The 72089-nt window shown below is 44.0% G+C and overlaps 1 protein-coding gene across 2 annotated transcripts; it reads right to left on the bottom strand.

The window, feature by feature from the left end:
• Positions 1-54400: 54400 nt before the first annotated feature.
• On the bottom strand, positions 54401-60995 carry NKX2-1 (NK2 homeobox 1). 2 transcript variants are annotated; one of them, XM_086463248.1, is made up of 3 exons: positions 60943-60995; positions 55858-56234; positions 54401-55071 (listed from the first exon to the last, which is right to left on the bottom strand). In XM_086463248.1, the coding sequence occupies exons 1-3, from the start codon at positions 60993-60995 to the stop codon at positions 54401-54403; spliced, it is 1101 nt and encodes a 366-aa protein (XP_086319374.1). The 2 variants fall into 2 exon arrangements, with proteins under 2 accessions (XP_086319374.1, XP_086319373.1); XM_086463247.1 differs by lacking the exon at positions 60943-60995 and adding an exon at positions 57268-57356.
• Between the last annotated feature and the right edge of the window lie 11094 nt (positions 60996-72089).

Below are 72089 nucleotides of genomic sequence, written 5' to 3'. Positions count from 1 at the left end.
CTACACAGAGCAGAATGACCTTCCCAGTGCCACCGTCATGACTGACACCTGTCCTTCCTGAAGCTGAAACCAGAGGCTGTTGAGGTAAGGCTGACAGGTCAGTCCAGAGAAGCAACGTCCACACCACATGTACTGGGGAGCTGCTGTTAGATCCCTCCAAAGCTGCCTCTTTTCCAGGTTGAACAAGCCCCAGTCCCAGATTTTCTCCTTACAAGGCAAGTGCTCCAACCCCTGACCATCTTGGCGGTACTTTGTTGAACTCCCTCTGGCTGATCATTACCTTTCTTGTTACTAGTATGCCCAAAACTGGACAAAGTATCTAGATGTGGTCTCCTGGCGCTGAGTAGAGGGGGATAATCACTCCCCTTGGTCTACTAGCTGTGCTCCTGTGACTATTGCCCTGGATGCTGGATGCACCTGTGCAGGGGCACACTACAGGTTCATGTTCAGCCTGCTGCCCACCAAGGCCACTAGCTCCCCTGGGAAGCAGAGCTGCTCCCCAGCCTGGCAGCCCCCAGCCTGTACTGCTGCAAGGAGTTCTTCCTTCCCAGGGGCAGGACTTTGCATTTGTTCTTGTTGAATATTATAATGTTCCTGTTGGCCTGTTCCTCCAGCTCATCTTGGGTTCCTTCGGGTGGCAGCCTTGCCCTCAAGTGCATCAACAGGTCCCACCAGTTTGGTGTCACTTCACATCTGATGAGAGTGCAGTTTGCCATCTGCTTCAGATCATTGATAAAGGTGGTTTACAGGACAGGTCCTATAGCTCACTGTGGTGCTCCATTTGTCATCAGCCTCCAGGTAGACCATGGCTCCTTAATCGCTACCTTCTGAGCCTGATCATCCAACCAGTTATTTACTCATCGATTTGTCCAACAATCTAGACCATAACATCCCACCTTGGATACAAGAATATTTTGGAGACTGTCCAAAGCCTTGATAAAGGCAGGATAAATGACATCCACTGCACTCCCCTCATCCACAGATCCAGTCATTTCATCTTAGAAAGCAATTGGGAAAAGCACAATTTTATTTGCTGACTTTCCAATCACCACCTTCTTCATACACCCATAAATGCATTCAAGGAGGACTCATTCTGTGATCATCCTGGAGACAGAAATAAGGCCTGTACTTTCCCAGATTGCCCCTTTGGCCTATTTTGAAAATGGGTGCAGCATTTGCCCTTCTCTAGTCATCATGGACCTCCCCTGATCTTCATGACCTTTCAGAGATGACAGAGAGTGGCCTGACTATGATACTGGCTATAATATAGATTCTAACAGAGATAAGAGGAATCATGCCCTAAAAGCTCTGAAAAAATATGAACTTTTTGCTATTCAAGCCACAGTTGCATACTAGGAAATAATAAACAGTTTCAGTGTAGGGAATTAGTTCAACAGGACAATTTGGGTGTCATCACCCTGTCAATAGCCTGGAAGAAGCCTTTTCAATAGCCTGGAAACAGCCTTTTATAAAGGGTAGAATTATATGGAAAGTGTTAAAGAGAGTGTCTTTCTGAAAGCTCTTTATTTTGTGCCTCTGGATTCTTCTTTACATATGTTCATTGAGACAGTGAAGTAAGTTTTTTTCACTATTGAACCAGTGCCACTATGAGAGGATGAATCCCATCCCCTTTTGACTCATACATTATCAGTATAACTGTTAGATATGCATCGACTGAAATATGTACAGCTCTATTAGAACCAGTTCTTTCTTGCATAGAGAGGTGCCTCATCACGTCATACATATGTATATGCATAGTCATTCTTCAGATTAGCCACAGCCACATCTTTGTAAAATGCTTAATTACCAGAACACAAAACACAGATTACATTTCCTCCCTTAATCAACTTCAAGATACAGTCGATTCTGCCTTGGGGCTGGCAGATCAATGTGGTGACATCTTGAGATTCCTTCCAGCCCTATTACCCTTGTAATAAACATGAAACAAAGAAATCCAATTGCCATCTATGTGTGCTTGGATTTCCTGCATTGCCAAACATGAATGAGAAGTGATACTTAGCTGTTGCTACAGAATTGTCTTTAACTATACACATAAGAGTCAGCCAAAGATAACAAATGCATTGTAATTTGAAAGTAGTGTTGACAATGCAGTAGCCCTCAACTACTCTTAAGCGTTAGAGAAAATGTTTATTTTGAAAGATTAAAGATATTTCAGTGGTATCCCCCCAGCCATGTTCTTACCAAAAAAAAAAAAATTGTTCTAAACATAAGCAGGGATGCATTGTTTTTCAAAGGAAGCTGTAGTCTAATATCGAATGTTTGAGTCTTAACTGGATATTATGTATCATAAATGCATGGACAATCTGTGAATATCATGAGTGTTATCTGCTACTAAGCTAAATATTAAATGCACAGTTTGCATGATGTGGGGCTCGATTATCTTACAGTGTCTGGAATTCCTTGTCTCTTCAGTAGCTGCAAAAGAACCCTAAAAGACTGGCAGCTCAGGTGCTTCAGTTTTAGGCAGCTGAAATGTGGTGGAATGAATGCTGTCTTTAGAAATAGTGTGTCATTCATTGATGTTCTAAGCTGAGATGTTGAGCAGTAAGCTAAGATGGACTGAGGCACAAATACATATTCTGTTCTGATACATCTGCTAAAGGGGTGGCTGACTCTGACATGGGAACTGGAGTAGTAAACTCTGCTATAGGTGTAGCCCAGAGAGCTTGAAGCAACAACTCTAAAAATACTGCAGTTATTTCAGCTTGTCTGTCACAGCCCTTAATGAGAGAGATGTAATTGCAGAGCAAGAGGTATTGATTTCTACTCAAGTATGTGAAATGGGAATCATATGTTACTAAAAGAATAAGAAGCAGCAATGATGATCTTTAATGCTTGTGCGTGGGTGCTTTCCACATATGGTATGTTCATCACCTATACCAATATATGCCTCTGCCCTTACGTGCAAAGTACAGAGACTCCAAGGTGTCATCTGCTCAGCGGTTTTTGAAAGGTCTATATGTGGTCCACTAGGTGTCAGGGCACTGCACACAGAAGCATCCTCACAAGATCAGATAAGCAGTGGGTTTCCCGGATCCACAGTTGGTTTATGTGGAGTATAGGAACTCAGGAGTCAGGACCCTCACCCGAACACCATGGCATGAAGACAGTTGGCAGATAGATACTCTCTTTCTTTACCTCAAGATGACTTCTAGTATGTGTTCAGGTTTGCAATAAATCAACACTTGCACGTTGCCTGTCCAAAATCAGGAAAGTGATGGAGCTACCTACAGATGACTTCAGTACCAATTCAGATCAGTGCTAAAAGCTAATAAAGATATGAAATATGATAAATGTAAAAACAGGGAGTCCATCTGCAATGGTTCCCACAAAATGAAAAGGCACAGTTTATTGTTTATCAAGTTTAGTTATTTTGCAACAGCCACATAATGTGTTACACATAATCTCAGAAGTTTTAAAATGTCCCTTGGCTAGTTTTAGATTCTATTGTGTTTCTAATGCTGGCAAAACAAGAGGAAATATATTCAGTTTAGGACATGTTTCAGGTTGCCATATCTACACAACAGAATGCTGGTAGATAGCCTTAAGTCACATGGGCTCTAAGGAGATATAAGCATATGAACAATGTCTATTGCTACTTTTGTTTTGCCAAAAAAGAATGAACATGAACATATGCTCAAGTTTTCCATCAAAGTGAGGCATGAACAGCTGTCCTACTTTATTGAATAAGTTAAGGGCAGAAGTTAACAGGTAATTTGTAGTTAATTTCACATTCTTTATTAAGATCAAGGTGCCTCATGGCACTTGCTCTAACAGACAAAAGACAGCATTTCTAGCTAAGTGCTTCCAATTTTAACCAATTGTTCAGTCACACTTAATAACATATTTCAACTATTGAGGTATGTGTGGTAAAGTGTTAAAAATAATTCTTAGTGAACTCTAAATGTTGGCAGAGCCACTGCAGGAGATTGTTATGAACTTTAATTTGAGACCATTTGAGTTATAAAGTAGTTTCAGATTTCTTACCCTCTTAAAAAGCTAGGCATCTGCTCAGTTCTGGATAGCATATGTGAACTGTAAGGTCTATATTAGAACATGAGGAAAAAATATTTATGACGTGTTTTACTGATTTTACGGTGCCTTTCACAGCTTCTTAGTCTGTACTCCAGGGAAAAGACTAGCCTACAGAAGGGCCAGAAAGTTCAGGAATACTTGGATTCAGTGGTCCAAAGTGTTTCAGATAGGATCTCACTACCTGTGCCTGCAACCCTGAGCATTGCTTGGGTCTGTAAGGCCAGATTAAATTCCAGTAGACAAAGCTCAGCTACTTTGGGTTTGTGTAAGGTGTGAGGAATGGTGAGTCAACACTGAATTTACAGCAAAACATGGATATACATGCAGATGCAGACAAGGTATATATGGTAAAATATGGAACTGTGATCATTTATTATGCTTCTATGATTATTGCACTTACCTCTTACATTTCCACCTCCTGAGCAGCCCTTGATTGCCACAAAAAAACGACTCAAGCTTCCAGAAAAATATTCTTCTCTCAAAATTAAAATATCATCTCACTAATCCTCTCTGCAGTCAAGGAGAGTATTACACCACCAGAAAGGATGGCAAGACCCAGGAGGACAGAACTCTAGCAGGCCTGGCAAGACAACATTGAAGTTGAATATCTTTAGATAAATACTTACGGTCACTTTTAACAGCTCCAACTCCCTGTAACAGCAGCTGTTCTAAAAGTAATTAAATCAACTTGACACTAAATATAGCCCGAAAAAATGTTTAAAGGCTTTCTAAAATAATTTTGAAGGGTTTTTTATCTGCTGGAAATTAGAAATTACTTCAATTAATACAAAAATATACTCCAACTGAGTCTATAAATATATACATATATATTTAGGCTATATGTGTATAAGCTATATATATATTTAGGCTATATATATATTTAGGCTATGCATATTTTTATATATCCACATATATATACACTGAAGAGTTTACAAGGATTTTTAGAGAAGAATGTCACATCTTTAAAGGTCAATAAACAATATAAGTGTTTCAAATCATGGCCATTAAAAATAATACTCTAGGCAAGCATTTCCTTTCTGCCCCCGTGGTTAGAGTTTACAGGGCAAAATTGTGGTAGATTTAATCCTTGACATATTGCCAGTGCAGTATCTTTACCCTGGAGTACCTGACAGTGCAGCACCTTGCCCCAGTAATACTAAAAAGCAGAAAGCTCCAGCTAGTTCTGGAACTTCCTTTAGGTCCTGGAAACACCCCTGGTACCAAACACTAAAGTTGTGTATCATTTCTATTTGCCTTTATTCATTGTAAGGGCTAGAAATATCTATGCTGCAAGCACGGCAAAGCAGCTAGTCCCCTCTCCAGGAGGTGGCTTCCCACCAACTGACTCCATTCCAGGTATATCCCTTTCATCACAAGATTGCCACGCACCACAGCAGAGGGAGAGGAAAAAAAAATGGTTTAATGAGTACGAGATTTATGGGGAAGGAAAGGAACGTGTATTAAAAACTTACATATGTCTAAGAAATCTCATAAGGCCCATATGGCTATGCTATTACCATATCACTGAATAGAGCAGGAAATAAAATATAAAAACATCACTTCAAACCTGTAGTTAGGGTATTAGGGGCCTGATCCAGTGCCAAGGGAAGACAATAGGGAGGTTTTTTATTAAATGCTGAATGCCCTCTGAGCCCATCAAAGGGATTATGGACCATTTGACGAATCTGTGTCATCTTGTGCTGGACCATGCTAATCTTATTGTGCCATTTCAACTGTGGTAAACATGCAGCTGATGCAAACATATATAGGACTTTTTTTCCCAATTCCAAAGGATTTATTGAAGGAGATCTAAAACTTCCCCTCTTTGCCTATCTTAGTACTGCAACTTACTGAAACATTTAAAGAACTTCATAATTTCTCCATACAAAGTCTATGTCAATACCCTTACTTAGTTAATAAAACCAAACTCAATGAAATCAAATAGGATACTTGATTCTTCCTTCACAGAAAATATTTTACCCATTAATGAAAAGTTATCTTATATAAAGGAATTCCTTTTTTTTTTTTTTGATTGGCGTTAGACTCACAGACAGACAGAAATAAGCTGCCATTCTTCCATTTGATAGCCAGACGCTGCCAGTTGTTGCTAGGGCAGTCATGCTGTTAAATTAGGTCTAATGAACGAGTAATTGCTTTAGGTATAGTGAACCATTTCAAAGAAAACAAGGATTCTAATTGATTTGCAATTTGTTTGGCACATTGCATTGTCTGGGGCTATTGATTAGTCTTCTGGATTTCACACTGCATGTGTTTCCCTTTATTAAGGGAATAACAGGTTACTGATTACTTTCCTTCTGGGTTTAATGTAGCGGTTAATGTCTACTTTGTTCTTGTGTCATGTCACAGGCAAGGAAGGAATAATATGCAAGTGGGTGGCCCTTTGCTAAGAAACTCCCCTGCTGCTTTGAGCTGTGTACTCTAAGACATGCTGAAAAGCAGATCAAGAGAAAGGGTTAGAATAGCAGGACTCACAAGTTATGGCCTGAGTCAGGCTAGACCCAGGCTAGAAACTTGGCTTTCCTTCACTATCAAAGCACAACACAGTATGAAGCAGTTGGTGGTAGATTTGTTCTTGTTTGATTATATGTCTCTATATAAGGAAACATACTATAGTTCTATATGCCACAGTTTATATACAGCAGCATCTTAAATAAGGAAGTTTACAACATATTTATCCTTTTGCTTCATAGCATATATATTCTGGAGAGCATGTCATTGCATATATTAAATCTAACTTGGTTTGCAAAAAAGTGAGTTTATTTAATTAACAGCTTTGTTCCTTTCAAAGCAAAACTTTTTGTAACATAGTTAATTATATTAAAGTGTAATTACTTTCTATTTTTTTAACATTCTTAGCTAAAAATGTAATCCTTAGTGCATCTTTAATGGGTATGATGGTAAAATAAAATGGGCTTCATTGTTCTAAAATTGATTGTGGCCCTGAAGATTATTTAGCTTTGTATTTTGTGCCCTTGTGTTGGAAGCCAGTATAAATGTGACTAAATATGGGCATTTAGATTACTTACAGGGTCTAAGGAATCATAATTTTGTGTCCTTACTATGTGCCTTCCTCACTTAAAGGGATCAGCCATGTAACATTCATGTACCTGAAGATCCCCACATAAGCCTGATCCAAAGCCTCTTAAAGTCAACAGTCTCATTGATTTTCAGAAGCTTTTGCTGGTGAACCCATCAACTTTCTTGATTCATCTCTTGAGATCCCATGTATCATTTCAACAAGTAACATAAGTTTCATTGACAGGTGAGCCACTGTGCAGTGCTCTAAGCGCCTTAAAGCTCCATATAGCACCAGTGGCACCAAGTCTGAGCAATCTCAAAAACCTAGACTTTGCTCCATGTGCCAGGATTTGAAATTTCTAATGCTGTAAAGGTATTTTTTCCTGATTTGTTCTAAAAATTATTATCGATAAATTGCCTGCACACAAATGATGAAACATTGTATACCGAAGCTATATACCAAATACCAGATGTATTCCAAAATAATCCTTATAACTTAGCAGACCATAATCTATTTCTTTCTATATTCTATGATCTTATGACATCAGCATGACCAAGTCATACAAAATGTGTACTTAGGTATATATTAAATTGGTAATTAAATATGCTTTAAACCATATGAGTGAACTAATGTAATTGTAAAGTAAGAGAAACCATAAAATTTTAAATCCATGTGTTTGTATTTTAAGTCTTATGGGTAGTAGGGGAAGTCTGGGATGGGAGCAAGATGGTGCAACCATTCAATTGTTATGGCAGACCACAGGCTTGAGGCTAGCAATCTGAGGAACTTGCAGAGACAATGCAAGAGTTGAGATATTAATATGTCTTGCTTCCTCAGACTTTGATTCAGTAAGATAAACCTGAAAAGGAACATTTTCAAGCCTGAATGCTCTCAGGGAAAGATATCAGTAGCTATTGAGAACTATGATTAGAGTCCAAGCATCTCCAATTACAACCTTTAAACCAGATTAGAGATTAGTCTAAGTGTGAGCAGTACAGATGCAAGTATCCTAACATGATATGACTTGAACCTTCCTAAATGGCACGTTACAGCCCATCATTTGGACTACTGTGTGCTACTGGAGAAACTCAAGCTGGCTATAATGGGGATGATCTGAGCTAATGTCTTTCAAAAAAGTATACACGTAGAGGTAGATTGTGGTGTTAAGATGATGAGTTTCCCCCAATTCAGAGAAATCTATGTGCTATGTATGTATATTATTGTTATGCAAGCTTAAGCTTTTCATTTCCTCTCTCTTCTTTGTTCCCACCAGGATTGACATATGGCATTTAATTCTCAACAAAATTATGTGGAACGTGACAATGAAGCAATGATCAGAAGCCATTCTACTTTTCATCTTTAGTTATAGGGCTTGCTCTGGAACAAAGGCCATGGGATGCATCACAACTAACAGATACTTCACTGACAAATTCACGAGCCAACATACTGTTGTCAGTAAAGTTATTATGTAGTTGGCGCATTCCAGTAAATCTTTTTTAATGCTTAGTGGGGGGCATTACAGGGGAAATTCTGTTTCCTAAATCTTCTGCTCTTGGGTTCAAATGGTCACACTTTATGCCTACATTCACAAAGTTGCACATGCTGTGGGGTAGTCCAAGATTTTGGCCTCTTAGCATCCAGTAAAGAACCTGGCTGCCAAAGGCCACAGCTCCGTTCTGACCTTATGAAGGGCTATGTACAAATGACAGCTGCACACACCCAGATTTCACCCTGAAATTTGGGTTCTACGCACTCAGGAGGCGTTGGACCTGGCAAAAAAAGTTAATGCCAATGCCCCAGTGGAGAGTGTTCCACTTTTTAGAAAATAATCAAAAATGTGCTAGGACAGGGGGAAGGAAGTGAGATGCATGACAGCTGAGACTAGTGCTTAGGGTAACTGCACAGGTTGAAGAAGTCCTGAGTTCCTTCTTCATGAGGGTGTTTCTGTAGTCTATCCAACAGGTCCAATTCATTGAAAAACTAAGAATGTCCTCTTTTCTAGTTAGTTAAGTTCCCTAATCCTTAAAGCACCTGCAAAAGTCTACAAACTGGACATTTACTTATAGAAAACAAATTCAAAGGCCAGCACCTACTCAAGGCATTTTCTCTCCGACATGCATCTCCTGGTGGACCAGGCTAGGGAAAATTGTACCAAGGAGAAAAATAGCACTTGTGACACAGTGTCCTACTTCAGTACCTGAAGCAAAAAAAGTAGGTGTGGATCAATGCCTCAGCTACCCAACACATCGCTCAGTATGTTAATGTAAGTCCTTCTCTTGTGGGTGAAGCTGAAACATAAATTTGTGAACTTTGAATCAGCCCTGACTAGTGGAGTTAAAATCCCACTCTCCTGTGTAGTGGACTCCACCTCACAGAGGGTGCTGGCAGGATATACCTTCCCCATGGGCCACTCTGAAGCTCAGCTTACCCCTACTGCTTATCATTGACAACAGAAAGATTCTTCTCAGCGTGATATAAACAGCAACCTAGACATGCACGGATTTTTTCCAGCTAAAATTTAAGTCTCTATAGGCATTGTGTATCTGTGGCTTTAAGACGCAAACCTTAGGGATTGCCCACTTTGATATAGATACTTAAACTACCCATGAGTGGCTACAGAGTTTCATTTTCATCAGCTGAAAATATATGAAAATACTTTAATTGAAGTCCGCAAGAGGTTATGATCATCAAGAACAGTATCTTAGATATCAGATTGCTCCTCAGAAATGGAATGCATTTTCCATTCTCATTTTTATTAGTTGTTCCCTGTCGTTGATTGTAATATTGCATGGAAGCCACAGAACTACTGAGCCTAGTGTGCTGGGTACAGCTGAACTATGCCTGACGGAGAGCCTTACTCTCATAACTGATTCTTCTACCATTATTGCCTTAACTAAAGGCTCCATAGTTTAGTCTCACTCTCCTATCTCACTCTGTCTTCTTTGGAAAAATCACACCAATCCCTGCAAATGTTTATGTCACTTCTTTCTGACTCCATCTGCATTGAGCTTTTGTATTAAAAAATAAAGTCAAAAGCTACAGTTGCTGAGACAGCTTACTTCTCTTTAACGTGGCTTTTCTGGTTAGTATGCACAGAAGCAAATCACATTTTAAAATATTTTAAAAACACGGAGGAGCTTTAAAGAAGTGTTTAAAAAACTACTCAAAAAACTGCTCTTGGTTTGGTGCCAGCTACAGATGCCATGCTGATGACAGAAGATTACATAAATTCCTCAAGCCTTATTATCCTCTCACTTACACCTATAAAATTGGGAAGAATTCCACTGGAGTCACTGGAGTTACACAGGTGTAAGCTTGTCATGGAGAAGAATATGGCCCTTCCGGTTAGTAAGCTACCAGTGTTGCCAGTGGGTTCAGTTATCTCTGTCTACTAATACAAAAAAAAATACCTAAAGCAAAATATGCAGGGTATGATCTGTCTATGTAAATATTTCAGTCTTTGTTGATTTCAACTGAGTTGCACAGACTTATGTGTCAGCTGAGTTTTGACCTGAATACGTAGGGAAAAAATCCAACTCTTCAGCATCTTTGTTGTAGCACATTACTGAGATTTTTATACAGCATGTGTTGCTAAACAAAACAAAAGATGGCTAGAGCAGGTCAAACCAAAGTTTCAACTAGCTCTGGAAGCCTCTCTGTAACAATGGCTTAGAACGAGGTGTAAGATGTTTAAGAAAAAGCTGTGTATGTGCGGAAGGAACTTTCCCTGCTATACAGTTTCATATCCTGCCAGTTTCAGAGATTTTTGAGCCTGAAGCCACACGAGCAGATCATGGGTACTGCTGGGGACCTACCTATCAATCCAGTCATTTCTTCTTTCAGCCTGTTTAGCCATTTGCTCCATGCCATCCTGGCAATGAGTTCCACAGTTTAATTATGCACCACAAGAAAAAGTAATTGCTTTGAAGCTTTTTAAACTGTGTGATTTTATTGGGTGCCCCTCAGCTATTTTTTAAGAAGATGCGATTAGTTTTCTCCACTCACTTTTTCCACGCCACCTGTAAAAGTATAATCCTCTACTATATCCCAGTCAGTCATCTTTCCCATACTGATCAGTCTGTTTAGTTCTTCCCATTCGAATGCCATTCCACACCATTGCTCATCCTTGTTGAATTTATTTTCTATGTCTACTCTTACTCTCTTTTGAGGTGGTTTGTAAGACCAACATAGAGTATTCAAGATGAGGGCATACCATTAATTTGTGCATGATAATCCCTAGTCTTTTGGGGGGTTTTGGGTTGTTTCGTTTTGTTTGTTTTCATTTCTACAATATGGACCATACACTAGTGATGGTTCTGAAGGATTCCTAGTAGGATTGTGAAGGCCTTTGTAAACAACTCCAATATGACACCACCGCACATTCATATGAAAAGCAGTGAGAGGTTGGTATATTCCACGATTCTTTTGCATGATTTAGCTGACAAGAACAACAAAGAGAATTAGAACTTTTGTGACCTGCCAAGTTCCCACAGACTGCCACCAAGAGCTCCACAGACAACCAGTGGCCATGAACCAAGACTGGGAACCGAACTGCAAAGAATAATTCATAGTAAATTTTAAGAAAAGTTGGGATGATCTTATGTTCTACCAGTGTAAAAAAGCCTTAATACCTTCACTGTGGTCCCAAGCTCTCAAATAAGATGAGAAGTTCTTACTCTACAAAAGAATTGTGTACTTCTTGAACAATATGAAGTTGAGAATAAAAACAAATTTGTTCCTTAGAAATTGCCTAGTGAAGCAGTTGTTTCATACTGCCTGTTGAACATTTGGGTAGACTGATTCAAATGTTAAAGCTGTGTTCAAACCAGAAAAAATAAAAATAATAAGCTGTCAGAATAATTACTAAGAACATACAAGGATTATACAAAGTAAACTGCAGCCTGCAAAAAGAGAATTGCATGTTAGCTAATTGTTAATTTTAGCAATTGCAATGGCTAATTACTGTGGCACACATTGACTATTAGCATGATGCCCCAGCACCTGCTTTCTCCAATGAACAGATTTCTTCATTGCTCGTGCAGGAGCAAAATGTGTAATTATTGGCCATCATTGGGGCGATTTTTCAGTGATTCTTTTGTGTGATGTGAATGACGCATAATGACATATTTTATTAGAGGGCAAATAGCTGTTTGTTAATGGAAATGATTCGAAATCCAAGAAACTAGGAGCTAGGAGCATGTTTTCAGTATCAGCATGAATTCAAATGTATTTTCTTTTAACTCTTTATAAAAGAAGCATAGAAATCAAATCTAAACTTAGTATAATATATTTAATGATATGTGCAAACACAGCATTGATTAATTGCCTCAAATGTTTTCAATGCTACACCATTTCATTTGTTACAGCAGTCTGCTAAATTTATGCATTTCTTATTTAAACTCTTCTTTCCTGGGCATATAGTGTTAGCAAGATTATGTGGCTTGTTCCTCATTTACTGGGGAAAAAAATCATCTTTGTAACTTAAGCAACAATTATGGGCTTTATGAGGCACATTTTCATTGCACACATTGTAGAACACAGTGCACTGGCATTATTATTCCTGAAAGTACATGCTTGAATGTATCTATCAAGACCCAAATGTCAGCTACTGAATAGATTATGCATAGTTATCCAAAACAGAATATGGATACACAAAATCTCAGCAACAGAATACTCAATTTCTGAGAAAAGATTTTTATTAGATAATCTGCGTGATCCTTTTGAAGAACAATGCAAATGAAAAAATCACATATGAACCTTAGACTACAGCAGTGTTAAAATAGCAATCTGCTTTGTCATTTTTGAAGGACAGGTTATGGCTAGAATAAGAACGCTGGCCTTTTCATTTTGCTTGCATTTGAATACTGTTCAAAGTTGGAAAAAAAAGGGTTACTAGGGGACATTGTTTTCTGGATTCCACTGATGTACTAAACTTGATGGAAAACAATGAAGTGACTTTGGATATCCAAGGGAATTAGAAGCCTTGTGAACCTCTGTGAAACTTTTAACAATAAGTAGGAAACATAAGCCTCTTCTAGACTCTTCAGATAATGAAGTCAAAAATTTAATGCTACCTTATAAGTACAGTAATAAGAGACTTTTTTGGCACGCCTCTGATTTCATTCCCTCACCAAACTTCGATTAAATTTGACCCAATTTACAAACACATGAGTTAGATGAAATTCGGACCTGATGGGTGCACATGAAATGACTGATTGAAGTAAACTTGGGTTTAAAAGCATATTCAAATAAATAAATAAAAAACCATGCACATAGTAGGTGTAATAGGAAGATATACTAAAGGATTGTATCTTCTACATTTCTTCGGCAATTGCATATGATACATGTATCGCATTTTAAAACCACAGCTTCAAAGGACACCATAAGAAAAATTAAGCCAACTCTATGCACACTGAAAATCTGGCTCGTCCCATATATCGAGTCTGAGTTATTTACAAACTTGAGGAAGACTCTATGAATGGGCACTTCCTCTTCTCACCCAGGGCCTATAGCTTCTCTGCTGTTGCAAGATGTAGATAAGTTTGGTATTCAGGTTCACTGTTTGACCCATTAAACTGGTATTGAGGTATAATTTGTGTGTTTTCCCAGTACGGTTGCACATAGAATGGGGTTCATTTCCACAAGTTTGAATAAATTTATCCAGTTCAGTGAACCTGTTGTTAAGCTTAGCAAAACTCAGTAGGTGGCTTTAAAGTCCTGTAATTAGCCCATTACATAAAATCTGTACTTTAGATTTTTGCACATTGGTTAATAAGTATAACGTACTTCGTATATATAAATAACATTACATTAAATGATGCAATATAAAGGAATTAAAGGCCAAAGTAGTTAAATAAAATACTTGAAGGAGATCTCAAATTAGCATGTTTAATTCCAACTCATTGAACAGGAAAATGCTTTAGCCTTACTGTACCAGTTCCATACAATGTGCAGAACAGCAGATATTTAGTCTCTGTTTTACATAAGGTCGCTGTCATCCCTGACCTCTGTGTGACTTTGGAAAAATGTTCTAATTAGCTTGTTTCTTTTAAAATCTAATCATTACAATGTCTAAATATAGTAATGAATTATGAAGACAGCACTTGCCTCAACAATTTTTCATAGTTTGTACATAGCTAATTAATTCTTGATCCTTAATTTTTGCTTTCCAAATGAAATATGTGAGAAAAATGAAGTCTACAGCTAATTAACCCATGCAATGCTCACTCTTTCATAGTAAAAACACTTACCTTAAAGTTCAAGCTTTTTAGTAGCTGTAAAAGTAAAACACAGCTTTGAATCCTATTGCAATAGGTCAAAGTTCCACTTCAATCTGATGGATTATTATATTTGTTATTTTTAAATGTTGAAAAACGTACATAACCAAAATCCCTGACTTCAGGTTTTCTTCAAATCTATTGATGAATTCCATTATACAAGCTAATATATTGAAAGGTAATGTTACACATATAACCATTATCTTTTTTGAATTTTGTTTCTATTTATATATAATGAATACTATGTAAGATACATCCCTCTTCAGAGATTCAAAGTTATCAATGCAGAAGGAAATATATTTGAGAAGTTTTGTATAAATGCAGATATGCATACATACATCTATCTATACATAAATATACACACAAAATAGTGTTTTGGAGTTATATGACTCAGAGTTAATACTGCAGCCAAAGGAAACTTGCTCTGATTTGATCTCATTAAAAACTCAATAGTCCTGGATAGTTTGCCAAGATTCATACATACACAGATTCTAGTGGATGAACCTGTCCTTATTTACATGTTTATACTAGATTAATAGTAAATCAATGGTTTCACTTGATCTCAACCTGAAGCCAGATCTCATTCAAAACCCATCTCTCATTCATTTGTAATTTCAGGATTCATCAGCATATTCACAGAAAAAGCCTGGATAAACATCTTTATGATGCTCCACAAAAAGGAAAGAGAAGACTGAAAGTGACAAATTTCACACATCTTATTATGTTTATTGAGATATGGCAAATAAAACCACCCCAATTTCCAATTGTATTCTGTTTATCTCGTGCCATTTTATACCATCATCTTTGAGTGCCTTTGACATTTTTCCCATGTCATTTATTGCAACTGCCCCCTATATTGCTTTATAGTTGTTGCTAATTTTTTCATTTTACTGACAATCTTAATTTAAAACTAATGTGATTGCTTCTTTATATATATATCTCTACATTGTCTCCTTTTTTCTCATATACATTGACATCTGGAGGATTTTTCTCCTTTGGCCAGACATATCCAGCCTTGGAGCTAATTCCATTTGCAGTCATTTCCTGCTGGTTTCATATAGAGTTGACACCACAAAATTGGAGTAAAATTTGACTTCTGATATAAGTGGTTACATTTCTCACAGAACTATCTGGACTATGTTTGGAGGTAACAAAAACGTTGATGAAAATACCACATACAATATTAACACATCAGAAACTAAGACTAAGAGGTGGAATGACTTGCATTGATTGAGTATTCCGTAATTTGTGCAGAATGAATCAATCCAACAGTTCAACAGTTAAAAAAAGGTAAGAAGAAATTGCAGGAAGGAACACAATCAGTAGAAGACACAAGACAAGCCAAGTTGATCTTCGTTAACCCGTTTCATCATGATATATTCCCAACCCTCTATCCTGTCTTGTAAAATAAATAGCCTTTGGTTACTTCTGAAGGACAGGTTAATGCTCTGTTATGCTATTTTCCAAGACCTGTTTAGACTTTTTTTTTTCTGACAAATTTAAATCAAATTTGTTAAGTAAAACATCAATTACACTGCTTTACACTACGGATCTGCTTAAGTGAAGGAGTTAGGAGGTCACAGAGTATGAGTTATTATTGTGAATGGGATACTTGATTCAGTCTCTTAATTGACCATGTCCATGAAGTCTATTTGTGGGGAAAAGTTACATGTGAGGGTGAATCTGCAAGAACACTGAAGGGAGGCAGTTATGGACAGCAATTGTGAAGCTGCCTTTTCTCGCTCTAAATTTAAAACTCCCCATTAACATCTAGCAGTAAGTTAATGAACCAAAGAACACCATCTTGCCTACCAGACATAACTCTGTTTTACAAGAAGCAGGAGCCACTAATGAATAAAGCACACTGAATCAAATAATTTCTCTATGTGTAATAAAATTACTAGATGGAAGATGATGAAAACTATTTCTATTTGCTAAGCTATTTTGTAAACATACATATCATATTATGAGGCAATGCTTGACTGCATTCATCCTTGCACATCTTTGGAAAGAAACTGCATTTAATTTACAAGATAGATAGATATGTCTTATCATAGCTGAAGAGAGTCTTTTTCCCAGCAAATAAATTGACCTCAACAGAGGACTTAGCTCTCTCTTTCTAGAAATGGGTAAGCATATACAAATAGATGACTAGTCGCCTAAAATGAGACCCCTGAAAATATACATGGCATAAATTAAAGTTTGCTCAAGTGGTGACAAATGTGTGTTCACTTTGAAAATCAGGTCTCTACAGTAAATTAGGTGCCCATCTTCTGTTTGTGTACAAGTTGATAAACATCATGTCAGGCTATTGGTTGCCCCTGCACCACTTCTAAAGTTCCTGTATCTCTGACACTTGCTAGTGGTACCTATGGTGCGGCAAAGAGACAGAATTTTATATTTAGTTCCTTTTGGATGAAGAAATTATTAGTGACATCATATCTGGAAGCATCTACAAAGTTTAAGGACCTTGGCTGGATTATTTTGAGTTATTTAACTATTTAAGTAAGAGAATTAACATTGAAGAGCACAAATGTGTGAGTAATATTGTCATAAAGGTAGCTAAAGCAGAACGAACTAAGGTAGAAGAAACTACATTTCCTTCACATGTTTTTTGGATGAACAATGCTACTGACGGCTGTCAGGGCTTGCTTTAGCTAAGCACTTAGTTTTCCTAGGTACACACACTGATTTAAAAATACGCGCTTTAACAATCCTTGATTACTTTTCCCTATATACTGTGTTACAGGCTAACAGGCACAACAGAGCAAAGATGCTGAAGAAGTGGCATGTTCTCTGTTGCTCCACTGTCTGTGCTTTCTCGAAGTTGACAGAAACAAAAGTCCATTACAAACTTCCTTTTCATACTGGAGCTTTTAAAATATATACTGAAAACACGTTACTTGGGAACATGTTGTGTAGAACCAACACAAAAGATAGGTTTTCTTTCTTACAATTATTATTATAAAGGGACTAGTCATGACTGGATAATGAAAAACGGCTCAACCTTTTTATTTAAATGTAACAGACTACCCATAAGTGGTCTAGTGTAACCAGTCATGATCCCACTCCCCAGCAATGGGCAAAGACAAAAGCAAAATACAGAAGATATGCAACATGAGTTTATGTGATGTGTGTGATAATTATTGTTTGATAGTTTGAATTTACATTTTGAACGGTAGAAGTTTTAAGCATGCTGGGGAGTTTTGAATAATTTACTAAGTCTGCTGTCTCCTCTATCTTCTCCTGCTAGGACAAGCTTTCTTTATGCTGTGACTAATTATGTATACCTCAAAAAATTGAATGGCATATAGCTCACATAGCAATTAACTCACTTGATTTCATCTAGTATCTTGGGATGGTTGAAAGCTAGAAGCTAGTCCCATGGATTCCATTGGGACAGCTAGAATTTTTATTTTCTAGTAATACAAATCTCTGGGAAACAAACAGTTTGCTGGCAAAGTAACTGGCTTCAGAGAATATAGCTCAGCAGAGAACCTAGCCATAGACTTTTTTCTACCTGTTCATGCAATGTGAGAACTGCAAACTTAGAGGAGACTAAACAGTGACCACTCTCCAACTGAAATGAGGACCCATTGGCACTCAAAGGACTACAAAGTTTGAGTTAGAAGGGATGCTTCTGTGGTAGATCAGTTTCTTTCAAAAGTACAAAGACGATTTGAACTTTCACAGAAATTTGGCAGGCAGAGAGCACGTTAGGCTGCCAAAAATACCCAGTAAATATGATGCTGCAGTGTAATACATTATTACCAGCACTGATGTAGAGCCTGTGCTTCTACCAGCACATAAACTCATGGAATCGATTTCTAATATAATTGAGCAAGTTAAGAGAAAAATTTCTGTATACAGCATTAACAGCAACACTTTTAATTTATAAAATACTCTATCTAGAAGCTGATGAAGATCTAAAACTACAGTTTTGTTCATTGGTAATTTCCACACTTCTACTCATTTTGTGGGCTAGTTGTTCATCTTCTATCAAAAAGATCCATTAAAAAAATTGATATTAGAGGATAAGAAAAAAGAAAGGTTACTAGAAAGAGTATGACTCCTTAATACAGAATAGGATGTAACTGTATTTCTTATGGTCACCACCAAATTTTATTTTATAGTCATGCCTTCTAAAGGCATATAAAATATAAACAGACTGCATTTAGCTCAGGATTGCAAACAAATATCCCTGCAGACAGGACAACTTAAGGAAGTAGAAGGAGTTTTGAAACACAGTTACTGCAGGATCAGGCCTATACAAGATACCAGGATTGCATTATTAATTTTAACCTATTAATGTATATAATCAAAAAGAAATTATATTTATTACCAAAAAAAAAAAAGCCCCAAACACAATTAAAGCATAAAAATTGTGGAGAATATTTGCCATTATTATACGAACAGGAACAAGTTCTGTGAAAGAATCCTTATTTTCTGAGACCACTCAGTTTTATAGACTGGGTAAGAGACCAGTGCTTGTCTTCAGATTGTGTCATTCCACTACCCAAGAAGTCACACTTTCAGAGGCAATCCTGCTAACGTGCAATTTAGAGAAGGGAGAATACGTGGCTAGGAGGGAATAAAAGTGCAGGGAAAGAATTAATGCAGCAGAGGAAAGTTTTAGATCAAGAGGAAGTTATATATTCTAAATTAATTATCCAAGCTTTTTTCTTTGTCAAATGTTTACAGTTATACTGCAAGTTCCATTACTTGGTGTATAAACTTCCAGCATTGCTCTAGCAATGAAGCTTATTAATTTTTCCGAAACAAACTGTTCCCAATACATTCTAGCTGTCAGAGCTTCCCATGCTTTCTCTGAAAGTGTTTCAATTTCATATTCACAAAACTTCTCCCACTTTAGCAAGTGAAGCACAAAAATTTCAATCCACTTAAAACTCAACGCAGGAACCTGGAAGGCCCAAGAGAAAGAATTTTGCATCTCTTTTTTCTGAGCACAAAACCTTTAAAATGTGTAAATAAAGCACCAATTAGGTTTACCATTCTAGAGGATAATGAGAAGTGCCCATCAAATATGCTACATTCTTAAAATGTTTTGATTTAGCAGGCTAAATTCAAAACACCGTAGTAGCTTCCAGAGTAAAACCTGATTGTACTTATATGTCACATTCATAAAAAAAGCAAAAACAACAACAAAAAGGAACTACACCCACCCCCCCAACACACACCCACCCCCAAACCATAAAGCTCTAATTGGAAAGCTTCCATCATCTGAGTACTTGCTTCCTGGCATACATGAAATGATCAGTGGGGAAAGCAGGGTCAATCGAGACAGACTGAGAGTGAAATTAAAATAATAAAATGTCTAAACATTTAACTGCAAATAGGAAATCTTTATACCCACCCACACCCTATTCTGTAGCATAAAACTAAGGCAACAATTATTCATATACCTCCAAGTAATTTGCAGGCTCCATACAAAAATCTCATTTAAAATAAGAAATTGCTATTTCTGCACATTTATTCTCCCCAAATGCTGGCTAATTGCTGCAATGGCCATTATAAAGAATAATTTTCGCTTAGTGAAAAAAAAAAAAAAAAAAAGGAATGAAGAGAACATTTTCTGGTTTTGTTCCTCTGCGGAGGCTCTATTCAGCGAATCCTGAATGCACAGCGTTTCACTGCTACATTTATTATGCTGAGAGGTCAAGTATTACACAGCATCTTGTATTACGCTTTGCATGCTAAGTATTTCACTTCACAAATTGACCCTTCGGTGTACTTACTACATAATGCTCTAAAAACCCAGCTAAAACGCAGGACAATTAGCAATACTTTGGCTCCCGCTTAACAATGAGGACACCAATGTAGGTGATTGCATTTACAGTGTTGCTTTCTTCACAAAACATTTTTGACACATTAAAGGTACTTTGGAATTGTGCAGTACCAGTCGCCTCTCTCATGAATGGCTTTTCCAGCATGTACCGAGAGAAACAGTTACTGTAGTTTAGGGCTTAATTGAAAAGAATTCAGGCACGGCCCTATGAAGCACCAATTAGAGGGATATTATATCATAAAAAGCTGTAATATCCATTTTCAGGCTTGCTCACCAGCCAATACAAAGTAGGGCACGGCTTAAAAAGGGACGGAGCTGCAACTCCGCAGCGCGGGATGCTTGGGGAGGAGGAGGGCGAGGAGGGCGGCGGCCGCCGCTGCGGCCGCCCGCGGGAGCAGCGCCAGGTGCGCCCGCCGCGGGGGCGCGGGGGCGCGGAGCCCCGGCCCCGGCCGCGGGTGCGGGCGGCCCAGAGGGCAGCGCCGGGCTTTGGGCGCCAGGTCCGCCCGAAATACGAACGGGGCGGCGCAGCGCACGGGGAGCAGCGCGCCGCAGGGGAAACCCCGGGACACGGAGAGTGAAAACACCCGAAGTTGTCGCTTTTTTTTTTTTTTTTTTTATGAACTATTATTATTTATAGCTGTAATCACAGAAACAAACGGAACCCTCCATTAGCGCCGGCGGCTCGGTGCGTTCCCGCGCCTCCCGCTCCCACCCCCCCGCCTGGCAATCCCGAGAGCGGCAATTTCTTTGGGTTCATTGTGAGCGGAAAACAAACATAAACTTATCGCCCCGAAAATTTTGGATTTCTCGTGTCAAGCTGCTAATAAAGCGACGCTAATGATCAGCCCCCCGAAGTGTCTCTCCACCGCCCTTAAAGTATCTCTCGAGTGCCTCGGGGAAGCCGAGGCGGCCTCGCTCCCCGTCGCCGCCGCGGACCGGGGCCGCCGCCGGCTGCGGACGCTCCCGCGCCGCTCAGGGCAGCGCGCCGCAGCTCAGGGAGCGCTTCGCGGCCGCGCTCGCCCTCCCCCGCCGCCCCCCATCCGCCGGGGGTTCGGCCTCACTCGCCGAAAATGTATTTTTATTTTATTTTATTTTTAACTGGGAGCAAACGGAAAGCACGTAAGGAGGGCGGGAAGCCAAGAAGCGCTGTGCGGTGCCCGGGCCGCGCCACTGCCGCGCCGCGCCGCGCCCCGCCGCCGCCGGGCCTCGCAGTCCTGCCCGGGGCGTGCTCCTCCGCGGGGCCCGCGTTCCCGCCTCTGCCGTGGCCGGTAGCCAGCCGGGTGCCGGGCGGGCGACATTCTCCTGAGTGAGGCTGGGCACCGTTTTACTGCCCCGCACGGGTGCCGTTCCCTTGCTTCAGGCAGGTCAAGGGCCTTCCGGCTGCCATTGCCCTGTCTGGGGCAGAGCAGCACTTCACAGCGGCCATTTTACTACCTCAGGCAAGGGCGGCTGCCTTTGGGGCACCATCCTTGGGCAAGATGAGGGACATCTGTAGGGTTGCCCACCACAGGGTCCAACTTTGAGCTGATTAAGCAACAGAAGCCCCAAACTTTCATGTCCTGCCCAGGGGAGAGTCCCCTTCCAACATTTAATTATCATCTACCTCATAGCGATGCTTTTTGCAGTCAGGGTGGGCCCTTTGTGGGCATGCGGGAGGAGACTAAAGGCAGTTCTAGGCAAGCCCCCAGGACACACTCGCTTTTCATCTGAGCTGCTGGGAGGATGTGGGCTGCCATATGAGCTTACCTTTGTTCAGCCCCGTACAAGTCCTCTGCACCTGGAGGTGCCAAGGAGGGCATCCTCGGGACCAGCCATGCAGTGGGCCTGTGAGAACGGCGTTGTTACTCTAGCTACATGATTTCCTAACCAGACTGTTTCTGAGGTTTACCAGAGTGTTTCTAAGGTGTAAATCTCTTCATATTCAAAGTACAGGAGATTGAAAACTCCAGTGTAACAGCATTAAACTCCCTTTATGCACCAGCAAACATGGTTTTGACTAGGGCATGCAGCATGTTTCCTGCCTGCTCTTCAGCCCATGGTCACAATAGCCTGTTCCCAGCTCCTTCGCAGCCAGTGATGAAAGGGTGAAGTCCAGTATCAACAGAACTGATGGAGAGAAGATTTTCACTGTGGCTTCCTGAAAACATGGTGAATGGGTACCTCAGACTGTGTCCGTCTGAAAATACATGCCCTCAAGAGGAACAATAAAGACTGCTGTAAAGGAAGACAGCAGTTACAGAGTTGTAACAGAGTTACAACACATCTGATGCCTCTTCTGTTGGCTTGTCTCGATCCACATATTCTCTTCCTTTCTCTTTTTCTTAGAAGCCTGGCATCAGGTCTTTAGCACTGCCCTGGCAACACAAGTGGTGCTAGGATCATGGTATGAGGGAGAAGGACGAGTTAACAGCAGGAAAAGAAAGCTAAATGATGTGGAGGGTGGGGGCTGTTGGGGGCAGGGAGCTGTTGGACAAGTGTACAGTCTGGGGAGTGCTATCCCCCTGTGATCCCAGCTTCTGTTACGTGCGCTTCATGTGCTTAAGAGACTCCCTGTAAATGATAAAGCAGAATGAACTGATAAAATAGCACATTTCAATGGAATATGGTTCCATCAGAGTTGCTCTGTCTTGCTCTCGAGACAGTCTTCATGCATAAAGCGCTGTTGTTTGTGAAGAGGAAGAGCTTTGAGGGCTGACAGCAGCTGTAAACTCTAGAGTGGCCCTGCTTTAGCAAGTGCAAAGTCACATGTTTTCCTCTACTAAGGGCTTTTCGGAACTGCACATAGCAGTGAGTCATGCTTTTTTTGCCATGTTTAAATTTGTGACAGCTCACTTCAGGTCAGGCAACTTAATACTTTCACATGAATGGCCTGTGGTTCAACTTTGGCTGTGCCAATGGCATCTGACAGCAAACCTTTCAGCACCTGTGCATAGCCCTACCTGCCCTAACCCTAAATTAAATCTTTTGAACAAATATAAGGCACCAAACCCACAAGACTGACTGACTGGCTGAGTGTCCTTTCTCTGTGGGCAAATGGTGTTAGGTTATGGTGCTGGGGAGCAGCGTGTGATGATGGTTTTCATACTCTGCTTAATTAGAAATTAATTAGAAATTAGGGATATTCACCGTGGCCACAGACTGCAGCTGTTTTAGCTCCTTCTTCTCAGCGTAGTGTTAGATAGATTGTTGCAAGGACACAGCAGCCAAAGCAGTGGAAACTTTCTCTGCTGCACGTGCAGGGGTAACCACATGTGCAACAATCTGGGCTTTAAGTTTGAGGGGTTTATGTATGGAACAGAATAGGGGATCTGCTAACAGAGCAGCGACCTGCTGCGAGACTCTTGTTGTAAAGCCTATGTGACATGCAATGATTCGGAGTGGTTATAAAATGTGATGTAACTGGCATTAACCAAAACATATTTTTCATATGCCTTCCCAAGAAAAACATTTTTCTATAGGTTAGTTAATGTGATCACATAGCTGACAAGATGTGGCTGGTCTTGATGGAAAATAAGGATTTGATACTAAACTGGTATACCTATTATCACCCTTGTATGGCATGTATCTCATTGCACCTCATCTGTACTTTTGGCATCCCTGATTTAAAAGCAACAGTTAATCTTTATTCCGAAGAAAGAGAAGAATTACTTAAATATTGGTAAAGGTTGGTTTGCACCATGACAAGCTAGCTACATCAGTTGGCGATAGCCACCACACGGCATTGAATGGATAAACACCTTAGCAATGCAACACTTGACAGAAGGATGCACATGCTGATAAGTCCCTTGAAAATTACAGGCTAGGTGTACCACAGAGCTTGAGAAAGCCATGATGAAATATTTTTGAGACACTAATTTTATCCCTGCCATGTTAGAATCAAGTTTTAATAGGTATGCAAGTTAGATGTATGCTGAACATTATGTAGACTTATTTTCCCTTAGCTATTATATTAATCCCAAACCAAACAAGCTAAAGAGAGAAAAAGAGGAGAAAAATATCCGATAAGGGTATTAGAAGAAGAACAAGCTTGCAACAATCAGCAAAAGTGAAGAAAAAGAGAATTAAGTACCATTGTACAATCAATCAAACTTCTATATTACGCCTATATTGTTGGTTGCTAAGTTTGTGGTTTTTATTTGTAGAGTATTTCAATTACTTATAAAGACTTCCACAGCTAATCAGTTAGAACTGACATACATTTTGGCTAAATACCTATAATTACAGTTGTTTCATACCTGAGCCCCTGTTACTGCTGTTGTGTAACAAGCAGTCCTGATTGCTGACATCAGCCCACTTAATGTTCCTGCATTTATGTGATAATTAGATAAAATCAAATAAAGACTTTCTAGTAACTTCATAAAATACAGTAAATATATTTACTGAGATTAATGTAGATCTAAAATATTATTTATGGTTTCATCTTTTTCCAACAACAAAAAGGAGCATGAAAATACATAAGTGTTGTAGCTAGGAAACGTTACTTTTTTTAAAGTATGTTTTCCAGTATTAACAGTGTACAGGTCTGTGATAAGTGAAGTGAGATTTGTAAAGATAGTATCTTTGATCAGACCCACTATTTAGAAAAAGACAATTCCAGGCTTTGTGCTTGAAAGCTTTCTGCTTTTCTCAGCTCCATCGGCTCTCAATTACAACCTTAGACCACCACTGCTACAACATGAACATTACATGTTTGTGTTGATCTAGAATATACAGAGGACTAAACTAAGACGCCCTTGTAAATGAACATGTGGAAATGATGGTTTGCTTAGAAATGAAGCTTCAAAGATATTTTGGAATATCAGCTTGTTCAGAAGATGCTTCAGATGTGCAAGGTTAGAAAAGCTGATAAAAAGAATCTTCAGTCATTCTAAATAAGGCATAACCAAGTGGAAGGTTTGAATTCAGTTGTAGATTTTTCTGTTTAAATGGAAAACCTCAAAGTATCAGTTATTCAGTACGTGCTGCAAGTAAAATGTATAGGGAGTGTACACGTTACAGAACATCACTTTTAACATAAAAACCATAAAACCACGTTTGTTTACTCCAAGGTGAAATTCATTGTAGAGCAGAGGGTCTGCAAAGGGAGTTTTTTCCTACATTAACCTGGCAGTCTGGGTGTACAGAGAGCATGAGTAAAGTGACCACTCTGCAGCAGTCACTCCATGCCCAGTAGAAGCCAGAGGGGAGGGTGTTGTCTCCCAGCATTGGCCATGCGCACCCAAGGTGATCACTGAACAGCAGAGGCTTTCGTTTTCTCCTTCATTCTGTAGGCTAGAGGAGATTAACACTGCAGCCTGTCAGGCTGTATACAAACAGGCAGTCAAATTCCAGTCAGCAAAGCTTTCTGCTCTCCCCTGTTCAAATCTTTATTTCACTGACTCTGTCACTCTGTCCTACTAAAGCTCATCCCGCTAGACACTCCGTGATTGGGTCCTAGCCTTTTGGATCAGTTTGCTCTTAAGCTTCCCTTAGTCTGAGTAAGCTGCAGCACTGCTTCTTTCCTTGACATCTCTGACATGTATCCTAGGCATCTGCTTTCTGTCTTTAATCCCTTTACAAAAATGAATTCTTGCTGGCCACCTGCCGTAAGCCTACAAGAGCAGCTTTGGCTTACCAGGCTTCTCATTAAAGCGAGCACCCCGACCTCCAACTTCCCAGGCTCCGATTTATCGCTTCCTGGGCGTATGTATCAGTTAAAGTAAGACAACACAAAATTTGTGAAGATTTCAAAACTAGTCACTCTATACCTGAACTAATACAGCTGTAGACAAAAATAACCAACCTTTACAGGTGTTTCTTTGCCTCATCAGATTGTGTGTCCTCCACATTCAGATGAGAGTAACTCTGAGAAATATTTGCCTTTTCTACCCTGCCCTCATAAGCTTTTCCCTGAATCATGGAATTTCCCTTCTGTATACCCATTTTCTTTTTCCTTTAGCTGATCTTGCAGTTAAACAGAACCATTCTGCTTTGGAAGTATGCCCATCTGTTCTGCCCCAGCATCCTTTGTCTGTCTGCAAGTTACCTTTGAGTGACCCTGCAGTCTTTCTAACTGTGTGTTTAAAAGTAGTCCTGTTAGCTCCTGTTCTCTTTCCAAATCCTTCAGAAAGGATGGAAATAAATGGTTTCAGCCAGGATATGGCCATTCCATTGCTTCAAAATTGCTTTTGATTGTTTCTCATTAGGTGGATACATGGCAGAGCCATGATGAAAAATAGCCAATTCTGTAGCCTGTAAGATAAAGCAATGGCATAGTGCTTTAATAAAATACATGAGAATTATTACATTATATATAGACTCTCCAGGTTGTGACATGGCATTTTCACATCTTGTGATTTTATCAGGAAACTCCTACGATTTATGTTTACCTTAAATTTCTGTTTTCTGAAAGCATGTGGCTACATGAAAATACCGGCTTGCCTTTTTTTTTTTTTTTCTAGAAAATTCTCATGTGAACATAACCAGGAAATGGCTGTGTTAGATCAGATCTAGCTAATCCAGGACACAGTGTCTGACAATGTTCAACAGCAAACTTTCAGAATCTAATGGATAGGGGAAGTACAGCAGGGTACTACTGTAGTGTCACTTCCACATCTAAGCAAAAACTGTTTAATGATTTCCTGAGCAGAAAGTTGCACTGGGGTCATGTTGTGGCTAGTAACCACATGAAGAGTTTCCTTCTATAAATTTGCCTCATTTTTTTTTTAACCCCTTTGTACTCCTGGCCTCACAAAATCCTGCATCAATGAATTCCACAATAAGATTATGCAGGATTTCTTCTTGTTACTTTTAAACGTGCTACTTCATCCTTTCACTGGATGCCCTGTAGTTCTTCCTTATTCACCTTCTTCATGTCATTCTTTATAGGCCTTGACTTCCAAGCTGAAGAGTCTTAATGTATTAAACTAAGACTTGGTAAGAAACCATGTTCTCTTTCTAATAATTCTGACTTTTTTTTTTTTTTCTGAATCTGTTGTAGCCTTGCTATATTCCTTTGTGGTGGGTTCACCGTAGGGCTATTATTTAATATATGGCTGCAATATGGATTCATTCATTGACATGGAGATACTTTCTGTTTTCTTCTCTATCCCCTCCAGTAATTCCTAACATATGATGTACTGCATGTGTCGTTACTGAGCATTGAGCTGACATTTTCAGAGGACTGTACACAAAGACTGACAAGAGATCCTGCCTGCACAGCTGGTTAATTTAGAGCCCATCTTTGTGTACGTAGTGCTCTATGTAAGGGGACTGTTTTTCTTCAGGTCTGTTATTTTGCATACATCAGCATTAGGTTCATCAGCCATTTTAGTGGCCACTTACTAAATGTCTTGAGATCTTCCCACTACTTTCCATAATCAGCTTTAGTTTTGAAGGACTTCAGTATCAGCAACAGTCTTTCTTTTCTCATGGCACCCCCCTTTTTTTTGTCATCTGTGAGTATTCTGGACTGATAACTAGAATGTGCTGGTAACGTACTTCCATACTTTTCATCAACATGGTAAAAGCTAGACATTTATTCCTGTCCTTTAAGCAGAGAACTTACCCTTTTATGCCAGGACAGCTTCATTTCAGAGTCTTTGGTGAAGAACCTTATTTTAAGGGGGAGTTTTAAGGCTTTTTTTTAAATCTGCTGTACACTGTATAAACAATATATAAGCATTGATTTTTTTTTTTTTTTCACAAAGTAATCCTGTAAAGCAGTTACTAACTGCTTTTTGCTTAGAAAAACTGGGGGGAAAAACCAAACTCTCAAATTTAGTAAATGCATAAACAGGATCTTACATATATATTGAAAATTGTTATTTTAAACCCTGGTTTGTAACTTCTCAGTGATTGGTGTGGGCAATGCAACTAATTGCATGTAATTGGTAGTACTTTAGTATTTATTTCCCTTCCCATCCTGTATGGCTTTTATTATGCATGGCTACTTGTAGTTAGGGAGGACGTGCCTCACTGAAAACCCATTTCACTGAAATAAACCCTAAGATTTATTCTGAAATTGAAGGGGATTTCTGAAGTTCCTGGGCTTTACATTGGTCCAGTGCAGAAGGCAGAGTATCAGGCACTGTAAGCCAAAGCTACTTTTCCTATGCAAAGAATTGAATGGTGTGGAATGCTATCATTAATAGGCACTCATAGTATTGGAGATAAATGTAGAGAGGGAAACTGTAAGCATACTTATAAATATAGAAGGCTTAACTCTACCGTTAATCCACAGTCACCAAAAAAGGACTGCATTGAATGAGAGGATGTGGGGATACTGTGCTTCCAAAGGTACAAGGCAATATAGCTGCTAACCACAAGGACCTTCCAGCAAGAGAGTCTCTCTGTGTCCGTATGCTGCTCCAGGTTTCTCATGTGCAATGTGTAATACCAAGTGAGGTGGACAGAAATATGAGGAAAATGCAAGGACTGAGATGGTCTTATTTACTCGTACTGAGTCACCAATGGGTGTATCTATGTGCTATGGCCCTCATTAGCCGTTGAGGAAGGAAGTACTGATCCTTACATCATTTTAGTAAATGGAGGTGCAGAAATGTCGTAAGAGTTACAGCATATGTCTTTGAGAAGCAATCCTGAAATTGGGGATATAGAGAATATGAGTTTGTTTTCTTAGTGTTTGTGCCTTTTCTGCCATTGCTTTTGTATCGCAATTTAAAATATCAATATCTATACTTCACTGCAGCTTGCTAGTTTGACAGAGAAATGTACTTGACTCCCTACAGTTATTGCAACTGGAGGGGGATCTGATTAGGATGCTTTTCCTAATTAAGTGATATCACCTAAAGTGAGTTTCCCTGCCATTGTCTCACTGCAGTGTAAAAATAACAACAGAGAAGAATCATTTGGTTATTTTATTTTCCTGATTAAAATGTCTTTACTCATTCATATTTTAGAGGGTAAAATTCCATCTTAATGAAAGACTGAGGGTCAGTTTTCTAACACAGCTAATTATGTGTCTTCATATCCCAATCACAGTTAGGGCTCAATTTCATTGAATTCAGCAGCAGCACATCTCAGTAAGGAGAAAGCCCAAGGTGGATACTCAGCCACCAGAGATCAAACGAAAGGCCCTTCAGAGGATTTTTTGTCCACAGTCAGGTCTGGAAGAACGCTATGTATCATCCCCTCCCCAACCAAATGCAGCATAAAAGTGAGTCTTCACAGTGTGCCTGAACTTTGACTTCAGCTGATTCCATAAGATCTGTGTATTTCAGATGCAATTTTTATGTTTCTGCTTTGACGATAAACCACTCTCTCCCCAGAGGAAACACACCCCTTCTGTGCTCTTTTTAAAGGTCCAGCTGAGCCCATCTTTGACAAAAATCCTGCCCTCCTAACTGATGCAGGTAGTTCCTTTGAACTGGTTGGCCAAATAAAGGGGGTTTTGAGCATCTTTCCATATGTTTCTTGTTAATAAATACAAATAAGATAGATGACCTCTGTATTTTGTCAGCACTCGCTCTTTGGTTCCCCATCTTACCTGTTCATGAATTTGCATAAGAAATGATTTTGAGACCTTACACGTTAAAAGGCATGGTCTTAAAAGAGAGGTTTCTCCCAGAAAGATAAGCAGTTTGTTATGGCAAAAGAGCTGTTTTATTTAAGAAAATGTTAAAAAATAACTATATTCATTTGTCTTTTTAATTAAAGAATTGCAGGCACATCTGTTGGATCCAAGTCCTGCAGTTCTTACAGCCAAATACCATATTTGTGGAAATCTTGCCTGAAACAGGCTTCAGGATCAGGCCCAGTTAGGTGGATTTTCTAAATAGATTGTCATGTAACATTCATTCATTCATTTATTGTTTGTTTACTTGTAACACTAAAATATATGTGGCTTTTATTTCTTCTCATAATTGTATGCAGCACATTTTAAAAAGCAGTTTTCTTTATACTCATATGAAAGTTGAAGCAGGATTTCATACGGCTCATTCACTTCACTCTGGCTAGTAGTACTCCATATAGAACATGTCATCCCTGCGCTGCTGTCTTCTCTGCCTTTGTGCCTGTGTGCTTAGCCATTAATGGAAAAATAGACTTTCCTGCAGTTCTGAGTTTTCTTTCTTCTACTTCCTTTCCCAGTTCTGTTGTTTTTATTGATTCTATTGCAGTAAGTAACACATAAAAGAGAAGATTAGGGCAGAAAGATTTCCCTAGTCCATCAATAAATTTCCTAGGCTTCATTAGCTGTAATTTCTTGAAAAGACTTAGAGTTACATTTACATTATGTGAATAAAATGTATAATCCAAAGGATCAGCTCTTTCACATTCAATAATGTGTACCAAAAATAATTCAGCTGAAGCCAGTGGCTTAAAATTTGTATGAGAGACGAGAAAACCAGGCTGGTGTACAAAATGGCGAATTCTTGTCACTTTTGCTTAGGCAAAAATCTAGAGAAAGACAGCTGTGAGAGTTTTGTCCAAATAAAAATTTTGATTCTCAGCCAAGGAGCATGAAGAAGACCAGAATTAAGTACCAGTATTTTCTAGATAGAAGTCTTTGATAGACTGCTCTGTGCTTGTGATTTTTTATTTTCTTTAAGTGTTTTTCTTTTCAGTTTTACACACTGCACCAGATTCTCTCCTCATTAGCAGAAGACTGTTTTGACGGTTGAAAATGATGACAAATGATGTAGTTGAAACTTCTGTTTAAAAAATTGCTCATACAGTATGTCCTCTTGAGCCAAAGTCTAATCTCAACTTTCCAGAACTTCGCATCATTCCCTTTACAACCTTGTCTATCCAAAGGATTGAAATATTTTTACCTAAACCATTTGACCTTTCCCTGAGATATATTTGCTTTAAGAAACAATGAGTTCAGAGGGAAGTCTGTGACTTCTTTAATATTCGAAGTTGGCATTATGGCACTGACATTGTATTTACTAAAAATTGGTGTCACCAATGTAATTTTTCATTAACCACCAATCAGAAAATTGCCCTCAGTGTTAAGAACATTGGGGTCTTTACTAGCAAGTAGCGTCACATTCACAAATGTTTAATCGAAATATGAACGTGAATGGCATAATTGTCCTGCTGGTCAGTTTTTAATATCTCCCGTAACAGGAGCATTAAATAATTTGAAGGCATATGCTCTATTGCAGCAGTAGTTTATTAAATACAAATGAAACTTCAGAGAGGCTAAAGAGCAGTCTTTGAAAATGCATTTAATTCTGCTTTCAATTTTTGCTGCAAGGGGGTTTGTGTTGATTTTTTGTTTGTTTCTTTCTTTTTTCCAAAACCAAGCAAATTAGTGATACAAGGTAGTTGCCTCTTAAAGTGGGAGTCCTTATATTCCCTCCTCCTAATTAATCCCATCCCCAAACCCCATTCACTTTTGCAATAAAGGTGGCCCCTGTTCAATTGGGTCTGGTACATTTACAACTGACAGGCAGAAAATGTCTTAGTTCTACTTACTTCTTGTTGCAACATCAGGAGCAACAGTGAACAAATAATAAATACTGTCTGAGGAAAACATATTGTCAGGATTCAGAAAGTTCACAAGAAAGCTGTTCTGCTCAGCATGGCTTTTTAGACAAAAGATTTGTCTTTTGCATTCTCTAGTACACATCCTGGTTTAAAAACCAAGCATCTGCCTCTGACCTTAAAAATAGTATATATTTATAAATAGGTACACAGTGAATAATACATCCCAAATTTTAAAATAATACATTTTAAAGCAAATACTATATTTTGTTGTATTTACTAATAGTAATCCGTGGACAAGCTTTGGCGTTCCTCGCAAAAGTGCAGTTACAGTCGCTTTTTCAGGAAGAAAGCATTTTAGACAGTCCATCTCAGCTGTTAGGTAAAATGGGAAGCTGTTTAGTGCTTTTCTGAGACTGTAAAAAAATAGTAAATTTTACATGCCTCTTTGAAACGCATGGTGCAAAGAGTCTTAACCTTTTAAATACATATATGGTATAATCAAAATGCAATAAAACAAATAAAATGCATTAAATAGGGTGCTTCTCCCTGGCAAGTCACTGGCCTTGTACAAGTAAACTGCAGCCTCCTCTGGGCCAGAACATTATTTGAATAGTTGCAATAAGAAGAGAGAATCAGATGCTATTTAAAGGCATTACGCAAAGTGTAGATGTTTAATACAGGTAACTCAGCTGTGCATTCAGTTAATATGGAAGTAATTATTATAATGTAGCACTTCATTATTTATAATGCATTAAATGGAGATTTTTATATGATGCCTTTACAGAGCAAACAGTTCTTTTGCATAACAGATAACTAAAGTACACAAAAATTACAATAAATACAGAAAGGCTGAAAGATCTTTTAAAAAGCAATATGTATGACTTGATGATTAAGAATAGATTTTAACCCACCCAAAAGCTAAGCAAATAGGATTACAAACCACACTGTTCAGTGGTTTAATCTCTGTTTTTCTGGAAATTATTTAAAATCTCTTCTCTTCTGTAGGAAACAGTCTGAAATACCTCCATATTTTGAGTGACTAAGCTACGTATTTTCTAGCTAATTTCTTCATGCAAAGTGTGGGAAATGTTTATTCTAAAGCCCAGATGAAGCACCAATGTGAGAAATGTTGTAAAGCATCTCATGTTGACTGGAGCTAATTAACTGCGATGCTCCAGTGTTGTTCTCAGTTTTAAGCAGGAACACACAGCACAATACCTTTTATTTTGCTGTTCAATAGATTTTTGCTTAAAACCAGATGAATTCAATATCCTTACAATTTTAACCCTTTTTCCCTTAAAAAGTTCTTAGTTGATAACTAGAAATATTTCCAATGGCATGTTGCTTTTTATGTTGTAAAATAAAGTATAATTTGACAAACTCATTCTACTATTTGTGCCCTTCTGTAAGTACAGTGTACATGTGAGACATACTACTTTGTGACTGCATTTCCAAACCAGAGCTATGTTTTTTAACATACAAAGAAAACAAGCCTGGACATAGAAAAAAAAAAAAAGGAAAAAAAAAAAAAGACAATCAGTGATTTATTTCCCCTTCTTCTTTCATATACAAGCTAACCTTGAATCAGAAGCAAATGCTGTTATCTTGTACATTCTACATTTGCCTTTGTATATGTGTGGAGATACATACATTCAGGGTGTTAGAAACTGGAATACTAAAAAGCAGTTTCAGTGCTGTAGAAGCAGGCATTTTGTTATTGTGCAAATCAGATTGATTTAGTATTGAAGATGTGTGAAATACATAAGAACTCGTGATTTACCTTTAGTTGGTGCCACTGAAATTTTAGTATCTAAAGAAAGTTCGGCACAGTAAATTTTATTTAGTATTAGACCAAAACACCACTTCTAAATAATTGTATTAAAAACATCTCATATTTCCCATTGGCCACACACACAAAAAAATAAACCTCTGTAATTTTCATCTGACTAGCTGTGAATTCACCCATCACCTCTTCGTGCCGCTTTACAAATCCTTTATCCTTGTTTCAAAAGTGCCATTTTCTTTTTGCTACAAAGTTTCTTCATTCCTGCCCATACTGACTCCTAAGAAGCAGAATCAGAACAAGATACTCGTCTAAAACCAGAGGGTCTAAACCAAGTAATCTGAAGATTTTAAATTTGAGAACAGTTCAGCTCTACATCACACAGGAGCTGGACCCTTGTCTGCAATGGGAGCTCTATCCCACTTGGAATCTGCATCTTTTGAGGCCGTATCTTGTGACCAGCCTGTGCACACCACTCTCACTGCCCCTCTGGGGCATCAGACTCTCCTTGCGCTTAGAAGGGCTGCAGGGACAGGAGGAACAGGCAGTTGGCTAAAACACGCATGCAAAAACAAACTCCAGAGTGAAGACGCCAGAGTGAAGGCTGTCAGCTGTTGGACTGTGGAAGAAATCAATCCCAGCTGAAATACTATGGATCTTTTATGCTAGCGGTAGGTAGAACCTAGCTGCTCCCCCGTCCTTTCTCTCCATTGCCTGTTATGCCCCTCAGGCAACCATGACATATTCTCGGACCCCTATGAAATCACACTTCTATAAAGTGGAATTGGAGCTGAGAGGCCTCTTCAGGCTCGGGGTCAGTGAGAGCATACTACATCTTTTGTTTCTGTTACGCTGCTCCTGCTGCTTCTAGGGATTTAAGAGCAAAGAGAGGAAGGAGAGACTTGTGACTGAGATGTTAGCTGCACAGTTTGGCAGGCTGCTTTCCTATTCCCTGTCATGCTACAGACTTCCAGAAGAGCCTTGAGCCCTTTTCTTCATCTCTCTCTAACTTGGTTTTCTCACTGTCTTTCTCTGGTTGAAGCTGGGGCTGTTTCTGTGGTTTAGACACTGCAGTCAGATGATTAACCTCTGCTTTATATATGCATCATCATCACATTTGCACCACAAGGTGAGAAACATCACAGGCCCTATGTGTGACAATGGTTATCCATGCAGTGCAGAAAGCAGAAATCCTTGCCAGTTCTGGTCACATTCAGTTTTTCAGTCTTTTCCAGTCTGCAGAAGAATACACAGTGAAATCGCACCTTGTGGGAGGTTTCCACAGGGGATAAGAAGAGAATAGACACTGCTTGTAATAATGAGTATTCAATCACCTATTTACATTAAATCACTTTCTATGGTGTTAAGTATTCAGAAAGAATAAATCTTCACTATATTCCAGTTCTTCCATATCCTCCTGCCTCCTCTTTATTTCCTCTGGCTTTATGCTTTTCCTTTGTTTTTTCATCTTCCTCTTTCTCTGCAGCCATTTGAGTTCCCATTACTACTACCTGAATGGGGTTTTTTTCATTCTGTCTCCTTCCTCTCATTCTCTACTAAGGATTTGACAATAAAGTAGCAAAAAATTGAAATTATCTCTGCGATGGGAAGAGAAGATGTACTCAGTTTTGTGTTTTCTGAAGGCATTGACTAAGGCTTCCTTGTTATATTTATACTTGGTTGACTCTCAAGAGTTGAAGACATTTGAAAAATATGACTGACTCCTGTACTGTCTGAATACATTATGTAGGCCATATCTCTAACATGTCAGGTCTCTGAGCCATGGGATTTTTTCAATTAAAATGGCTCTAGTAATGCTCCACCTTGAAGACAGGTCATACCTTTTCCATTAGAAAGTACCGTGCGGCTCTTTTCCAGAAGTCCCCTTATGGGAAGTGTTGTTTTATAGCAAGGAGATCCAAAAGCAGCCTTCAAATCTTATTTCAATAATATTGTTCTGGATGTGAAGGTAGAATTTAATAAGAAAAGATAGTCTCATTCTTAGTGGAAAAGGCTAAAGTGAAAACTCTTTCAGATTAGTTTGGATTTCTCCTTTCCCTGACTGTGATTAGCCTGAAGAACCCCTTTTACTGGTGGTGTTAAAGGCTCATTGCAGCACCCTGTCAAAGTAGATTTTTCAGCCGCAGTTAGCTCCTGGTACACCAGCATGAACTGCCAGCAGAGCTGACTCCTGTACACTCTATCTCCCTCTTTCACTGCAGAAACACTTTGATTGGAAACCACACAGAAGATACATAGGGAGCAGAGAAGTGAGGCAGCTGTGGCAGTGAGCAAGAGAAGTATAAATTCTAGCAATAGACAGGTGGTGAAAGCTTTCTGGAGACCTCTTCCTCTTGGGTCACATACCCAAAGAGCCCAGACTAACTGTAGCCTGGATAAAGACTATGACAGATGAGTTGCTTGTGTTTCCATCATGGATCTGCTTTCTCCATGTAGACCAAAGCGTCGGGGAACTTGCTTGAGAATCAAGTACTGGAGCCCTGTAGCAGCTGATTATAGCAAGCACTATCAATTTATGGGCTTTTCAGTGTGGACTTTTCAGTGGCAATTACGGTTTCACTACCTTCATGTGCCTGTGTGGTGGCAGGTTTGGGTTGTTTTGTTGAGAAACTCGTGTTTGGTTCCTGGGATTGGAAAGGCCCCAGGATTTCACACACTGTGAAATACAGGTGGCTGGTAATGATGGGCTCGTCAATAGAACACACTGAGGTGAGAAAGTAATGCCTTTCCCTGGGAAGGGAGGTGGCTGGGAATTGATTCACTGGCTTGTTGACCCTACACTTGTGAGGGAGCACACAGTAAGTATAGAGAAGCAGTGTCCCCATGTATATTGAGCATTAACACAGGACGGAAGTATTTTTCTTCAGCTGAAACATTTGTTCCCTTGTTCACTGATTCAGAGTTTTCTGAGCCTTTGCAGACTTCTCTCTCTGTGGAATTCAAGTTGGGTATAGCATACATGCAGATTAGTGTTAACTTTGTAAATCAGTGGTCAATATTCTTGATGTCTAGTAATACCCTTTCTGAACAGGAGAGTATTGAGTCCTCGCAAGGACAAAAAGGCTTTGTTCTAGGATTCCTCAGTCACAGACAAGAAAGGGCCAGTGTGTATCTCTTGACTTACTGCCTGCACACAGCAGGCTACCATATGTCACCTGGTAATTTCTACATCAGGGTCCTCTCCATACTCCAGAAAGACACACACCTTTGAGTTAAAGTGGTGGAGGATCTATCATACCACTCTTACACTTTCACTATTAAAGATTTGCACCTTATTTCAGCTGGACTTTGCCTAGCCTAAGCTTTCAGCTGTAAGGTGTCATTATGCTTTCTTTCTACTAAATTAAAAAGACATCTAATATAGGAAATCTTTTCTTAGTTACATGTAGACTGTGACTGTGTCATCTCAACCTCTTTGCTACTGCCCTGGAAAAACACACTTCATTGATTTTGTATACTGGAAAAGCTTCTCATATTCCTTAAATAAATATAGCTAAAATGTCACTTCTGGATTGGGGTAGAAATTGAGTGCATGAGAGAGAACAAAATGGAAGGTGCTGGTTGCATTTGCAATTAATTAAAAAACAATGAATTCTGAGAGCATCATATAGGGAGAGAAAATAGTTTGGATTGTGGCACAGATTTTTGTTTCCAGTTGCTACATGAATTAAACAAGCAGATGTTGATTCTTCACACTGTGAAAAGAGTCATAAAAACTTGTGGTTCTTTTTCTTCAGGGGACGTACTAACTATTCAGGATAACATTTTTATTGGTCAAACTAGTGATGTATAGCTCATGCTTTAAACAGAAATAATAACAGCAATAGGGACACTAGAAATAAGAACAGATCTTTGGATGATCTCATGGCATTGCTTACTGAGTCAACAGGAAAAAGAGTGACTTCTCCAGGTCCCCGTGCTCTCTGCAGCTTCTGAAAAAAATGTTGCATTAGAAACTGCGTGGGAAGATCACAGTGGAAGTGATTCCCAGCTACAAAGTACTGTGAGATAGGGCAACCCCAACTTCAGTATGACTTTAGTATAGCACCGCAGAGAAAGTTGCCCTGTGAAGTCTGCCTGTTTAAGAGCTCAGGAAAGGAGGGACCTTGAACTGCCAAATGTGAATCATGTCATGCATTAGTGGTGTAATTCACTGCCACAAGATAACCCTGGCAAAGTCCAAGAAGTGATGAAGTTCAGAAAGCTACCAGACATGATTCAGAAAGCTCTCTTCTCAACCAATTATTCTATATTTACCCACTCTGAGCGCCTTGTTTTAGGAGCAGTAGGTAGTACTGTTGTCAGACGAAAGGGTACTGAGTTATAAGTGCTACTGGTCTGATCTGGCTTTGCCTTTTCTATATAAACTTTTCTCCAAGCCTAACCCTTGCTTTATGAATAACGTTCTAGTGCCTGTGAACTTTTCAATACTCACACCAATTTCTTTTCTGTACCTGCAGTAGTACCAGGATTTTTGTCTAAGCAGTAATATCTTCATACATCCCCATGGGCCTTACCCCTTCGTTAGAGCCATTTTTTTATTGCTGCAGCTCATTATTGGAAATGAGTGGCAGAGGTTTTGCTTACTTCAGCCAGTGAAGGAGTCTAAGCAGAGAACTTGCAGAATATGCCATCTCCCTTTCATTATTCCTCCGAGCTTTGGGACTAGCATGCATTATGGTGCAAGTTATTTTTTGCAAGCAGACTCTGGATCATTCACTCATTTTCCTGGCTGTTTTGAACTAGGCTTGCCTGGGTGAGGCAAGACACCCAAAAGGACTGTGACTGCAAAGACATTTTTGAAATCTGTTGTCCTCTTTAGAAGCACCTACCTTTCACACTAGTTGCCAAAATTCAAGTTGTGACTAAGCCATATTTTTTCTACTCAAACATGTGGAAAAACAGACTCATTGCATCGCTCTGGGCACATTAGCTCAAAACAATCAATAATAAAGGTTGCATATTGGAAAGTCAAGGATTACAAATAATGTGTTTCCATTATTAGTGCTGCTAGAAGATGTGATTCCTCGGTGGCTTATGTCTTGTGAAGCAGTCTTGAGATCTGGGTTTGACCTAACTAAACTGACTAATTTGTTAGGTAAGAGAAACAGGAAAAAATACTGAAATGCTTTTGTCACTGAGATCTTCCTTTCTACAGACAAATCGCTCACTGTTGCATAAGAAATCCCAGTGCATTGAATCTATAAGCCAGCACTAGATGGGCCAGGTTTTACTCTAGATCAGCAGATTTGTGCAAGTGGCAATAGCCCTAGCAAAAAAGCAGTAAAACTCAATTTGACTTCTTCACTGAAAAATACACGTAACGCAGAGGACTTCAGAGTTATACAAAATAGAAAAACATCCCATGTTGTTCTGTGTGCAGCTCTGCTGTGGGTTTCTGTGACTGACCCTCGCTGGCTTCTGCAGCAGTCAAATCTGCTCTCACCTCTGAACTTCCCTAAAATACTCACTGGAAGGGTGACATAATTGCTGCTTCAGAAGTCAAGAAAGCTTTTCCAGTAACTTCCGCATAAACAAAACAAGGCCATTTCTGGATGTTTTGAAGCCTTATCTCAAAGTTTTCCACAGATCTGTTTTTAATAGCACTGAGTCCACCCTTTCTCTAGCTGGAAATACCTTCTCTGCAACCTAAGAAGCTGTTGGTTGTAGGTTGTATTTCTCTTTTTGTATCTAAAGAGCCTGCTGGTATTCCTCTTAGTATAATTCGGAGACTTATCATCTGTGACCCCTTTGCTCCCTCCTCGATTTTGGCACCTAACTTTTCTGTGTTACAGTGTTGGAAAACCTGTCCTACCTCAGTGACAGGGACTGACAAAATCATCCAAATAGACTGTGAACTGAGCTCCTTGAGTACAGTCTGATCAGCTGCCTCCTGTTTCTAACAAGGACCAGATAAGGAGTCTTTGGAGAACAGGATTATTGTTCTTATCTTCCACACTGCTTTTGCAGAGCTTTGCACATGTTGGCATTGCTCTGTCTTGTTTCTTCATCCTTGCAGTCCATTCTTAGGGCAGCTCCTCTCATTATCCTAATCTTGTGTGAGATAATGCTGGAAGAAAACACTTGCTTCTCTCTGGTTTTTTCCTTGCCTATAAACATTTTTTCAGTACAAGCATGGATTTACCAATGCGTTAAGAAAAGTATCAGCTCTACCTGCTGGCTTTAATCTCTCCTTTAATGCTTCTCTAGTCCTTGATTCTGTCTCAAGCAAGACTAGTACTGTACATCTCAGTTTCTTTTGTCAAAGTAGAACCTTTGCTGTATTAACTCTGCCTTTAGTTCAGCTGTTTCTGCCTTCTGGTTTCTGCGAATATCCCACATACATACAATCAAAGGTGCTGCAAGCAGGGGAAAGAGGAGAGGCAGCAGAGATGCTAGGTCACTCTTGGACTGGTACCCCTAAAAATCTTGTCGTTCCATCACTCATTCAACCGTGTTCAAGCCTGATTTAAAACAGATTAAGTTGTGGACTGAGTTGCTTTCATCTGTAAAACAGCCTTTTAAGCAAGAAGAATTGCCCATTCTTTCAGACTGCAGGAAGAGAACATACTTGCCTGCATGACACCATTTTAATAAGAATAATGTTCTTAACATTAAAATCAGGAATGTAGGATTTGGTGCATCCTACATTCTGCAGAGGGTATCCTTGAGTTTTACTGGTTTATTTTCTTTGAGCAACGATTATTTGTCAAATGTACCTCCACATTATAGGAAATGTGAAAAGAAGACTTTATTTTGCAGCAATATAGACATATCATGGTAAATCTCAGGTTTTGTAAGGGAAATTTATATCTGATGAAGTTCATTTTGTTTCAGTTCCTTTCTTTATGAACTGAAAGGAAAAGACAAACTGTAAATCACAGCAGGTCTAAGGAAGGAGTGAAAATCTGGGGTTTAAAAATAATCCTGCAAGACTGCTGCAAAGTTGTCATTTCTGATAAAGAAAAAAAAAAAAAAAAAAAAAAAGAAAGAAAGAAAGAAAGACTGAATTCTGGTTCTTATCCTTCTTATGGCCCTGAAACAAAGATTTTTAGGTGATAATGCTAGACTACTCCAACACTCCGTGGAAGGAAGTTTTCAGGTCAAACGGAGCAAGCCTAGCAGCAAAATTGTGGAGCAGGATACACACAGGAGCTCTTGATGTTCCACTCCAGCGCTCAGTTCCGCACTCAGCCTCAGGACAGAGACTGCTCAGAGGGTAACTAACTCACTTTTAAAAACGTGATTTTTTGTTTCACCAGTCACCATCGGGCTGAAACGTTCTGAGCACTATAGGCTGATGGGGATAAAAGATGCAGACAGTATTATTATTTTTTACTATTATTACTTACTAGGGTAGACTTCTGAGGGAAAAGAATGACAAAAGAGCAGTGGGTTATTGGTATCACTGCCAGTGGGTTATTGTGGGTTGTGAGAGGTGATAAAGAGCTGTTTGCTGTCACCAAGGAAATGCAGGATAAGTTTAGGAGGAGTAATATCATTGCACCTGACCGGGTCAAGGTTATAAAGGTGGTTGTTGGGCATGTGCTGATGCTATTAAACCTCTATTAGCATGGAAAGGCTTGATCCTATTCTGCTGAGAGCCGGAGGAGGTCTCGCATTGTAACTTCAGTGGGAACAGGATCGGGCCCAGACCTTCTTAACAGGGGATGCAAATACCTCCCATGGAGAGGAAAAATCGTCCCTGAATTTTTAATGGAATGACCTGAAATTTTAAAGCGTTTTGGAAAGTTTTGGGTTTGATTCACAGAAACTTGGTAAGACTTTCTGAAAAGTCCTAATGACTGGGAAAAAAATAAATGAGGAAGAAAAAAAAAAAAAGAAAAGAAACGTTTCGACTTAAAGAAAATAGATCTGATGTGAGAGGATGGCATTTGAAAACCGTCGTTATGTGAACGTCAGCAGTAAAAAGCCTCCTTCTTAGGCTGGCCATGTGAAACCTGAGCACGAATAGAAACTTGTCACCCGAGAGAGAAAAGAACCGCTCAGAGTATATATTTTTCCCATTTCACCATTTTCTATCCTAAATGTAAATGTATCGGACAACTGCAGGCAGGTGGCGTGGTGAGGTGCCGTTTTGCTGGGGTGGGTTTTTGGAGGCTGTGGTGCCCGGGCGGTGGTTCCAGCTGCCCGGCGATGTCGGTGCCCGCCTGCCGCAGCGGCGGGGCGGCGGGAGGGCAGCCGGAGCCTCGCCTCCGTTACAAACCCATTCCAGCCTCCCGCAAACGCCGACAACCACCGCCGCAATCGCTTTAATATCGACGAACCCCGGGCTCGATCCTGAGGCTGGTTCGCCCCCTTCCCGCCCAGCGGTCCGCCCGCTCGGAATCAGAGGGGCGTCCAGCCCCGGAGCACGCCGCCTCCCGTCGGCTCCAGAAAGAAGGGGGTGGAACAGACGTCTTCTCCCCTCCGCATCGCAAGGAATTTCAGCTTGTTTTTTCTTTCCTGCTGTTTCCTCCTCAGTCCCGCCCGCAGAACCCGACGAGTACTTTGCACTGCAAACCGCCGAGCGACGAGGTGGTGAGGGTGACATTCAGGGGTTGAAAAAATTCCCTAATGCCTAGGGAATATCACTTTAAAACTCCTCCGAAATATTCCGTAGCTTTTTAATTGAAGTAAACAAAGTGCAACAAATCCTAACTCAAATATGATTGCACTGAGATTAGGCTCTAATTGCTTAAGGTTCAGGTGGAATCTGCAGGCTAAATCCTATAGGAACAATCTGAATTTCACAATCATTCTGTCAAAAGCAAAGAGATGAGAGCCCACACGCTTCCTAACAAGTCATTTTTAACAGTTACAAGCTTCTTACAAAGACCACACAGGGAGTCTAAGAGATGCAAATCTAATCCCTGGTCATTCTGCAGGCCTTCAACAAAGATGTACTAAAGCCTAATAGAAAAGAAATCAGTTCTCTGTCACCAGCTCCTAGTAAAATCTATTAGAGAAAGTACGGATCTTGTATTTACAGCAGTTGCTTTTAAAGGTTAAGGACAAGTACATATAAAAGGTGTAATTTTTTTAATCTGAAATATTTAATAAATTCTATCCTTTGCTCTTTTTTTATTCATGAAGATGCTTTGGTATTTAGTTTGTATTCATTGAGCAAAAGAATTATCCATCCCTTTGTTCTTTGAAATATTAGCAACAGAATTTTTTTTTTTAATGCTAGTCATTTGGATGGGTGCTGTTTCGCGCTTTTTTTTTTTTTTTTTTTTTTTTTTTCCCCCAGGATCCCTCGTTTAAAAATGCGTGCAAGAACCTCAGAACAACGGTCGGTATCTTGTTAAAATACCTTGAATTGTCTCCATCCCATCGGTAGTTTGACCAGTGTCCACGAGTGAATATTTAAATTAAACGAATATCCAAATAAAAAGGAATAAACAGTCGGCTGCGCATTGGCAAACGATACACAGAACTAGACAGCCTTTTCCAGGACACTTTCCTCTCCTAAGTTTTGTTTTTGATGACATCATCGCTCTTTTCTTTTTTTTTTTTAATAACTCGCTGTATACTGAATTACCTCGTATCTCCCGTCAAGTCTCACCCTGATTTAGTGAGGCTTTCTATTGTACATTTGAATAATTCAAATTAACACCTAAGTCATCACTTTTCTACGCGAACCCACTCCTATGCAAACACACATCTGCGCACACCTTAACGTATATGCATACATCATGGTTTTGCAGAAGGTCTATACTAACACGGGGGATACACACACGCGCAGGTTTGTAGCACTACTAATTTTTAGGTCACTTTTGTTCGTAAAACCTTCGCCTGTTCCTTCTGCCCGGGGAGGGCTCTGGGCACGCAGCTTGTAGCCCAGTGATGTAACGGAACGAGGTCGCAGTCCCGCTGTCTCCCACTTGCCAGGCGCCGATTGGGTTAAGTGGGAATCTTGCCTGCCTAACCGCTGCGGGCTCAGACCTTCCCTATCAAAATCATTGATAATAAAATAAACGGGTCACTTGTTGATGGACGGCGAGTTTTCCTAGAGTGCAATATACACTGGGGGACTCGAAGTGCGGCGCGGGGGTAGGTCATTCCTAAATGACAGGGGGAACTAGAATCTGTTTGGGAGAACAGATGATACTTCTAGGGGTGACATGGATGTTTCTGGTTCGGGGCTGTGTTACCGATGTGGGTAAATGTTTGACCCCCGACGACAGGTAATGTATCTCCATATGTCTGTGACCTACACAAAAAAAAAAAAAAAAAAAAAAAAGAAAGAGCCTGATCTTCAGGAATTATGTAAAAAGGAAATCGGATCGGAGTCGTTTCCCTGTTCTGCTGGGAGCCCTGGGGTGTTTCTCCCAAGAAATTCGGCACGATCCAGCGAGGCCAACAACCAACGACCCGGCGTAGCTTGAGAGGAGAAAAACACGTGTGGCCAAAACCTGCTCCTTGCGTCCTGTAATTAGCACATCGATTTCAGTGGGACAACTCGTGGGAATAAAACTGTCAGCGGCTGGGCTGGGAAATAACTTTTCCTACGCGGAAAAGGTCCTCTTCCTTCCTTCTTTTTCGCCTCCCATGCCCAGCTCCCCACCCCGGTAACTTCGTGGGAGAATCGGCTCCAGCCACTGGGCTGGAGAAAAGCTGCTCTCCCTCGGAAACAGCGGCGACCGCGAAACCCTCCAGCAAGTGCATCATCCCCCGCCGAGCGGTACGGGCTGCCCCGAGACACCGGCGGGTAGGGACCCCTCACCCCGCGGGCACCCCTCTCCCACCAGCTCGGAGAGCCCCTTCCCTCCTTCCTCCTAGAAAGTGTCCAGCCGCTTCCTCCCGCCCCGAATCTGCTTCAGGAGTGTGAAGCCAGCCCGGAGGAGCTCCCTGTCCCCGGCGCCCAGCTGGACGTGGGAAGGGTCCCACTAGCCACCAGTGCCCACGTTTTGGTTTTTGTTGGGGGGAGGGGGAGGAGGGTGGCAGAACAGGTTTGTCACTGTGGTACCTCGGACCGGGGAGGAAACACTTCAAAGCACCTACCGTAGCCTTTGGGGCCTCCTGCACCCGGCCCCTTGCCGGGCCGTCTGGCCCGAGACCTAATTAGGGCTCAGACCTAATTAGCTGCTGCAGAGGGGGGAGTATGGGGTCCTTGGCGGCCTTGGGAGAGCAAGGTAGAAATCCTAAGGGAGAGAAGTTTCCCTGCTATTTCTTTCTTGCCGAGGAAAGGGCGACTTGCCCGGGGCTGGGGGGGAGGCACTGCAAGCCGCGGGTAAAAGGGTCTAGGGGAGCAGCAGGGCCCCTGAGCTCTGTCCGGAGCTGCCCCTCCTGAAGAGCCAGCGAGAGGGGGAGCACCGGCCCCGCCGGGGCCCCCGGGCTGCCCGCGGGGAGAGCCCCACAAACGGGAACGGGAGGGGGACGGGGCTCTGCACAAACCCATCTGTCATCCTCGTCGGTCTGCGTCAGTTGCAAGTCAATAATAACAGTTTGTACCTCTTATAGGGCTAATTCAGCTTTCTACGACATGGCCTTATTTATTCAAATATTTATTTATTTACACCGCCACCCCCTTCCCGAGAGCTGATTTGGCCCTTTGAAGTGGAAGAGAATAAAACAGTGTGGCGGAGGGTGGGAGCCAGGAAAAGCAGAGCTGCTGTGACTGGGACGGGCCACGGCATTTAGCTGCAAGAAGCAAGTGCCTGCTTTCAAAATCCAAGCAGAAAACAGGGCGGAGGGCTGGGAGCGGGGCTGGGACGCTGCCTGCAGCAGCAGCGCGCTGTCAGCGGTGCGCACAGTCACATAAACAAGTAAATGAGGGAAATCGGAAATGCCAATTAATGTGCTATGTGCGGTGTTGGGAGAGCCTTTATTTCGCTATTGGTTACCCGCAGGCGAGCCTCAACTTCCCTGCCCGCTCCTCTCCTGCAGGATGATTACGATGGAGGACGCGTAGGCCTCCTGGCTTCCTCTTGGCTTCGGGCACTTGAGGAATAAGAAAAACGCTCTGGAGCAAGCAGAGGCGGGGAAGTGCTGTGCCTGCTCGGAGCAGGGGTTGCTGCGGGGGTCGAGGCGAGAGGGGAGTCTGCCTTCCCTGAGGCCAAATCACCCCCCAAGCTCTGCGGTCTGTGCATCCTTTTCCCCACTCTCTCAGCAGGACAGGACGTGGCTCCCGGGGGACAGGACCACGGGGAGTCCCGGTTTGCTGCAGCTACCGTGCGCTCCGGTGGATGGGGCTTCTCTGGGGCTGGGCTGGTTTTGCTGCGGGCTCTGAGCTCGGCGGGCACTCCCTTCTCTTTGTACCCCCGTGCAAGCGTCCTTCCTCCGGGCCTTACTTTAAAAAATAAGTTACCATTTCCTAGGGAATCATTTACCCCGTGTATTCTTGATTAAATGACTGTTAACCCTAAGAGACTGATAGGACAATCAACATGCTTTTCCAATCACCATTCTTTTCTTGGTTGGGTATTTTGTTTTGTTTTGTTTTGTTTTTTTCCCCAACGGGGAGTCTCACTGTAGGTCAAAACCTTGCTTTCTAAAGCAATTAAGTCATATTTTCAAAGAGCATATTAGATTAAAAATATGTCATGATTAAAGCATGGTGTAAAAGGTCTGCAGAGCGAAGAAAATATTTGGTGCTCGTCTGTAGATTCTCTCACCTACCACCTACTCTGAATGCGTCCTGTATCTTCCAGCATGTCCGGCCCTCATGATTGCAAATAGGCCTGTTTTCAAATGGAAATAGGACTTCCAAACTGATTATGTGTATTGAATCGGAATCATTCGCTAGATCCTCTTGTTTAAAATGTATTGAAAAAAGCATGATGGTTCCACAGCTCTGAAACTGGCTCCTTCTCATCTCAGGGAGGTCGATCTATTTTGCAACTTTTTGCCATTTGTGAATGTTTCAGATAGATAATTACGCTGCCATTGTCGAAGGGCGATGCACTGACACACAAACACCCCCTCCCCCCCCCCCCAACCCCCTCCCCCGCCACCCCCCAGCGCGTACCCCTTCAGCCAGCACGGCGGAGCCTGCTCCCTTGCACAGCCCACTTCGTGCCCGCAACTCCCCACGGCCGCGCAGCTGCAGCGCCTCGCCCCTGTCACCGCCACGCAAACACGGCGTGTCCCGGCGCCCCGCCAACGCCACGCACAGCCTCCCTGTGACACCACGCATAAAATACACGATCCACCAGCACCCTCCCGAGCCCCACGGGACCACACGGTTCTGGGTTCTGCTTCGTGAGCCACTGTGTAAAGACGAGCGGACTGTGTATATGCGTGTGTCTATGGAAAAGCCAGAGCCGGGGAGCAACAGCTATTGCTCACACGCTGAAGAATGAGGACAACCTCCATGCAAAGGTTCCGTCTATTGATATGTAATGAGAGCTTTAAACCCTGTCATATCTTCCAAAGAATAATCCATTCAAACTCAGAAGGGTGATTAAAAAGCGAGGAGAGAAAAGGGGGATCTGCATCGGGCAGAAAGCGGGCAGCCCCCGGCTCCCGAGGGAGAGAGACATCGGCGGCAGGAAGCGGGGTTCCCCCCCGGAAGGAGGCGGGGGGCAGCCCCGGCCCCGCACGCCCGGCCCGGACTGCCCCGCTCCCACCCCCCGCCGTCCCGCCGCTGCTAGGGGCGAGCACGCCCAAACTTTCTCGGGTGCATCTTGGGGATTGCTGAACCCCCCACCTAAAACAACCAAACGAAACCGGAGCTGGGAGGGGGTGGGGGAGCCCAGTCCTGCGTGCCCGGCGGAGCGCGGGGAGCCCCCGCTGCCGGGCTAGCCGAGCAGGCAGGCACCGGGGCCGGGGCCGCCGCTCCGCCGGGCACTGCGAGGGGAGCGGCGGGCCCGATATCCACCCAGCCGAGTCCCGCGAAAGTGGCTGCACGGGCAACCTCTGACAGCGCAGAAGATGCCAGTGCTGGGACTTGTCCTCCGTCCTTCCCCGCACTTACACAGTACCTTTGCGAAGATGCAAATTCATCCGGCCGCATCCCGTCCTCGATCTTTTTTGGGTTACCGCGGAGGTGCCACGCATTTCCCTGCCATTACCCCGCTAGGCAAGTGTGGTGTGTGTTGCGGTGACGGGGCAGTACCGGGTCCCCGAGCCCCATGCCACTCGCCCTAGCTACGGCAAGGCGCCATAGGCGGTCAACACCTTGTCGGGGCGTTTGGGAGCAGCGTTTGGACGAAAGTCAAAGGGGTTCTCGGCCCGGCGTTTGCAGCCCTCCCGCCTGGGCACGGCCCCGTGTGTCAAGGACGAGAGAGGCGGTGGGTGCGCACAGCTGGATCTGCCCGGCAGCACCTGCAGCCTGGCAGCCTGGCAGCGCAGGCAGAGGCTGCTGCCTTAGATGGCATTTAAAAAATAAAGAGCGAGACAGGAGACAGGAGCTGCCCTGGGTCGCCTGGAGCCCGCGGGCGGGGAACTTTGCCGGGCTGCGCCCGGCTCCGGCGGGCAGCGCAGCACCCGGGGCTGCGGAAAGCCCGTCCGCTGCCTGCGAGGGACCCCGCGGCGGCAGAGCCCGCTGGCAAAGGGCGGGATCAGGCCTGTTCCCCTCGACGGAGAGCGGCGACTCGAGCACCGGCGGCAGCTTTGGCCGTGTCGGGGTTTGGGGTGGTTTTTTTTGGAAGGCGACGGGGGCGAAGGGGCAACGCCGGGGGAGCCCCCGCCGGGCTCTGCGGCGCCGCTCGCAGGGAGCCCGGCGGGGCTGGGCTGCGGCGCTGGGCTGCGGGGCCGGCTCCTGCCGCCGCCCCGGCTCCCACCGCCCTCCCGGATCCGTCCGGGACAGCTTCGGGTGGGCAAAGGGGGAACGTCGCCGAGGGATTTCCTCGGTGTCAAATAACGAGCGGAGCGGAGGCAAAGGCCGGTGGGCAATGCTTCTTTCAAAGTAAGAGTTTCCCCATTCCTGTCCGCCTCTGCTCCCCAGACCCCACAGTTAATGCCTGGCACATCAGCGCCTACATACACATCAGATGCACACGTCTATAGGTATAAGTCGTATATCGACGCACATATGTAGACTAAACGCTCCGCGTCGGTCATCTACTTGGTCTTTTTTCCTCTCCACTGAGCTAATGCAGAGAGGGGTGCAGGAGACGGGGAGCTTCGTGCGCGCCGTTTTGCAGCAGCAACAGTGCGTTTCTGAAGTAACGCGCAGGTTAAGAGCAAAAGCCGAGACCAAGAAGTGCCCAAGAAAAACCATATTTTTAAGAGCTTCTCTGAGAAACAGCAGCACCGAAAACAAAAAGTTTAAGGAACAAAAGCACCGAGAGAAACTCCGAGAGAACCGTGTCCTAGATTCACATTATTAGGTCAGTAACACACTGAAATGAACTCAGCCACTTCAGTAACACCTTTGATATGCAGCAAAAAGTCTGTTCCCTCCAAGATGCCAGGTGTGTGTAAGTTTGTCGCCTTCTAGCACGTTATTACTTGCCCAAATTTAATTGATCGAGAAGGACTTCGGTGAAATCCGCGAGAACAGATGGAAGTTAAGATTTCATACCTTGCTTAGTCTTCTGAGCATTGCAACTGTCCTTTTATTTAAAACAAACAGACGAGCAACCAAACCAACCAACCAAACAAAGCCCCCCCCGCCCCAAAAAAACCACCAACAAAACCCAAACCTCATGTGTACGTGCGCTTTATTCTTTTCCTATACACTTCAAGGAGCCCCTGTATCGATGAAGCGCTACTCAGAATGATATGGGGAGTTCTCATCGAATTAATGCACTAAGTCGTATATGTTCACTAAAATCAGCTAACTAAAGAAGCACAATCTACAAACTATTTAAAATTACTCGGAAAGTCCCGCTGTGTTTAACAAATAGAAATGTATCTCAGAAAACAGTAGCCATCTTGTTCGGATTTAGTTGATGCAGTGAGATATGGAGTTAGCCGGTAAAACCAGACCTAAGTATCGTTAGTCACTTGGTAAATATTTTTAGAATATACATTTTAAACTTTTTTTTTTCCGTTTCTATATGCCAGCTCAGGACAGTGGATGCATACTGTCTTTCGAAGGTAATGCGCTCGGTCATTGGTAAATGTTTCTGCTTCTTAATGTCTGTGTCATTGTAAAAAAAAAAAAAAAAGTACTGATTTCTCTCTTCCCCCTCCCCCTAACAAAACCCTTTACATCGAAGATTAAATGTCATAGTCAACGTTTTCATCTCTAGGTTTCCTAAGAAATTTTTAGCATAGTAAGTTGTTTTAAGCATCAAAACGAATTTCAGTTTCTTTTTACATCAATACATCTTATTCACCGCCTTATTTATATAGCTGACCAGAAGCTTTCGAGAGAAAGACATAGGATATAGAAAACTTTGACCTTACCTGCTCCCTAATGTGCTTGCAGCCAGAAAAAAAAAAAAAAAAAAAAAAAAAAAAAAAAAAAAAAAAAAAAGGTCATTTCGTATTATTCACCACTTTGTCAGAGATAGTAATCTCTCTGCCTCACAGGAACAGCCGTGCTGGGTCAGATCTCTGTACACATTTGATACATATAAACAGTATTACCATTTACTTAGGGTTTGGAGGTTTTTTTTTTCCCCCTGAAGGGGATCATGAGAGGAACAGCAGGTCAGAAAGAAAAAAAATATTTCTCAGCTTTACTCCCGATACGGCCATGAAAGGACTGAAATTCTTCAGAAGTCACTCAGTCTTTACCTCTAGGTCCCCTTTGTAAAAGCAGCCGTCACGACAAGTTGGACCGGGGCTGCCTTCCCAGAGAGGCCCCTCTACCTGCGCTCCGCCACAAAACTCCTAAAATACTTTTTTTTTTTTTTTTTTCCCTCCTCTGTGGCAACTTCTCAGTGTCATCTCAGAGCTGTCTCGAATTACATTGTTTGGGATCTGCACTTTGAACACTGTCTTAGGGCCCTGCACTGCCTTTTGAACGGAGATGCAGGCAATATACTTTTAGATCAGCTCCCTGTCACTTTTTCCCCCCTGTAGGTATGGTTACAACTCCGCGATGCCCCAGCAGCCCGCTGCTGGGGGAGCAGCAGCGTCCGGTGCAGGCCTCGGCGCCGCAGCCTCCTGCGAGCCTTCCCCTCCGAGCATCCCTGTTGCTAACAGCCTGCTGTGAAACAAACAAACAAAAAAACCTACACACCCCACAACCCATTTTGATATGAAACAGCAAATATGAAGAAGCCTTTTGCTATTGTTGCTGTTGTTGTGGCTGTGGTAGTGGTGGTGGTGGTGATGGGGTTTTGTTGGATTTTGTTTTGTTGTTTTTTTTTTTCTTTTTTTTTTTTTTTTTTTTTCCCACAGCCTGCTGTGCCACTACATGCACACTTCATGGCACTCAAGCATGAACTCCTATTTACAGCAGGAAAAAATGCCCTCCGCGATTCTCCTACAGTGCCATGGAGCGGGGGAGTGGAAGGGAATAGTCATTCTTCACTAGATCCCTTTCTGTCTCAAAATACGGGGTGCCCACGGCCTCACGTCGATAAAGGAGCAGTTATATTGGGAAACCTGCGTTTCTCCCATCATTTCAGATTTGAATCCTGCCGCCCCCTGTCCCCTCCCCTTCGCCTTCCCATTATCCAAGTTCTGCATTGATTACCGGGAGGCTGAAAATCAGCGTATTGGAAGAAGCAGGAGTTTAGACGGAGGCACATATTTTGATCCAGAAAAGCTATACAGCAACTAAGTTCTCGTGAGTGTTCTCGGCGGAGACTGGAGATTAAAATGTATTTACCCCCCTTCCCCCCGAAATTTCTTCATCCCAATCAACTGGTTTATACAAAGAATTTTATGATAAAAGGCAATAACACTATGTGATTAAAAAAAAAAAAAAACCTCTATAAAATTGTTAAAGAGCAGTTTGTTTGCGTTTCTCCTGATTGATATGTAAATACAGTTTGAACTGTGTTTGCTCGGTCTCTAGTGCTTAATAAAGAGATGAATTCACCTTTCTGTGGAACAAGTAAACAGACTTTAAACTAAGCCGACATCAGACAAAGTGGAAACGAGTTTATTTAATCGAAACTAAATCTAGTTTAAGAAAGATAAGTCAGTGTACATAATAATCCATTACAGTAATTACACCCACCACCAAATATGTGTTTATGAGGTTGTCGAGACACAATAAAATTCATTTATTTCCCCTAAAGTCTACAATGAAAAGTCACTGGCTGGATCTCTGTCGAACGTGCTAACTCCAGTACTGGGCCGGGGGGATATAATATTTCTCGACTGTATTAATGCCTTTCAGTGCTCTAATTTTTGAACGTTCCTGTGTTTGTAAGGATGCAAGCATTAATTACATCTGAAGGAGAAACTTCGACTTAACCACAACACTTTCCCCTCGGTCTTGTATATTAACTCCGGGAGAAACTAACCCTAATTTAAAAATCCGTAGAGTTACCCCTCCTCTTGCTCCCTCCGCGGGAGCTGGCAGAGCTGTGCCAAGGACCAGGAATTCCCAACACTTCCTTCTATGAGCAGAAATAACATTAAGCTCCAGACCACCCCCCGCCATGCTTAACATGATGTTATAGATCTGAAACGAATATTCTGCGTAGAGAAAAAAAAAAAAAAAAAAATTCTTTGGGTTAGTTGAGAATGTCGGTGTATAAAGCAGGACATAATATAAAGGATGAAAGGTCTCGAAATTCCTGTTTACACACGTGATATAGAAATAAAGGGGCGGGGGGGGGGGGGGGGAAGAAAGAATCCGATAATCTTTTTTTTTCTTCTTCTGTCTATTCCCTTTTACTCCATCCAGACTAGCACTTGGTGTCCGAGTAACACCGGCTATCTTGTATAAATAAAAGGCTGGAGCTTTCGAAAGCTGCTACTTAAACTGGAGGTTGGGTTGTTTCCATCCTGGGCAAGCTGCTTACTTTCTCTTCGAAAATATGAGCATTTCATAATACCTCGGTAATTCAGAGGTCTTTCAATGACGGCCATTTGCTTCCGTGGTTTAACTGAGGGGATCTAGACCAAAAAACGAAACCGAGCAGCAGATGCAAAGGAAAACACGCTACGACATCTGTTGGGACGGGGAACTTCTTATTTTACACTCACAAAAGAGATATTTGGGACCCGAAAGAGAGCGAATTACATGTATTTCGGGCTTTTCCGATACGAGCTGCTTAACTTGATATGCTTTATATATTTACAGCAAAGTTAATATCTAACTGCTTGCAGTACCCACGATATTTACCTTCTTACCAACCGCCCCTCGGTGTCTCAGCCAGGCGCGCACCCCTCTCACCCACGCGCACACACACACACACGTGCGCGCACACGCACTTTCTCCTCATCTCCTTTACAAGTTTCCCAAATCGCTATCAAAAAACAAAAACAACAACAAAAAAAGCCAAGCAGAAGCGTGTGCATTATCCTGAGCTGCAGCCTACAGCTCCCCTCCCACCTGGGCTGCGAGGGACGCGTGCGGGAAAAACTGCGTGGTGCTGCGTGGGGGTCTGCTTGGGGGGCGGGTACGTGTAGAAAATGAAATACGGTCTAGTAAAGAAAGTTAATTCAAACTACATGTCGTACACAATAAACTATCTTTTTATTTTTATTATAAATAAGGCGAATGTATTTCCCTTAAAATACAAGTACATAGGAAAACCTGGTAGAAATTATTTTTTTTAACAAGATATTAAAACTGGACGTTTTTTAAATCGGCCGCATGATCTATACTGTCAGCAGGTTGTTCGTTCATTTGTTTCTAGTGGCGTTAGACTTTTACCTTCTTTCTCCTCCGTGCCTTTGGCATTTGAATTTGTACTCCCAAAATACTTTTCTTTCTCTAGCGAGAAGTCTCTGAGGTACCCCTGCCCCCCCCCCCCCCCCCCCAATAATCGGGCTAATGGATTTGGACTCGATCCCTTCGCTCTCGAGTTTGTGAATCCCACGCGTTTGCTTGTCACTTTTGCACGCTGGGGACTGATCCCGCATCCCGTTATCTCCCTGGCGCAGCTCCCCTCTGGGAACAGGGTCCAGGCCCTGGGAGGGGCAGGGGCCTTGCAGGGTTTGGCAGCATCCCGGGTTGTTTTTCCATTAAGCAAAAAAAAAAAAAGAAAAAAAAAAAAAAAGGAGAAAAAGAGATGCGGGGAAGGGAGTGTCGGGAGGGGGAACCAAAGGGAAATAAAATTTAAAAAAAGGATACTCGTAATGTGTATAATTTATTAGAAGCTTCTTAGGAACTATATTTAAGCCAAATATCTACATAAGTTACAACAGGAGAAGGCGGCGTGCGCAAATAACAAACTGCCAGAGGATTTACGACGGGGCGATCAGTGTCCATAAAAAAGGTGGGGGTTGGTTTGGTTGATTGTATTTTTTTTCTTTTTACAACAAAATATACAGGCTACTAAAAACTATGGGTTTAGTCCAACTTTTGACAGCATTATACAGCTACAGGTTCACATCAAACGTAAGGAGGAAAATAAAAGCCAAGCCTTTGATGACTCCACGTCTCCATCCGCTGGCCCTGGCGGCGGGGCTGCGAGGAGACCGGGGGAGGGGGGGAAGCTGCTTCTGGTGTCTGGGTGACGCGAATGCGTGGTTTTTTTGGGGAAAACCACCCCATCCCCCAAAATCTCTATATTTACATGCAAGTCCTAGACACTGGCAAAGTGTACATCTGAAATCCAAGCCTTCGGACGGACCATGCTTATCGATGGTCCCCTTTCTGCAGATCGCTCCGTGGTTATTAGTCAGATTTTTTTTTTTAACACCCCATACAACAACCTTGGGGAAAACAAAAACAAAAATAAAAAAGAAAAAAAGAAATACCCAAAATCATCAAGAGTACCAAAAAAGCTGAACAAAAAAAAGTCTTTCTCTCTCTCTTTTAGAGGTCCTCAGAGAATCACTCAGTAAAACGGGGGAAAAAGAGCATTTAAAAAGAAAGAAAGAAAAAAAAAACAGAAAAAAAAAAAACCACCCAGTAGTTTAGACAGGACAGATATTTATGTGACTGGGAAAATCTGCTCTTTTTTTTCTTCTTTTTTTTTCCTTATTTTTTTCTTTTACTTTGTTTAATCCTTTCACCAGGTCCTACCGTATAGCAAGGTGGAGCAAGACATGGCAGTGCCATAGTCAGAAGTAGAAGAGTTTAGGTGAGACAAACTGGAGACTTGGCTCTGCAGAGAGGAAGGGCTGGCCGAGTGTTGTCCCATGTCTGGAGACTGCCCCGCACTGTTTGTCTGGTGGCTCTGATGCTGTCCGAGGCTGTTGCCATTGGTAGCCACTGTGATCGTTGTAGCTGCCTGCTGCTGATGGCTCTGGATAGCTGCTGTGGGTGTGTTGGAGCCTGCTTGGCAGGGCTTGCCATCCTTTACAAGCACTGGCACCGCCACCCTTCTGGGAGACTGCTGCTGCTGGCAAGAGCCGTTCTCCTGTTGCATCTGCTGCTGTGCAGCCTTGTCTTTGGCCTGGCGTTTCATCTTGTAGCGGTGGTTCTGGAACCAGATTTTGACCTGAGTCGGGGTGAGATGTATCATGCTGGCTAAATGTTCCCTCTCCGGGGCGGAGAGGTATTTCTGCTGCTTGAAACGTCTCTCCAGCTCGTAAACCTGGGCCTGGGAAAAAAGGACCCTCCGTTTCCTCCGCGGCGTGCTCTGGAGCGGGGCCATGCTCTTGCTCACGTCTCCCAGGGAGCCGAGGCTGCCCATGCCGCCCATGTTCATGCCCGAGGACGGCGCCATGAAGCGGGAGACTGCAAGGGAGAAGGCGGCACGGTTTAGGCGGCTCGGCCCTGCCCGAGAGCGGCTCCACGCCCCGGCGGCCCCCGCCGCCGCTCGCCCCCGGAGGGGCCCCGCGGTCCCCCGGCAGCCCAGCCCCGGCCGGGGCCTCGGGGCGCCCCCGCTCCCAAACAACGACCCGCGTCTCCGGGGCGAGCGGCGGGCAACGGGACCCCCTTCTCGCCCGGCCCAGCCCCGCTGAATAAAGACGACCGCTCGCCCCTCGCTCTGCCCAGGGGGTGACATCCGAGCAAGTACCTGATGTGACAGCGCGGCGGGCGCGGCCGGGGACAGGGGGTCCGCCGGCGGCGGCCGGGGCGGACTCGCCTGCTCCCCCCCGCGCCTCCCGGGACGCGGCTCCCTCGGCTCCGGCTTCCCCCTCGCCCGCCCGGTGCCAGGCGGCGCGCAGGCGGACGGACATTGCCGGCTCCCTCCCTGGCCCCCGGGCCGCGCCGCTCCCGCCCCGCTGGACGGCGAGCCCCGGGCTCCCGCTCCCCGCCACCGCGGGGCTTCCCACCCTTCCCCCGGCAAAAAGCAACCCCGGGAGGCTGCCATGAAACCAGCCGGGGTGGAGGGACAGGGCACGATCCTCAGGCAGGAGGAGGAATTGGGAAGGGGGGGGGGGGGCGGGGTGGGGTGTGCAGCTGGGATTTGGACCCACTTTTGCCCTGGCGCGGAGCCCCCGGCGCCCGTTGCCCGCGGTGCCGCGGGGCAGGTGCGCGGCCACCCCCCGCCGGCCACCCAGCCCCGGGCTGACTTACTTGAGGAGAAGCGGGGGTCCGGGTTGGTGCCGTACCATCCTGTCGCCGAAGCGCTGTTCCGCATGGTGTCCTGGTAAGGCGGGAGCTCGCTCATGTTGCCCAGGTTCCCATTGCAGTAGCCCCCCATCGTAGCATGGGAGAGCTGGGGGACTCCTGCCGCTGTCATATGGTAGGCGGCAGTCACTGTTCCGTTGTGGCCCATGGGGTGCTGCTGCATGGCCGGCTGAGAAACCTGAGACTGTCTGTAGGCTGACAAGGGAGCCCCCAAGTTACTGCCCTCCATGCCCACTTTCTTGTAGCTTTCCTCCAAAGGACTCAAGATGTCAGACACTGAGAAAGGAGTCGTATGCTTTGGGCTCATCGACATGATTCGGCGGCTGGGGGAAAAAAAAAAAAAAAAAAAAAGGAAGGGGAGGCAAATCTTTTTTTTTTTTTTTTTTTTTTTTTTTTCTCCAAATATTCTGGTGTTGCCTTAACGCCGATCTTGTTGGATGTACACGTAACCGAGTGGACGAAGTCCGCCTTAATTGGATTGAGTGGAGGCTCAGGGCTGCCTTTCGTTTGTTTTAGCCAGACGCCAGGTTTTAGGCTGCCACCAGAGGCGGGGCATAGGCACTAAAGCAACAAGACAATAGAAGCCTACATCTTGCCCAAGATAATTAGCTTACATGCTGATGACAAGGTAAACACCTTTAAGTTTTACTTGTCAGGATTTTTTTTTATGTCTTAAAAAAGAGAGAGAGGGGGAGAGAGAGGGAAATAGAGAGAGAGACCCCGTGAGCACAACTCATTTTCTTTTTCTCGGGGGTGGTAATATTGTGGACGGGAAATGGAAGGCAAGGCGAAAAGACTCCCATTTGACTGGGTGAAAGGATTTAAAATCAGCTCCCGGGTGGCAAGGCTGTCAGCCCAGCCTTTGTGAGAGCTGGGGAGACGGGGCTGAATGCCGGTGAGCTGAAGGACCGAGCCCCCCTCTCCCCCCACTAAGTTTGGTGCGGAAGGCGCCCCGCCGCCGGGAGGGCAGCTCCCTGAGGACAGACTTTTCGCTGTGGGCCACCGCTCCCAGCGCTCCGCACTCCCGGCACCGGCTTGTCAGGTACCCGGCCGGCTGGTGGCTGCACAGCGCTTGGGATTTAGCTTCTCTATGGCTGCTAAGACCCCCAGTGAGAGACCCCCAGTGCGAGGATGGTTTCTCCCCCTAAACCCATAAGTTCCGCTCACCTAGGGCTTTCTTTTTTTAAAAAAAACAAAAACAAAAACAAAAACAAACAAACAAACACAACTCAGGGAGAGGTGGAAGCTCCAAGTTTGCAAAAGCAAGCAGTAATTTAATTGCCTGGGGCGTGAGACTGCTGAAAAATAGGTTAGCGCAAAATGTCGCTCGTTATTCTCAAAGGCAAAGACTGTCACAGGCTCTTGTGGTACCTCTGAACCTGAAGCTGCTTTCTAAGATTATTTATACAGCACGGGAGCTGGATGGAGAAGACCTCTCAGGTCATCTGCTACACCACCTTGCCAATGAATTCCCTGCAGTTTCGAATAAACTGCAATTTCTGGCACTTTCGGATCCGTTCTCGAATCCGGTGTGAAAACAAAAGCAAGCCCATTCAGAGCCACACACACGTACATACAGCCAGCAGATAATGTCACTCGGATCTTTGAAGAAATCTCCTAAGTTCTCTAGTGTCTCCAAAGCTTATATTTCAGGGTGTTCCCGGGCGGAGGAGAGAAACCTCCCCTGAGTGTTTCACAACCCTGCCTATGGCCCTGGCAAACCCAATTTAATATAGCCATTACCTGAATATTAAGAAAATTACAGCGAAGGTACAGTTAACCCAGTGACTTTGAAGTGTCAAGTAACTATTTAGTAATTGCACTTGTAAATATGTTTGTGCTCGGCTGTTTCGTGCTTAAAAATGCAAAAGTGCACTTGCTACCCGGGAATAACTAAATATCTTTGTCTAAAGTGGCAGCATAAATAGCCGGTCGCTTTGTGACTGTGCTTGATATTAGTACATAAGGATCATTTTGCTTCAATTGGGAGGCTCTCATTCACTAGGCAAGAAACCGTTTAGAAGAAAGTAGGTTCCCGTATGAGAGTTAACATCCTTCAAGTGTAAGCCTCAGCCTTGATTACACTTTAGAGCTCTGCAAGAGGTGAGCTTTTCCACACAAATATAATCGGGGGAACTTTCCTTCAATCAGGCCTCCAGCTCTCCTACATCATCTCAGCTGCCTCTTTCGGCACCAGCTCCCTCAAGGCTGAATACCCCGAAGTGGGCTTGTCGTGAGTCTACTGGGTCACCAAAGGCAGGGAAGGGTGACTTTGGGCTAGAAAGGCGCCTGCTTTTACCTCTTTTCTTTACAGATCTTTAGATCTTGTCTTCACAGATCCCTGGGACATACCTTCTTCTCCCCCCTACCCCCCGCCCCCCTTTTTTTCCCCGTTCTGCGTGTGTTTTTCACCACGGTCTTTGGTTTTGTTCCTACAGAGAGACACTCAACCTTGCCTTGGTGGTTTGTTTCTTTTTTTTTTTTTTTTTTTCCCCCGGATTCCTCAGGCACATCAGCTCCGTGCCTGTTTTATCACCTTTAAAAAGGAGGGGGTGGATAGAGGAAAAAAAGTACCAAAGGATCCACCAAAATGACGCTGCAGTCGGCACAGACGAACGACAGCGAGTGACCTCCGCAATTTGTGGGGCAGGAGCAGCGACTCCGTTTCTCTCCAGGGAGTGCGAGGTGGGGCAGCTGGGGAGGCCCCAGTCCGGCTCCGGCGGCGGGGAGCGGGGGCGGCCGAAGCGCCCCGCCGTCCGCCCTGCGCCTTCCCCGGGCCGCCGCCGGAACGACCCCTGCCACCGCCGGCTGCGGCTGGGCGAGCTTATTTATCCTCCCGCTCGAATGAGCGCAGGTTCGATCGCCTCCGAAACGTTGCTCAGTTCGATTAACCCGAGCAAGTCCAGCCTTAACTCTGAACGGGGTCTCGGCAAGCGAAGTTAAGGCGAGAGCTCCTCACTCCACCTTCTCTGGGGAGCGGGCTGAAACTCTCTTTGCAGGTCTGACCGCTTATTTAGAAACACACCGACGCGCGTACAGGCACAGCTACGCCCCGCAAGGTCCCGACGGAACTTTTTAGCCCCGCTAGATCGACCTAGTGAAAAAGGAGCAGGTCAGTCTCCGCTCCTCCTTTCCTGCCCCAAATGAGCTATAATGGGGCGAGTCGAACCGCTGACAAGTGGCGAGAAAGTGTCTTCGCTGCTGTCCTGTCCCGTCCGCTCACCCTTTTCTTTTAAACCCTCCGCCCAAGGTTCGTCTGCCAGAGCTGGCTCCCCGCAGCCCCCGGGGAGGGTGGCCGCCCCGACAGGATCCTTCCTGGGCTGCCTCTAGTGATGTGTTCGTTTACCTGGTGATGCTGCTTAGTAAAACGCTCGAGTTAAAAAGAAATGCTAAGGAGGAAAGCAGGGAAGATGAGATGCGTTTTGCCTGGTGGAAGCATTTTCATGAGAAAGGCACGGTCTTCACCTCGTGTTTGCAGAATGCGGCTACACGGACGTCCCTTCAATAGCTTCTGACCCCACACAATCCGTTTGATAACACTCGAGAGGTGGAAGAATAGGAGACTTTGTCAATCAAATGGTGCCAATCCCAATGGAAACGGTGCCACCAAGACCGCAGCGCGTTTCCTCATCAACTGGATTGCGGGGGCTGGGAACTCAAGGATCAGCTTTTGAAAGTGCGCACAGGGCTCTCCAAAGACAACAATGTCTTTTTTATACGAGCTGCTGTGCCTCCCCAAGGGGAATCAAATGTGCTCGGCCAGTCAGAGCCGCCGCAGGGCTACAGATTTGCCTTGCCACCCATTTCGCCGGGCAGGAGCCGCGGAGGAGGGGTGGCATTTCTGCCTGGTCCGGCGCCTAACTCGGCTCCTTGACCCAAATTGCTTTTCCTCTCCCGTAGGCACTCGCAGCTCCCGCGGTGGCTCCGCGCTGTTCCTCCGCAAGCGGAGCCCACGCAGGAGCGCGGCCCCGATTCAGCGCAAAGCTTAAGCATGTGTTTAGGTGTGAGCGGCAGGCTGGGCTGTCTGGAACCCTCGGGACACCTGGGCTCGGGGGGGAGAGGGGAAGGGTCCCACGCAATCCGCACGCAAATTCTTTCTCAACAAGAGAGACACTTTCTAGGCGCAACTTTTTGATACAAAGGCATGACGTGCTCCCTGCTCCCCGTGGGCCCGTTCACGGGTGCGCGTCTGGCTCCGCCAAGCCACCGGCAGACGAAGCATCCCGTGCCCAGCCCTGCAGCCCCCGCTCCCAGCGCCGAGGGGCCGGCCCTGCCCGCAGCCCTGCCCGCAGCCGTGCAGCCTGCCCTGCCACGGGAGCGGGGCTCGGCGGGCTCCGCGGCGGGGCCAGTCGCTCCTAGAGAAGTCTGAGTTAAAGGGGCCAAGAGCCGAGCGGGGACAGACTCTTCCCTCTCTCCTGATCATCAGCACAACTCTTCAAAGCCCGCTCCCAAAGCCCTGCGCCTGGAAAGGGGGCACCACCCAGGCAGCCTGCTGCAACTCTCCCCTCTCGACCCACCCTCAGCGAGTTCACGGGAACTTCATTGATTCCTTGTGCGTGTCGGTGTAATACACCGCCTTTCCTCCTAGCCCCCCCCGCCCCCCCCCGAAATGGAAGATGTGTCCAGCACACCGTGCCCAGAGCCCACGCCGGGAGGGAGCGGAGGTTTCCGCAGTGACCGAGTAGGGCGGACCTGTGTCGCTGTCACTGCCGGCCGCGGGCAGGGCGCTGGGAGCCGCTCCTGCCTGGAAAGCACATGCTTGGGCGTGTAAGGCAGGAGTCCTACCCAGGCACGCTTCCTGCGAGCGCTTCCTAGGCACGGAGCGCTCGGGGAGGGAGGGCACACACACACGCACTCTTGCTGTGGCTCATGCGGACAATTCCCCGCTGTGGGAAAGCCGCCCCCCCCCCCCCCCCGGTTATCTCGTTCGGTGGGAGAAACCTCGCAATACACCCGTCGAAATCTCTTCCCTTGGCGTGGGAATCTAAGAAAAAAAGCGAAACCACCAAAGGCTAAAGCGAAAATCCTCACCCCTCCGCAGCGCAGGCACAGTTGCTCCTCCAGCTGCTCAGGGCGTGAAGCATCTCGCATCTGTGTTTCTCGGGGGCCCCTTCGCCACCAGTCCCTGGCGACCCCACTCGCGAGGCTCTGTGCGAGGGCAGCGCTGCCTCCTCGCAGCTCTTTTCCCTCTTTCCCCAATTCCTGGAGGACGGCTGAGCCTTCCTGCCCTAATCCTCCGACAACCCCCTCCCCGTCCTCTCCTTTGCCGGGCCGTTCCCGGCCAAGAGGGCCAGGGTGGGGCCAGGTACGGGGTGCCCGTGCAGGGCTCCCGGAGCCGCCGTGCCAGGGCGGGGGCAGCGGGGCTGCGGGGCACGCCTCGGCCCGGCGGCCACACCGCGCCCCTTCGCGGCTGTCCCGCGTGGGGACCCGGGGAAAGGGCTTTTCGTAGGCATGGATGCCCCGGCAGCCTGAGGTGGATAGCAGCAGCACTCGAGCTGCTGTATGAAGTGTTGTCTGACCCCCTTATCCTGGCACCGTTATTATCAGCAATTAATATAACGTCCTCCACGTCTGGCTTCCTTAATGTCAGCAGACTGTCACTGCCGCAACACGGTCAGTACGCATATAGGAGACTTACCGTTGTCCCCAAGCACCTTTGCTACACTCAACCCCGAGGTGATTTCTGTGGAGGGTTTCTGGAAGGTGGTTGTTGAGACAATTCTCAAAAAGTTGTTCTATAGTTAAAAATATGGACATGTATTATATAGATATAAACACATACGAAAAGGCTTTATCGGCACATACCTACAAACAGAATCCTGCTGGGTTCGTTTTATTTACCTGGTTTTAGGTACAGCTATCAGTTTATTACATTAGATAGCTCAGGAGTTTTGTGCCTTTGCATGTATAGCCGGACATGCCTGCACACCCATACACACATGTGTGCGGGGTGCATACCTCCGGCGGTGGGTATGCATGAGCATATATTTACGCATACATTCATAGTCCTCAACCCTGTCGCCTCTTAAGTATCTCAAAAAAGAACTCAGCTTTTAAGTGGGTCACCTCGCCGGCCCCCCCTCCCCTCCCTCCACTTCCCCGGCCCTCCCCGTGGGCTCCGCCGGGGCCCGGGGCGTCTCCTGCCCTGGCAGCTGTGTCGCCAGGCCCGCGGCCACGCCGGCGCCGGCGAAAGGGCTCTCGGCTCCCGGCTGGGGCTGAACGCGGAGCCGACGGACACACGTGTGCCTGTGGGTGCCGAGCGGAGGGGCGGGCTGGGAGCCGGCACCGGCGATGTGATTTACCGCAGCCCTTTTCGGCGGCCAGTTTCAGCGTGGCGGGCGGCGGCGGGCGGGGAAGGGGCGCGTTGCCCGCTGCCCCCTGGTTTGGTCTCGAAGCCCCTCCTTGACCCCGGGCTGCCCCGTCGAGGGGCTGGGGGAGCTGCAGCCTGTCCCGGCTGCGATGCGGGGCGGGTGCTCCGCGCCATCCCGCGCCCTCGGGACTTCGCGGACGGCGCACGGCGGCGGGCCGGGCCGGGCCTCGAGGGCCCCGCAGAGACAGTGGCCTGGCCCGGGGCGCTCCCCTGCGCCCGCCGGCAGTACGTGCGCTGGCGGGAAGGCGACCTTTCCCCCTCGACCTTTCCCTGGGGGTAACCAAAGCTCCCTTTTATTTTCAATGTCACTTCGGAGTTTGCCTTTTGTTCCCCGCTACCTCTCGCTTCCAGGGATACAGGCGGCTCCCCGCTGGCTCGGGGAGGGGCTAGCGGTTGCAAAGATACCTCATTTAAAAACGACAATGGAGCCCTTTCGACCAGCCCGGGTGGTGCCCGAGCTTTATTTTCGGGCGGGGGGGAAGGGAATTGTTTGCTTTGCTTTTGTTTTCACAGCAAAACTCGAGGGCAAGTTACAGGAGGGCTGCGAGGAGCACCGGCCCTTCCTCCTCGCCCCAAGGTACCGGGAAGGGCCACCCAGCCTAAGGCCGGCGCAGCCCCCGGCGTGCCCACGGCAGCCTGGGAACCCGTGCAAAGTGCGCAGCTCCGGGCGGATCTGTCCGCAGCTGCCCTGCTGTCACTGACTTCGGAGTGACTGAGTGCTCCGGTTATCGCCCCCGAATCCTTCTCTGCCTCCCCTCTGCTCCCCAGCCTGCGGCTTGGTCCGAGTTCCCCCAGGGGCGTTACGTCGGAAGGAAGCTGCCAGCTGCCCCGTTGTGCCTCGGGGTTTTTTTTGTTTTCCTTGGCAAGGGCAGTCGCTCGCTGCAAGGTGGGGCGCTGCCTTAGCGCTCCCGCAGCTCCAGCTGCCAGCCCTGCCCGCGGAGGGAGGTGTCGGGGCCGGACCGCCGCGGCCCTGGGGGCGGAGGGGACCCACAGCAGCCTCCGCTGGCCGCCGGGGGAAGCGCAGCGCCGGGCCCGGGCCGTGGGGGCTTGGGCTTCCTTGGCCCTGCCGACCTGCAGCTGCTGCTGCTGAAATTTCGCCCTAACCAGGACAAAACCAAATAAATCAGGAAACAGAACGGGATGTTGCTTAGTCGTCCTCGTAGGAGACCGATGTAATAACGTGGATATTCGTCCCTCTTCACTTTGCACTGCTCCAGATCTAGAGGGAAGGATCAGCCTCTTTTAACGTTGCTGCAGCTCCTTCTCAACAGCTTCCCATAGACAAAGCTTGGTCTCTGAGCAGGATTCTTTCCCCTCTGTATCTGCAATTCTGTTGTCCCTGGATGAAGAGGAGCTGTTTAATAATTTGTGCCCACACCAAATGTCCGCTTCCGAGCAGCACAGTCACACGTTTTCAAATTCTGCTCTTGACAGTTTGTGGTCACATACACAAAAGATTGTTCCTCAAAAACTGCCTGTTGGGAGTGACTCTGCCTTTCTCCCATTTGCTTCCTACCTCTTCAGCCTGCAGCCCAGGAGTACATCCTATGAGGGCTGAGCTCAGTTCCCCCTCTGCAGGGGCAGCCTGATTGCCCCATGGTCTTCTCTGAGTGTGGGGAGTGAATCTGCTGTGCCATCGAGGTCTGAAGTCCTCAGAGGTAGAGCTGACGTAAGCCAGTGAGCTGGCCTTGTAGGGCCAGGCTGACCCAACTGCCCACTGGGAGTGACAGGTGGATTTGTTTTATTTCTCGCATGAGCCTTAAAATCAACATTTGCCCTGAATCTTAAAAAAAAATTCGCCCTGCCTTGATTTTCTTCTATTCCTTTCCCGGGAGAGAAGACACAGAGGTTTCCTAGGCAAAGAGGACCATTTCAGAAGCCCAAGGGCAATTCTAGTGATGTTTCAGAAGGCTCCTTTTCACTTCACGGGAACTAGAGCCTCTGGGAAGATCATGCCCTCAGTCTCACTAGTACAACTGGTAGGTCTAGTTAAAAGCTGAGGTAAAAAGCTGCAGCACAAAGCAAGTCATTTGTAGGGAAACACAACAATGAACTTTATTGGTCCTGCTACCAAACCCATTAACAGAGCTATACTCGCTGGAGCATTGTTTCCAGGCCTGGGCTTTGTTAAGCAGCTACTGACATATATATGGCCCAGGGTGCTGATGTGACAGGGGCATCCCTCTTGCCAGGAAAGGGTTCAGTTCAGTTACCAGTTTCAGCTAGTTCAGTTTCTAAGTACCACTCTTTCAAGAGTTTCCTGCTGTAAACAGGGTCTCAAAAGTTCATTGTACAGTGGGATGTGTGCATGGCATGCCTGGCAGGGAAGCTCAGCTGGGGCCATGAGACCTGTGAGCCACAGGAGGGATTTGGCTACTCTGACAACAGCTCTCATTGCTTCTAAGGCAGTGGGTCACACATCCTGGAGGCCAGAGCAGGCTCCATCAGCTGGACTACCCTGCAGTGCTGTATCTTTCAAAGAGTGCTGTAAAACCAGCGTATGCGGCTCCAGCACCAAGGGCACCTGTATTGCCACACCTACTTATGGAAGCAGAGTCCCTCTATTTTATGCGAGAAATGGAGATGAGGGACAGTGAGTTACAACTGTTTGCAGTACTGAATTACTGCTGGGAGCAGTGGGTGTCTGTGCTTTTCTGTTACTGCACATACCTGTCATCCTTGCTCAAACACTGGCATTTTCACTCTCCGACATTCACTCTGCCACATGGTTGATTATACGAGCTGCACAGTGCAAAGTATGGGATCTGCCAGGATGTTTTTCTTGCCAAGGAAGGTGAAGCAAAGTGTTCGTCAAAAATGTTTCACCTTTTGCTTCTCCCAAGAGGAACCAGTAACCTGGCAGAGAAAGGAGCCAGCTGGAAAGGGACTTCTTGCCAACTCTTGCAGCTATGTAAAGAACAGAGCTGGTACTAAATGAGCTGCTCTTATTGTAATCAGCTGATGTGGACATCTACATCTTCCTCCATTGCCCCCAACAGCAACCTCTCTTCCCTTTGGACATGTTATTGATCCATTGATCAGGATTCTTTGACTTCCATATTTCTAGAGGATGGGTAGCATGGTGCAATTTGCAACTGAGTGCTAACAAAATATAACAAAAGATGGGCTTAGTCTTGCAGAACCTTTCTTCCTGGGGTTGAACAGCAAGAAGGAAAGTATGAAGTTCAGCTTGAGGTTCAGTTGGGTTGAAGGACTAAGAATTTGAAAACAAAAACAAAGCCTATTTTTATTGTAACCTAAAAAATGCACCCAAGAAGTTTCTGAAGGTCCAGAAGTATTTTATCTTTGAATTAGAACAGCACTTTCTATGCAAATAAAATTCCCAAAACATGTGTTAAAGCAAGTCCTTGCTAGTAGCTCTGTTTTCTCTTTCCCCAGACATTAGTCATTATAGCATTCTAGTGCAGAAGAGTCTCCACGTAGCAGGACTATCTTCTAAATTACTTTGGATGATAGACATAATGAAGTTAAAAATTTCACTCATCTTTGCCCTGTCATAAATGAAAGCACATATTATACTCATTCAAAAAATAGCTAACCATAGCGTTAGGTTCAAGTTACATTTTCAATGTAGAAATGTTTATGCTGAAAAAGCCTAGGTACTTTCTGGGAAGTAGTTTCATGATGTAAAATAGTCCATTAATGGATTTTGACTACTGTGCAGTTTTGGAAATAATGTCCCTTATAATTAGTTGTTTCATCATTCCTTTATGTGCCTTGCTTATTTCAAATTCCAGGGAAAGAAGACTGCTAAGCTGATATAATGAGATAATATCCTTCACTGGCATAAGTAAGGCTATGAGATGGACTGCTACCCACATTGGTAATTATACATGCTCCGTTTCCACAACTGGAACCAGAATGAATACTCCACAGCATTTTACTGTCTCTGAATAACATTAACTGAAAAAAACAAGTGAGTAACTTGTTTACATATTAGTACTGGAGGAAGCAACCTGAGCTGGCTGTCCTTGAGTCTGTGGAGTCAAACTCATTCAGCGAGCACTTAACACAGGACTAAGGAGGAAAGCCATTTTGCCACCTACATACAATACTTGCTGTGCCAGCTCTGCCACGCCACAGGGGTGCCAGCTTCAGGTTCTACATGTCCTGGGAAGTCTCCAGAAGGCAGGGAGAACATCACATGTTTGTCCAGCTGTGAGATACAAGCTTTATAGGTAAATAAACTTGGTACTTCCATCCCATCTTCTAGGTAGGATCTCAAAATACTGCATGAATATTAATGGTCTTAGGGTGAGAAAAGAAAGAACTTAATGCCTGTTTTGAGATGGTGTTGGAGGCAAAGATTTAGCTCATGATCATATGGGAAATAAGTGGGTCCAGCGTCATCAGTGTGCCCTTCTAGAAAACTGTTTTGACTAATGAATGGAGGCAAATCCACCTATTGCCTATCTGGCTGCACTAACCTCTCTAGCACAGCTAGCACAGTTTGCAGTAGAGGCTGAGAGGCAGGATTTCTGGTAAAAGGTACATGCACAGTCAGAGCAGCTCCATGCTGCAGACGTATGAAGTCCCCACTGGTCACTGTCCGTCACTTGGGGGAAATGCAGGAGTGACTGGAGAACAGAGGAATCAAGTTTGCGGAGGGAATCATCCCATACTTATGTCTCCCTAAACAAATTGCAGTGGTGGTGGGGAAACTGGCACAGTTTCAACAGAGCAGCTAAAAAAGATAGAGAGGAAAACCACTGGCGTGACCCAGCAGCTCCACAGTCGCTCCCTGTGGGGCTGCAAACAGGGCTGCAGCCTGTGCCTCAGGAGCGTATACACTCTGCCATCGCCTGCAGGCAGGGGTCCATCCTGCCACTTGGCCACATGTGGCCCAAGACTCCCTCAGAGTCAGAAATAAGGATTGCGTTTAAATTCAGTGGGAAGAGTCTTTGGTACTTATAGTCTTTAAAGCTTGCACTGCAAAACCAAAAGCAAAGAGTACTTGCTTTTCATTATTTCATTTTGGTGCTTTTTCAGTAAAAAAGCTGTGTCCTGAATGCAGCCTGGAAACTTCAAATGGAAATACATATTACATGAAGCAGGGGTTTCCAAACAGATCTTGCTTTGGGTACTGCTTGCTGCAGCAGCCCGTGCTGCTGGCAGAGATGCAGGCAGCTCCTGCAGCTGGAACACTTGGTGTCAGCTGTGGCCAGGGCTCCTGACGGCAATAGTGGCTGCCAGCATTGACTTTGAACCAGACCTACGCCTCTACCCATCCCACCTTCAGCTCCCCAGCCTCTCATCAACCCTCCCCCAGCACTAGGATGCCAATCATAAGCTCCCTAATCTTTCCCCAGCCACACTGCCTTTTTTCCCCTCCTCTTCTGCCTATCCCACTTTCAGCAGCTGACCAGAACTGGCAGTGTACTGGCAGAAGCTGGCTTTGGTGGCAGAGGCTATGGGACAGCTTGTGTACAGGTACCAGCCTCACAGCTGAGTGCCTTTCTACGTAACACAGAGCAGCTTGGGTGCCAGCAGTACTATGCAGGCTGCAGGATCTTCACATTTAGGAAAACAGTGAATTACAGGGACCAACCACTTCAGAAAAAAGAAAAATGGTGTCTGAAATATTTGTACCTCTGTGAAATTTTGGGTTCTGTAGAAACTTTTCAATTAATTTTGAGTGCTCAGTTCTCCATGGTCTGTTCCTTGCCAGGCATAGTGCTTTGCTGAATGTGCAGCCCCTTGAATTGATGGCTTTTCTACATTTTGCATTTCTGAGTAAGTCGTTGTTTATCCTGCATTTATCAAAAATGGTTAGAAATGCAGGACTTTGCCTTTCTCTCAATCTGCATATAATTCCTTTACAAAGCTTGAAAATATTTTTTCCTCTGGTATTTATTCATCTTGCTGTGCTGTATATCCAATTAGACTATTCTGCTGCAGATTCAGAAATGAGAACATTTCCAACTCCCTCGCACGCAGCTCCATTTCTCTTCAGTTTCATTTCCCTCAGGGTCACTGTTAGGTGATGATACACAGTAATGTCCCCAGTGAGGTGTTGTTTCCATTAGCTCTCCCCTTGAGAGGTGGTCGGAGGTCTGAATTCTTATATGATTTGTTTTCTTGGCTACTTAGAAAATAAGATTCAGTTCTGATCTCTCTTCTACACAGAAATACTTCATTTGCAGCTATTTCTTTCTTTTCTATTAAAACAGTATCTCTTACCTCCGGTTTTAAAACAAGAAGTATGTTTTGGTGGATGATCTTTTTAATCAGCATTCAATATAATTTATATAAAAATGGTTATATAAGAAGGAAGAAATCACATGGCAGAACATAGCATGCACATCTGTACAACCCTATGAAGAAGACCACAGAAAATGCTCTCAGACACATCTACATAAAATGCAGTGAAAAAGCAAAAATATACCTCTTCCTGTGGAACACAAAGCCTTTTCTGTAGATGGGTAAATATATAAGCTCCATACTGAAATGATGCAGTCAGTTCAGTAGTTGTAATCTTTGCTGTATCAAACATGATTCAACATCCAACGTGCTTTTGGTTATGCTATTTTGGCAGCTGCCTTTGGGGGAGGAGATGACAAATCAAGTATAGCAGGTTCCCATTCTTTCCTCAATGAAGGGTCATTTGAAAGTTTATATTCTTTTGAGCACTGAAATGTCTTTTTTTTTCTGATCATGAAATTCTGACATGTGGGGGCACTTCATTGCCTTGCTGTACTTCAGCTTACAAGCTTACAAGAGTGGTTATTCCCTTCAAGGTAATATTACTTGGCAGCTCTGTATTAGCTCTTTACACCAGTTGAGGCCCATGGTAGGGCTTTGCAAGAGGAGATGGAGACAAATGGCCCTGGACCATTTGTCATGGTCATGTCCCCATCGCGGACCTTGAATGAAGTGTTGTGGAAGTGGGCTTGGAGACAAATTAGGGCAAACATCTCAGGTGAATCCGTGACCAAGAAGTTTGGAGGAGGGAGTTTAGACATGCAGTGACTGTTACTAGAAAATCAGAGTTATTGCTCATATAGTCAAACCTATAAATAAGCATGAGAGCTGGGGTGAATTTCAATTACAAGTCCTGTTTCTTTCATCTAGTTTTGTTGATCTTTCCACATTTTCATTGTATATTTCCTACAGTTTTCTGCATTTAACTAGGTAAAGAGTCATTGATAGATACTATATTGTAATTGAAGCTGGCAAGTTTAAAGCTGGATTAAACAGTACCATTTTCAGTAGAAAACACATTTTTTTCTGAATTGGTGTCTTTTTATCTTGAGCATATTTAATCCAAACTCCCTAGGGCTGTTGCTTGCCCACATTTTTCTCTGTCCTCCGGCTCCTTAGGTGAATACCATCTCCCAGCTGTATTGTTGATTATAGTCTGATGTTATCAGAGGTTGAGTTTTCTCTCCCATAAGTCTTCTTTTTGCTGTTTCGATACAGAAGCAAAGCAAGTATCAAATGTCAAGGTTTTTTCAGAGCCAGAAATTTCACCAGAACTCCTGATGTTTGCTATAAATGGTCTGGATTCAGGAGAAGTATCGAATTCTTCTGTGAGAGAGGAATTTCAGTTTGTAATTACCTCAAATTTAAATAAAAATCCCAATTGATCTGAATTCTTAGAATGGTTTTAAGTAACTAAAAGCCCATGAGAAAACTCTATAGTCTGCTTCCTTCTGGGGAGAAGCAAGCTGTGGAATAAAATGTTCAAACTCAGTCTCAAATGTGTGGCAGAAACCTGCTCCATCGCACAAGCTAAGTAGTTAACACAAGCTTTTTCTTCCTGTATGAATAACTGATGTTAGTTTACATAGTTTATCAGAGTGTGAATGGAAAATCAGCCATGTTGTCACCACAGCAGGACTAACTGGGTCTTATTTAGCATCAGAAATATTATGACTGCTTTCTAGGCACTGAAAAGTGTTTGACCTTCCTTGCCAATCAATGCCCACATTTGCTACCTGTCAGAGAAGGGCCTCATTCTTAGCTATCAAAGGTTTTTGTATCCAAAGCCCATCATGGCTTAGATTATTGCCCTAGTAGACATATGGTAGGGAACGGATGTAGCTGGGAAACAGCTATAATAAATTTTTAGGCAACAGCTACAGATGCTACATACTACCCATCTGCATTTACAGACACCGCTATGATCTAGATTGCAGAACTCTTTTGAGTAGTACGGAGTCTGGTCAAGCCATATTGCTTCATTGCATTAGAAAGCCTTTGAATAATCATTACAGTGAGCTGACTACATTATTCACCACTGTTATGGCAAGACTGAGACATTGCCAAAAGCAGGAATCCTGTTTCTCTAGCTGGGCAATTGGCCCTGTTTCTCAGAGGGATGTTTCTGAGTCTTGTGAGGTCACCTGTGATACAGCACCAGAGTCCGTGGTGACATTCCAAGATTCAGTTAGAAAATGTGCCTGACTTTGGTCTAGCAGACCCAAGGATGTGAGTCTTGGGATTTTTTTTTAGCATATCGTTCTACATCTACTTGTTTAAAAATAATTTCATTAAAAAGTGGTAGTTTTTTCTTTTTAGCCATTGTTCCCTCCATGCGTATTTGTTTCCTTTAGTATTTTTTCTAGTATTATTGAATTTTACTTCAGAAGGTGCTCTTCCAAAATGCTTAGTCTTCAACAGGGAATCAGAGTGCCTCTAGCATCTTGATCTTTTCATGATAAACAAAATCCAGTGCCTCCATATGAGAGACACATATTATCCTTTTATTTGGTGAACTAGACCATTCTGTACCCACTACTTTTAAACAGAGCATTGTGGGATACTTTGCATAAGACAATCCATAGCCATACTATAAAATGTCATAAAACATTTGCCAGCTTAAATTTGCTATTGCAGTATAAAGCTCCTTTGTTTCTTGTTTTCAAGTCAACAGCTCCAGAAATACATAGGTAAACATCTTTTCTTCTCTTTTTTCCACAGGAAATCTTTTCCACCCAGTTTCACAATGGGCGTTGATCTTTGTCCACTATAATGTCTCACTTTGGATTAGTTATCTAAATGAATGCTCTTCACATTCAAACCTTCCTGTCTTTATGTGCACACATAACTTGTACTGATCTCACAGATTTGCGTACACATAGAGAAAGGGTGGAGACCTGGTAGTGGCCATCGTTGCAATTGACAACATGATCATTCTTTTTGTTTCTTTCTTTAACTTTAAGTGCAACTCATCAAATCAAGATTAAATTTCTTCTCTCTGTGATTGCCTCTTCTGTTACCTTTTACTTCCTGTTGCTAAGCCTCCTCCTTCCTTTGTCATCTGTGTGCACAGGTGTTCTCTCTCTTGGTTTCATGCTAGACAGTTGAGGAGATCAAGTCATAGTCCAGGAGAAAACAGTTTTGTGACCATGAAGGACATGCAGTTGCAAAGTATTTTTCTATTCCAAATCCAACAGCATGTCCACCTGTTGCAAGAAACCCACAGAGCTGGTGAACCAAGGAGAAAATGAGTCAAAAAACAAGTGGCATGTGTGAGTAAAAGCCCATTTAGAGGGACAGATTTGTTTTGCTGGCTCAATGGCTGCATGAGTTGCTCAAAGGGCCTCTAAAAGGTCTTGAAAGTAAAAAGCATGGAAATTTGTCTCCAGGCATTTGTGCAGTAGAAGGGACACGCTGTGCTAGGAGGGCTTCATGTGCTGAGGCTCACTGGAGATGGGAGGAAGCATTGCAAGCTGTGTCTCTCTGGCATCCACTCCTCCTCAGTAGTATAGTTTCAGCTGATGTACAGCTTTTGGATTGGCTCCACATAGGGTAGCTGCTACTTGTGACCATGCACCTTTACTCC

This window comes from Leptosomus discolor, chromosome 3 (assembly GCF_034619465.1).
Source record: "Leptosomus discolor isolate bLepDis1 chromosome 3, bLepDis1.hap2, whole genome shotgun sequence".
Classification (NCBI taxonomy): domain Eukaryota; kingdom Metazoa; phylum Chordata; class Aves; order Leptosomiformes; family Leptosomidae; genus Leptosomus; species Leptosomus discolor.
Note: the sequence above shows the minus strand (reverse complement) of the source record. Positions and strands in the feature narration are given on the sequence as shown.

Excerpts from the sequence above, each read along its gene's own strand:
- NKX2-1 (XM_086463248.1), bottom strand. The coding sequence starts at position 60,995 with ATGCTTCACGCCCTGAGCAGCTGGAGGAGCAACTGTGCCTGCGCTGCG. Across the intron at positions 56,235-60,942 it reads TGTGCCTGCGCTGCGGAGGG|CCGCCGAATCATGTCGATGA; the intron begins GTGAGGATTTTC and ends TTTTTCCCCCAG. Across the intron at positions 55,072-55,857 it reads GGACCCCCGCTTCTCCTCAA|TCTCCCGCTTCATGGCGCCG; the intron begins GTAAGTCAGCCC and ends TCTCCCTTGCAG.